This window comes from Cherax quadricarinatus, chromosome 72 (assembly GCF_038502225.1).
Source record: "Cherax quadricarinatus isolate ZL_2023a chromosome 72, ASM3850222v1, whole genome shotgun sequence".
Lineage (NCBI taxonomy): Eukaryota > Metazoa > Arthropoda > Malacostraca > Decapoda > Parastacidae > Cherax > Cherax quadricarinatus.
This window is the reverse complement of record NC_091363.1, coordinates 23,230,022-23,302,110: the sequence shown is the minus strand read 5'-3', so window position 1 is coordinate 23,302,110 and position 72,089 is coordinate 23,230,022.

Below are 72,089 nucleotides of genomic sequence, written 5' to 3'. Positions count from 1 at the left end.
AAGCCTTACTGAAGTCCATATACACAATATCATATTCATTACCATGATCTACCTCCTCAAACACCTTAATGAAAAAAGTTAGATAATTCGTAAGACAGGAACGCCCATTTGTAAAACGTGTTGAGACTCATTGATCAATCTGTGCTTATCAAGATGGCTACTAATTACTTCTGCAATTATTGATTCCATAAATTTTCCCACTATGGAGGTAAGGCTTGTTGGTCTATAGTTCGAAGCCAAGGACCTGTCACCTGCCTTGTAAATAGTTTGTAGTGATATGTTAAAAAGATTAGCCAAAGGTATGCTAAGTTCCTCTTTACATTCTTTTAACACCCTTGCAAACAGTTCATCAGGACCTGGGGATTTGTTAGATTTTAGTTTCTCTATTTGTCTGAGGACCATGTCACTAGTTACCACAATCGTGCATAGTTTATTATCGTCCTGTTCTACATAATCTATAATATCAAGAATTTCGCTAGTATTTTCCTGGGTAAAAACCGAGAGGAAGTAGGAACTGAAAATTTCACATATATCCTTATCACTGTCAGTGATCTGACCAGAGTTACTCTTAAGTGGGCCAATCTTATCCTTAATCTTTCTTCTGTATACCTGAAAGAACCCTTTTGGGTTAGTCTTTGAATCCCTTGCGACCTTAGCCTCATAATCTCTTTTTGCTTTTCTTATTCCTTTCTTTATTTCTCACTTTAATTGAATATATTGATTTCTTAACTGCCCATCCCCTCTTTTGATACGCCTATATATGCCTCTCTTTTGACCAATGAGATGTTTTAATCTATTTTTCATCCATTTGGGATCATTTTTGCTAGATCCAATTTCTGTTAGATCTAATTTCCCTACTCGGAACAAAAGTTGTTTGGGCAGCTAGAATTATGCTCTGAGAAACGTCATATTGGCAACCAAGATCACCTACCTGACCCATAGTCAGGACATCCCAATTTAGCCCACCCAGGTAATTTTTCAGTCCCATGAAGTCGGCCAAGCGAAAATCTAGGACAGAGATTTGATTGCAGTTTTCTGGGTAATTCCATGATATATTGAAACTAAGTGATTTGTGATCACTTTCCCCAAGCTCATCATTAACCTCAAGATTATTAATTAGTGACTCTTTGTTGGCAAGAACCAAGTCAAGCAGATTGTTTCCTTTAGTTGGTTCTGTCACAACCAGTTCTAAAAAGCAATCCTGAACCGTATCAAGAAAGTCACTAGACTCAAGATTTCCTGTCATATTGTTCCAATCAATTTGCCTAAAGTTAAAATCTCCCATTATCACAACATTTTCATATCTAGATGCCTTATGAATTTCGTCCCATAACAGCTTACTGCCCTCCCTATCAAGGTTTGGGGGCCTATAAATCACACCCAAAATTAATTTGTCACGACCCTCGAGAAACTGTAGCCAAACAGATTCCATATTCGATATTTCTAATCTTATATCATGTCTAAGAAAACAATTTAAATTTTCTCTGATATACATCGCCACTCCACCACCCTTCCTGTTGACCCTATCATTGTGGGATAGTTTATAACCCTGTATGTTGCATTCAGAAGGCATTTCTCTATCTTTCAGGTTGAACCAGGTCTCTGTTATACCAATAATATCTATATTACCTACACTTGCAAGTAATCTTAGCTCATCTATCTTATTTCTTAGACTCCTACTATTTGTATAGTAAACCTTAAGGGAGCTAGTCACTCGTTGCCCTCTACTATCCCTCATTGTTTGTTGATCAATTGATTTGCCATTACTAGCAACTTTATTTTGAATATTGTCTTTTAAACATATCCCTGAGGTATCCCGGTAATAACTGTTGTTTTTAACCATAATACTACCGCCTGATTGTTTCCCACAAACACCCATACCTCTATAATCAATCAGTTTAAATTCCTAGACAAGTCATCAATTACCCTCTCAGTTGAATTGGCTAATGCAACCACTCCATCACCAGAGAGATGAACCCCATCACTTGCATACATGTCACGTGTGCCATAGAATAGGGCCCAGTTATCTATGAATGGGATTGCAAGTTCCCTGCAGTACCTGTCTAACCAGCAATTTATACCAATTGCCCTAGACATCCATTCATTGCCGACTCCCTTTCTAGGCAAGATGCTACATGTGACTGGGAACCCTCCCTTAGAACTAATTACTTTTACGGCTGACCTGTACTTATCCAGTAGCTCCTGTCTCCTGCCCTTCCCAATGTCATTACCCCACCAGGGTCACTTTTGTCCTAGGATGCGACTCGGAACAGTCGACTAACACTCAGTGGTCAGTGGTCAGTCGACACGTGAGGTCACAGACCCTGAGCTGCTTTGGGGATTAGCGTGGACGGTTACAAAGCATGGCTTGCTTCTGCAGTGTTTTAAAAATTGAGGTTGGAGAGTTGAAGGAGGAGGTCTTGCTTCTCCAGGAGGAGATTAGGAGGCTGAAGGTCCACCTCAATGGGTCTGGGAGAGAGTGTGAGGTGGCTGGAGTTGTGGGGAATGAGGCTTCTAGCAGTGAGGTGCAGTCTGTCTCTCGCTGTGAGGAGGCTGTAGTTGGGGAGGTAGCAACGGCTACCAGCAGTGAGGTGCAGCCCAGCACCTGCTACAAGTGGCGAGTGGTTCACAGTAATGGGAGGTGCATCAGAGTAAGGAAAGTTAAGAGTGAAGATCTGAAGGTAGGAAATCGCTTCTCTGTTCTTCAGGATGAATGTACTTCAGTGGCCAGTGAAGGTAAGGGTACTACTGCCCCTGCTAATGGAGGTAAGAGCATTCTTGTGGTTGGTGACTCTCAGGTAAGATATATTGACCATGCTTTTTGTAATAGGAATAAGAAGATGAGAGATAGAGTGTGCTTCCCTGGAGCTGGTTTTGGGGACATAGTCAACAGGCTGGATAATATCATGTCAGGTAATGGGAACAAGCCCATTAGCTGTCTCAGTGCTGGTGGAAATGATACTGGGAAGGGTAGGAGAGAAGAGCTGCTAGATAAGTACAGGTCAGCTATAGATTTCATCTTGCCTAGAAGGGGAGTAGGAAATGAATGGTTGTCTAGGGCAATTGGTGTAAATTGCTGGCTAGACAGATACTGCAAGGAACTTGCAATCCCATTCATTGACAACTGGAACAACTTTTATGGCAAACATGATATGTATGCAAGGGATGGGGTACATCTCTCTGGGGCAGGGGTGGTAGCACTTGCAGACTCGATTGAGAAGGCCATTGGTGAAATGCCTATGATTTTAAACTGATGGAAGATAGAGGTATGGGTGTGTGTGGGAAACAAGCAGGTTGCAACACTAGGGTTGGAAACAGTAAATGTATAAAAGGCATTCAGCATGAAGTTATAAATAAAGACAATAGATCAGTTCAGCAAACAAAGGGGGACAGCAGAGGGCAGCAAGGGACTAGCTCCCTTAAGGTTTACTATACTAATAGCAGGAGTGTAAGAAATAAGATAGATGATCTAAGATTAATTGCAAGTGCAGGAAACATAGATATTGCTATAACAGAGACCTGGCTCAATCTGAAAGATAGAGAGATGCCCTCTGAATGTCACATACAAGGCTATAAATTATTCCACACTGACAGGGTCAACAGGAAAGGTGGTGGAGTAGCGATGTATGTCAGAGACAATTTAAATTGTTGTGTTAGACAAGATATTAAATTAGAAGCGTCAGCCACTGAATCTGTTTGGTTACAGCTTCTCGAGGGCCGAGAAAAACTAATTTTGGGTGTGATTTACAGGGCCCCAAATCTTGATAGGGAGTGCAGTAAACTTCTATGGGACGAAATTCGTAAGGCATCTACATACGAAAATGTTGTGCTAATGGGAGATTTCAACTATAGACAGATTGACTGGAGCAATTTGACAGGAAATTTAGAGTCAGGTGACTTTCTTGATACGATCCAGGATTGTTTTTTAAAACAGTTTGTGACAGAGCCTACTAGGGGAAATAACCTCCTTGACTTGGTTCTTGCCAGTAGGGAAACACTAATTAATAATCTTGAGGTTAATGATGAGCTTGGGGAAAGTGATCACAAATCACTCAGTTTTAATATATCATGGAATTCCAATAATAATGGCAATCAAGTCTCCGTCCCTGACTTTCTCTTGGCTGATTTCTTAGGACTGAAAAATTACTTAGGTGGGCTGAACTGGAATGACCTGACTAAGGGTCAGGTAGGTGGTGATGGTTGCCGATATGATGCTTTCCAGGGCATAGTTCTAGCTGCTCAGTCAAATTATGTTCCAAATACGGAAATCAGATCAAACAAAAATGATCCTAAATGGATGAACAATAGATTAAAATATCTGATTGGTCAAAAGAGAGGCATATATAGGCAAATCAAAAGAGGAGAGGGGCAATTAAGAAATCGATATATTCAGTTAAAGAGAGAAATAAAAAAGGGAATTAGAAAAGCAAAGAGATTATGAGGTTAAAGTTGCAAGAGAATCGAAGACTAACCCAAAAGGATTCTTTCAGGTATACAGAAGTAAGATCAGGGACAAGATAGGCCCACTCAAAAGTTCCTCGGGTCAGCTCACTGACAGTGATAAGGAAATGTGTAGAATTTTTAACACCGCGTTATGTGAGGGGACAGTCGCGCGCGTTTGTGCTCCGTCAAAAACTGCGTGTCTTGATAGCAGTGGAGGGAAACAGAATGCAGGAAATAAGTGTGTGCAACCATAAAGTGCATATACTCCTTTGAACAAACAAAAAAGGAATATCAGTGAATGCTAAATAGGAAAATATGGATTATAGTGTCACATAGAGAGTGCCGGTGGAGAAACGGTTACCATGGGAAATAGACCTGACCGGCACTAGTAAATTATTGCCGGGTGTCGACACAAGTGGAAATAAACGAATATCGATCTATCTATCTATAAGTAATATAGTGAGTGACAAGGATATATATGTGCAGTGGCATAGTGAACTAAATTGTAGATAAGAGTAATCTAAATTATCCCCAAGTATAGCGTACAATATATAGTGTAGAAAAGGGAATATCTTACAAGCGACTGGCACTAGCGAACTATTGCCAGAGGTCCAGTGAAGTGTTAATAACGGATAAGTAACTACTATAGTCATAAGATATGAAACGAGTGATGGTAGCATTGAGGTGCAGGGAATCACAGCATACATAAATTGAGCATACAACCGTTACCTCTACTAAACAGGAAATAATCTTTTCCTTAGAAGTGTAGGGGGAAGTTAGCATAGGCCTAACTAAGTGAAGTGTGGAGTGTGGGCAAGTCTGCCGGCTCACACCCACCCTGGACCCACCACCCACCCTACACCACCACCCACCCTGTGCTCTTCCAAACACCATATCTCTTGTACTAGACTAAATACAGCCTCAAAAAATGACCTCGAACTAGCAAGGTGCTTCTGGTTGTGCAATAAAGATGTAGAACTTTGGGCAGGTATCAGAAAGGTACTAAGGAGAGTAATAAATGATAAAAATAATCAAGAAAACAAGGATGACCTCTTGGATAGTCTACCAAAAATATATAAAACATGGGAGAAAGAGATAGTGTATCAAAAAATGCAGAATGTCCATACCACAACAGATGACTCGAAACTATCTAGTCACCCACATGGTGCTAAGCCAGGCCCATCCCCCAGTCATAGCACTAATACCCACAGTGCTGGTGCTGGCCCAGGCTCCCCCAGGCATAGCACCAATACCCTCAGTGCTGGTGCTGGCCCAGACCCAGCCCCACCCCCCAGCCCCAGTGCTGACCCAGACCCAGCCCCCAGCCTTACTGCCAGCCCAGACTCTCCTAGGGAGACTACCCAAACCACCACAAAACCAGTAAATATACAACCATCATTGCACAAGACCGTGGCCCACAGAACAGATGTTGGAGAGGAGTCCCCTCCTTCCTCTACTGGGGAAAGTAGATGGAATCCAGGACGGGGTGGCCCTGGCTTGGATACTGAGGATTATAGTGCAGTCCCAGAACCTGCAGAAATTGACAACACACCTCCCAACAATTCTCAACCAAAGGTGAATTTGTGCAAATATTATGCTTGGGGCATCTGTAAGCATGGAATAACAGGGGAAAAAAATGGGACATGCAACTTTGACCATCCCAAAAAATGTAGCGACCTCCTGTCTAAAGGAGTGTGTCGTTCTTCTTCCTGTACTTTCTTTCACCCAAAAATGTGCCACTCCTCGGTCCTCCAGAAGCAGTGTTACAACATCGAGTGCCCTGCATACCATCTAAAAGGGACCAGGAGGCACAGACCCCACAAGACAAACAATAGTAGCTACAACAACCCAACTCCAGGTGATTTTTTAGTGGCAGGAAACGAAAAAAGAAAATGGAAGGAAATAACAAAAATAGTCCACCACCTTGGAGCCTTGTTGGACTGGAGGCGCAGCCAGTGGCCACCCATGGCCCTCCAGAATTACAACTACTGATGCCAATAACAAAATCCCCCCAACAAACACAGAATACAACCTCGTTCATATTTGCTAATATACAGGGCCTTAAGCCATCCACCAACAACAAAATACCTTTTATCAGTGGACTTCTAGTGGAGTCTAATGCAATGTTTGCAGCCTTCACAGAGACTCACACAAAAGATCACTTTGACAGTGAAATATGGATAAGTGGTTACAACCTTTTTAGATGCGACAGAAAAAAACAGGCAACAAGGGGGGGTTGGCCTGTATGTCAAAGAGTCCCTTATCTGCACGGAGTTGCTGAACACCACAAATGAGGTAGTTGAAGTTCTATCAATAAAGATCGAGAACCAAAACCTAGTCATTGTGGTTGTATACAAGCCACCAGATGCAACCTCCCAACAGTTCAAGGAACAGCTACTGAAAATCGATTACTGTTTGGAAAACCTTCCAGCTCCATCCCCAAACATCTTACTGCTTGGTGATTTCAACCTAAGGCATACAAAATGGAAGAATGTAGCAAATACTGTTATAGCTGAAACAATCCCCGGAGGTAGCGCAGATGAAAGGTCACACACACATGAGCTACTAAGTCTCTGCGAAAAACACACCTTAAGCCAGCAGATAGTAGAGCCAACAAGACTAGAAAACACACTTGACCTTATCTTCACAAATATTGAGGACCTGATAAGAGACATAAGAATATCAAAAACAACTAATTCCGATCACAATCTAATCGAAGTCCAGACGTACATGCATAGGGGTCCTGAACAGCAGAATGCATGTACCTGTGAAGGTCTCTTCACAAAATACAATTTCAACAACAAGAACATCAACTGGGACCAGGTAAACCATGTCCTAAACGAAACATGTTGGGAAGATGTCTTAAATGACATGGATCCAAACCAGTGCCTTGAAAGGATCAACTTCCTGGTAGCCGAAGCATGTTCTAGGCATATTCCCCTAAGAAAGAAGAAGAGCAGGAGTAAACTGGAGAGAAAAAGACGCTTCCTCTACAGAAGACGACGAAGAGTCACTGAGCTCCTCAGGAGTGCTAGAATATCTGATACACGAAAGGAGGTGCTGACCAGGGAAGTGGAAACTATCGAACTTAAGCTAAATGACTCTTACAGGAACCAGGAGAGGCAGGAGGAGCTTAAAGCTATTAGTGAAATTGAAAGAAATTCAAAATATTTCTTTTCATATGCCAAAAACAAGGCAAATACCACATCTAGTATCGGGCCCTTACTCAGACAGGATGGGACTTACACAGACGACAACAAGGAAATGAGTGAAATATTGAAATCCCAGTACGACTCTGTGTTTAGTGAACCACTAATCGGTCTGAGGATCGACGACCCAAATGATTTCTTCATGAATGAGCCTCAAAACTCCATAAATGTATGCCAGATTTCCGACATTACCCTAACTCCGATAGATTTCGAAAAAGCCATTGACAACATGCCTATGCACTCAGCCCCGGGCCCAGACTCGTGGAACTCTGTTTTCATTAAGAACGGCAAGAAACCCCTCTCGCGTGCCCTAAGTACACTATGGAGGAGGAGCTTGGACATGGGTGAAATTCCACAGTCACTTAAAACAACGGATATAGCCCCACTCCATAAAGGTGGCAGCAAAGCATTAGCTAAGAACTATAGACCAATAGCTCTGACATCCCACATCATAAAAGTCTTTGAAAGAGTGCTAAGAAGCAGGATTGCAAATCACCTGGATTCCCAAAATCTGCACAATCCAGGGCAACATGGGTTCAGGGCAGGTCGCTCCTGCCTCTCACAACTACTGGATCACTATGACATGGCCTTGGATGCACTGGAAGAAAATCAGAATGCAGATGTAATATACACAGACTTTGCAAAAGCATTTGACAAATGCGATCATGGCGTAATAGCCCATAAAATACGTGCTAAAGGAATAAATGGGAAAGTGGGGAGATGGATCTTCAACTTCCTAACAAATCGAACACAAAGAGTAGTGGTCAACAGAGTTAAATTGGAGGCTGCCATAGTGAAGAGCTCTGTTCCACAAGGCACAGTACTCGCCCCCATCTTATTCCTTATCCTCATATCAGACATAAACAGAGATATACACCACAGCACCGTATCATCCTTTGCGGATGATACTAGGATCTGCATGAGGCTGTCATCTGCTGAGGACGCGGTTAACCTCCAAGAAGATATAAACAAAGTTTTCCAGTGGGCAACGGTAAACAATATGATGTTCAATGAGGACAAATTCCAACTACTCCGTTATGGAAAACTGGAGGAGATAATAACTAGAACAGAGTATACTACTGACTCCGGCCATACAATAGAGCGGAAAAATAATGTAAGGGACTTGGGAGTAGTAATGTCTGAGGATCTCACTTTCAAGGATCACAACAGTGCCACGATCGCACGTGCAAAGAAAATGATAGGATGGATAATGAGAACTTTCAAAACGAGAGATGCCAAACCCATGATGATCCTTTTCAAATCACTTGTTCTCTCTAGGCTGGAATACTGCTGTACATTAACATCTCCATACAAAGCAGGTGAAATCGCAGATCTAGAGAGTGTACAGAGATCCTTTACTGCACGTATAAGTTCTGTCAAGCACTTTAACTACTGGGAACGCTTGGAAGCACTTGACTTGTACTCGTTGGAACGCAGGAGGGAGAGATATATCATAATCTACACTTGGAAAATCTTGGAAGGAATGGTCCCAAATCTGCACACAGAAATCACTCCCTACGAAAGTAAAAGGCTGGGCAGGCGATGCAAAATGCCCCCAATAAAAAGTAGGGGCGCCATTGGTACACTAAGAGAAAACACCATAAGTGTCCGGGGCCCAAAACTGTTCAACAGCCTCCCATCAAGCATTAGGGGAATTGCCAATAAACCCCTGGCTGCCTTCAAGAGAGAGCTGGACAGATACCTAAAGTCAGTGCCGGATCAGCCGGGCTGTGGCTCGTACGTCGGACTGCGTGCGGCCAGCAGTAACAGCCTAGTTGATCAGGCCCTGATCCATCGGGAGGCCTGGTCATGGACCGGGCCGCGGGGGCGTTGATCCCCGGAATAACCTCCAGGTAACCTCCAGGTACTTCCTCTCAGTTTTTACACAGGAGGATACCAGCGATATTCCAGTAATGATAAATTATGTAGAACAGGACGATAATAAACTGTGCACGATAAGAGTCACAAGTGACATGGTCCTTAGGCAAATAGATAAATTAAAACCTAACAAATCCCCAGGCCCTGATGAACTGTATGCAAGGGTTCTAAAGGAATGTAAAGAGGAGCTTAGCACACCTTTGGCTAATCTTTTCAACATATCACTACAAACTGGCATGGTGCCAGATAAGTGGAAAATGGCAAATGTGATACCTATTTTCAAAATAGGTGACAGGTCCTTAGCTTCGAACTATAGACCAATAAGCCTAACCTCCATAGTGGGAAAATTTATGGAATCAATAATTGCCGAGGCAGTTCGTATCCACCTTGAAAAGCATAAATTAATCAACGAATCTCAGCATGGTTTTACAAAGGGGCGTTCCTGCCTTACGAATTTATTAACTTTTTTCACTAAGGTATTTGAGGAGGTAGATCATGGTAATGAATATGATATTGTGTATATGGACTTCAGTAAGGCTTTTGACAGGGTCCCACATCAGAGACTATTGAAGAAAATTAAAGCACATGGAATAGGAGGAAACATTTTTTCCTGGATAGATGCATGGTTGACAAATAGGCAGCAGAGAGTTTGCATAAATGGGGAGAAATCAGAGTGGGGAAGCGTCACGAACGGTGTTCCACAGGGGTCAGTGTTGGGCCCCCTGCTGTTCACAATCTACATAAACGACATAGATGAGGGCATAAAGAGCGACATCGGCAAGTTTGCCGATGACACCAAAATAGGACGTCGAATTCATTCTGACGAGGACATTAGAGCACTCCAGGAAGATTTGAATAGACTGATGCAGTGGTCGGAGAAGTGGCAGATGCAGTTTAATATAGACAAATGAAAAGTTCTAAATGTTGGACAGGACAATAACCATGCCACATATAAACTAAATAATGTAGATCTTAATATTACGGATTGCGAAAAAGATTTAGGAGTTCTGGTTAGCAGTAATCTGAAACCAAGACAACAGTGCATAAGTGTTCGCAATAAAGCTAATAGAATCCTTGACTTCATATCAAGAAGCATAAATAATAGGAGTCCTCAGGTTGTTCTTCAACTCTATACATCCTTGGTTAGGCCTCATTTAGATTATGCTGCACAGTTTTGGTGTCCGTATTACAGGATGGATATAAATTCTCTGGAAAATGTACAAAGGAGGATGACAAAGTTGATCCCATGTATCAGAAACCTTCCCTATGAGGATAGACTAAAGCCCCTGAATCTGCACTATCTAGAAAGGCGTAGAATTAGGGGGGATATGATTGAGGTGTATAAATGGAAGACGGGAATAAATAAAGGGGATGTAAATAGTGTGCTGAAAATATCTAGCCTAGACAGGACTCGCAGCAATGGTTTTAAGTTGGAAAAATTCAGATTCAGGAAGGATATAGGAAAGTACTGGTTTGGTAATAGAGTTGTGGATGAGTGGAACAAACTCCCGAGTACAGTTATAGAGGCCAGAACGTTGTGTAGCTTTAAAAATAGGTTGGATAAATACATGAGTGGATGTGGGTGGGTGTGAGTTGGACCTGATAGCTTGTGCTACCAGGTCGGTTGCCGTGTTCCTCCCTTAAGTCAATGTGACCTGACCTGACTAGGTTGGGTGCATTGGCTTGAGCCGGTAGGAGACTTGGACCTGCCTCGCATGGGCCAGTAGGCCTTCTGCAGTGTTCCTTCGTTCTTATGTTCTTATGTTCTAGGTACCCATTTTACTTATGGGTGAACATAGACAACGGGTGTAAAGAAACACACCCAATGTTTCTACCCTTCCCGGGAATCGAACCCAGGCCCTCGCTGTGTGAAGCGAGAGCTTTAGCCACCAGGCCAAGGGGCACGATGGGCATGATATTACACCACCAAATGTCCAGGGGCGCTAAAAAATGAATATTTACACAATTGACATTTTTATTAATCCATCTATGAAATACCTTGTAAAAGTATATAACAACAACAAGTAACATTTAAACGTATTAAAAGACAACTATATTAGAAAAAAAAAAAAAAGACATATATTGCCAACATATATACTACTAAATTCCTAAAAGATGTTGCTTCTGAACTGACAGTCCCCACTGATGTTACTTCTGAACTGAAGGTCCCCACTGATGTTACTTCTGAACTGACAGTCCCCACTGATGTTACTTCCGAACTGACAGTCCCCACTGATGTTGCTTCTTAACTGACAGTCCCCACTGATGTTGCTTCTGAACTGACAGTCCCCACTGATGTTACTTCTGAACTGACAGTCCCCACTGATGTTACTTCTGAACTGACAGTCCCCACTGATGTTACTTCTGAACTGACAGTCCCCACTGATGTTACTTCTGAACTGACAGTCCCCACTGATGTTACTTCTGAACTGACAGTCCCCACTGATGTTACTTCTGAACTGACAGTCCCCACTGATGTTACTTCTGAACTGACAGTCCCCACTGATGTTACTTCTGAACTGACAGTCCCCACTGATGTTACTTCTGAACTGACAGTCCCCACTGATGTTACTTCTGAACTGACAGTCCCCACTGATGTTACTTCTGAACTGACAGTCCCCACTGATGTTACTTCTGAACTGACAGTCCCCACTGATGTTACTTCTGAACTGACAGTCCCCACTGATGTTACTTCTGAACTGACAGTCCCCACTGATGTTACTTCTGAACTGACAGTCCCCACTGCGCAAATAAATTTGTCAGTCACCACTAATACCGTAATGGAGGAGTTCAAAAAGGCCAAAGTTACTCTTCAAGAAAAACAGTATATCTTAAGTCAGCAACTATAGACCTGTATAAGACAGGTATACAATACCGACAAGATGAAATTGAGACATGTGCAACATCTGGGTATCTTTGTTGTAGACGTTTCGCCATCCAGTGGCTTTTTCAATACAAATTCCAGGACATAACTTGAAGACAGGAGAACTATGTACAGAAGATGAGGTAATCAGTCCCTCAACCTAGCAGTAGGTGCGAAGAGCACCATAGCCTTGCTTCTGCTTCAGAATCTCCACGACTATGGTGCTCTTCGCACCTACTGCTAGGTTGAGGGACTGATTACCTCATCTTCTGTACATAGTTCTCCTGTCTTCAAGTTATGTCCTGGAATTTGTATTGAAAAAGCCACTGGATGGCGAAATGTCTACAATAAAGATACCCAGATGTTGCACATGTGTCTCAATTTCAACTATAGACCTGTTAGCGTACTCAGTGCGATGTCCAAAATTCTAGAGAAAAGTGTACTGCCAAGTAGTTAAGTATCTTAATGATAAACACATTCTTCATGTTGCCAATCAGGTTTTAGATCTTACTTAACCAACACCCTTCCTAACTAATCTGATGGACTACCTGAGAACTCAAATGTCGTTCGAGTCTCTCATAGGTTTATTGACCTTAGGCTTGCAAAAGGCCTTCGATAAGATCAATCATAATTCATTATGTAAGAAACTACAAACTACAGCATAGGTTCTGTAGACTGGTTTAAGTCCTACATGATCAACAGGAAATAAAATGTCAAAATCAACAACAGAGAATCAGAACCCCTGCCGATATCATGGGGGTTCCCTAAGGTAGTATTCTGGGTCCCTTACTGTTTCTTTGATATGTAAATGACTTGTCCATTAGTGTTAAGTGCAAGATGAACATCAAAATGGTATACAATACCGACAGGTTGTTAGGTAAGACACATATGCAACAGTTAGACAACTTTATTCCGAAACGTTTCGCCTACACAGTAGGCTTCTTCAGTCGAATACAGAAAGTAGGCAGGAACAGTAGAGATGTGAAGACGATGTAATCAGTCCATCACCCTTGTAGTCGTAGAATTTGAGGTTGTCAGTCCCTCGGCCTGGAGAAGTTCAGTTCCATAGTCAGGAACTATCTGAAGATCAAGCGACAGTGCGGAGACTTAAATACTGTCGGAAGGAGAGGTGCAGGGAAGTAGTAGTAGTAGTAGTAGTAGTAGTAGTAGTAATGAGAATGGAGCCACTGAGAGGTCATGTCCCTCTCAGATCCAACACTTCTCACTTGAAAAGTTTGTCCAAGGTGTTTTCTGTACCAAGATGCCACGTGTTGCAGTGTCTGACAAGATGAACATCAAAATGGTATACAATACCGACAGGTTGTTAGGTAAGACACATATGCAACAGTTAGACATCTTTATTCCGAAACGTTTCGCCTACACAGTAGGCTTCTTCAGTCGAATACAGAAAGTAGGCAGGAACAGTAGAGATGTGAAGACGATGTAATCAGTCCATCACCCTTAAAGTCGTAGAATTTGAGGTTGTCAGTCCCTCGGCCTGGAGAAGTTTAGTTCCATAGTCAGGAACTATCTGAAGATCAAGCGACAGTGCGGAGACTTAAATACTGTCGGAAGGAGAGGTGCAGGGTAGTAGTAGTAGTAGTAGTAGTAGTAGTAGTAGTAGTGAGAGGCAACTGAGAGGTCATGTCCCTCTCAGATCCAACCCTTCTCACTTGAAAAGCTTGTCCAAGGTGTTTTCTGTACCAAGATGCCACGTGTTGCAGTGTCTGACAAGATGAACATCAAAATGGTATACAATACCGACAGGTTGTTAGGTAAGACACATATGCAACAGTGCAAGTTTCTGTTCTATGTATATGACAATTTCAGGAAAAGATTCACAAGAATGGCAAATTGTTAGTAGACAACAAACTATCGCTAAACCTCAGGAAAAAAAAAAAAAAACATTGTTTGGCACGAAAAGTAAATTGAAAAGTGTAAATATTTTTAATGTTCAGTGTAATGGGGAAGCATCACTTCTGAATCTTCAGTGAAATATCGGAGAATTTCCTTTGACTCAAGCATTTCAAGAGAACTGATAGGGAACAATGTAGTAAAGAAAGCGAATTCCAGGCTAAAGTTCCCCTGAAAATAGGTACAGTGTCTACCTCGTGAGCCTTGTAGGAAAATATGTTTAGTTCTTATACAATGCCATATAGATTATTCTTGCTTTTCATGGTATTCTACCTTTATAAAAAAGAAATGAAAGACTACAAATAGCCTAGAGCAAAATGGTGAGATTTATCCTGGATCTGAGTCCAAGAGCATGTAGGCCAGGATGAATTGCAACAATTGGATATGCTGAATGTTGAAGACAGAGTACAACAACTGAAGTTAAAACACGTTTATAAAACTACTCACAAGCAGTGTCCAAAATATCTTATTACCGAGTTTGTCAAGATTGAGAACTAAAACACGTATGATATTAGGGAAAGTGAACGTGATTTTATAGTACCCGTGGCGTGGTGGCTGAAGCTCTCGCTTCACACGGCGAGGGTCTGCGTTCGATTCCCATCACGGGAAGAAACATTGGGCGTGTTTCTTTACACTGGTTGTCTATGTTCACCCATCAGTAAAACGGGTACCTGGGTGTTAGTGGACTGGTGTGGGTCGCATCCTGGGACAAAACTGACCTAATTTGCCCGAAATGTTCAGCATAAGGGGCTTTCTATATAGCAGTATGTCACTGATATCAGCTGTGGTCTGTATACCTTGTACATGTACTTATAGTATATAAAATTATTATTATTATTATTATTATTATTATTATTATTACATAGGCCACAAACACCTTTTATTGTACTGCACATATCAAAGTTTGTCCTAGCATGAGCTAGTTCAATAAGAAAGCTAAAAGAAACCTCATGAGTGAAACTACAGAAAGGGAGGAGAGTGATTTCGTGTACAGCTACCATTCGTGTACCTATTATTGTAAGCTGATCCTCTCTTTAATGTTAATGTAAATTACTCGGTATACCTTACTCACAGTATATCTCATTTCATTGTAAATGATTTTCATACAGTTGAGTTATTTAGCTATTTTAGATATTACAAGGACCCCAATGGAAATAAGACACTTTGACGTTTTATGGGGCCATCCTAGGTAATTTACACTGTGATAATTTATTATTATTAAAGATTCGCTGGTATTCTCCCGTATAGGGCCTTTTCCAAGTGGTGGCCCGGCTTTGTCTCCCCGTCTTGGGAGTAGCTGAGACTTAAGTCTCCCAAGGGAGGAGGCACAAGTACCTCCTCATCTTCGGGACCAACTGTCCCCAGGCCTAGCCACAAGCTAGACCTCTCTGGTCTGCCATCCCCGCCCCAAGGGGGCTAATGGGAATGACAGTCTTGTGAGCTGCAAGCTCGGGCTCAGGCACCTACCCTGCCCTAGAAGGGCTGGGCATTGTGTCGATTGTGATAATTTAGTTAGTTAAAGATTAGCCGGTATTCTCCCGGCCCGGGCCTTGTCCAAGTGGTGGCCCGGCCTTGGCTCCCTCTTTAAGGAGTGTCTGAGACCTAAGTCTCCCATGGGAGGAGGTACAAGCACCTCATCTTTGGGACCAACTGTCCCCAGGCCTAGCCACAAGCTAGGCCTCTCTGGTCTGCCATCCCCGCCCCAAGGGGGCTAATGGGAATGACAGTCTTATGAGCTGTGATAATTTATTTACGTGTGCCTGTGCGTAAATGAACTTCCTTACTTACTAGGTGCAGCAGTCGTGTGCTATAAGGAAATACCAAGTGATTACAAATACGCCATTCTCTCTGATACACCAAACACACCAGAGAAAACCTACGAATATTTCTTGGGATAACTTTAAAGCTATTCTTTTCGTGTGACTTCATTCATATCGTCAAACTCTCTCAAAACAGACTAAAACCAATATTTACACTAGAGTAATATGTATGAGGACTTGACTTCTAGTGATAATACACTAGCACTATCTTCCTTATCTTTACCTGAGACTAAAGCACTGTCGTCTGCGTATAACAGAAGTTTAAAGATAAGATTTATTTGGATTTTAAAATAGGAATGTTAACTACCCAGAATAACCCTAGAAAGCAGCTCGTTGTCTTATTTCCATTGGGGTCCTTCAATCTTGTCCTCCAGGTGTCCCGTGGCCTGGTATGCAATGCACTTGTCTCACACACTGAGCGTCCGTAGTTCAATCCCCGGCCGGGTGGAAACATTGGGCGCGTTTCCTTACACCAGCTGCCCTCGTTCACCTAGCAAGCAAGTAGGTACCTGGCTGCTAGTCGACTGGTGTGGTTCGCATCCTGGGGGACAAGACTGAAGGACCCCAATGGAAATGAGACGGAGAGTCCTCAATGACGCACTGAATCTGATTATCCTGGATGGCTAATTAGCCCTTCGGGGTTAAAAATCCTAACGAAATATTATCTTATCTACATCAAACGGCTAACAAGCAGGTACTTACTTACTGTTAGATGAACAAGGACAGGAAGTGTAAGGAAACATACCCACGATTCCACCCAACCGTGACTGAACCACGGACACGCAGTGTACGAGGCGATAGAGTTGCCTACCAAGCCACTGGGCACTGCTGGGCATGTCATTCACATAACATAGAAACAGTAAGGGACCTTGAATACTACTGAGAGGAACAACCCCTGCGGTCGGCAGGGGGGTTCCCCTATGTAGTATTCTAGGTCCCCCACACGCTATCTGCAGCCTGCCGATAGCGTGTGGGGTTCCCCAAGGTACTATTTTGGGTCTCTTACTATTTTTATTTTATGTAAATAACAAATCACCCATAACAAAATTTGAGATTCATCCTGAGATTGGTTCCAGAGACCTTGTAGACCAGGATGAATTACAACAACTGGTTATGCTGAATATTGAAGATTGAATAAAACAACTGAAGTTAAATCATGTTTATAAATTTGCTCACAGTGTTCAGAATATCTTGCTGCGAAGATTGTCAAGGTTAGAAAGCAAAAGTAGTACGGTACTAGAAACGTGAACACAATTTTGTAGTACCTAGAATAGGTAGTTAGGCCTTAAACACCCCTTATACAACAATGAGTGGAACGGATTGTACGCAAATGGTATACAATACCGACAAGATGAATAATTAGACACATGTGCAACATCAGGGTATCTTTATATGTAGGCGTTTCACCATCCAGTGGCTTTATCTATACAAGGACATAATCTGAGGAATGTAGAATTATATACAAAAGATGAGGTAATCAGTCTCTCAGCCTCATACCTCATCCCTCATGGCTTTATTTGCTGCACGGTATAAAATGTGCCAAGCTCCATGATTATGCTCCGGTTCCTTCAAGAAAAAGAGACTGATTGTCTCATCTTTTGTATGTAATTCTATAAGCCTCAGAGCATGTTCTTGTATTGTACTGATAAAGCCACTACTGGAACTGGTTACCTGGACATGTCAGCCATCTTAACATGAGACAATTCAGGAAGAACACTAAAAGGTACCTAATGAATAACGCTACACAAAGGGAGGACAGTGATTTCTCACCTAATTAACATTCGTGTACATGTAAGCTGATCCCTTTTAATGTTCGGGTAAATAACAAGTTTATTTTATTCCTACTGTACCTCACTGTACTGTAACTGATTTTAACATAGTCGAGTATCAGGACATAATCATGACTGATTTCTACTGTATCTTACAGCTAGACTTTAATTAATAAGATATTACATGGAACCCGTAGGAAATAAGTCACTTTGCCTAATTTTGGGGGGATATACTAGGTAATTTACACATGTTATCATGTATGATCATTTTTGGGGGTTAACCTAGGTGGCAAGTCCTACGCGACAGAGATAACACTAACAAGAGATAATCACACAGCTAACACTAACAGTCTACCACACAGCTAGCGCTGAGTCAACTATACAGCTAGCACTGAGTCAACCCTACAGCTAGCACTGAGTCAACTACACAGCTAGCACTGAGTCATCCACACAGCTAGCACTGAGTATACACAGCTAGCACTGAGTCAACTACACAGCTAGCACTGAGTATACACAGCTAGCACTGAGTCATCCACACAGCTAGCACTGAGTATACACAGCTAGCACTGAGTCAACTACACAGCTAGCACTGAGTCAACTACACAGCTAGCACTGAGTCAACTACACAGCTAGCACTGAGTCAACTACACAGCTAGCACTGAGTCAACCACACAGCTAGCACTGAGTCAACTACACAGCTAGCACTGAGTCTACACAGCTAGCACTGAGTCAACTACACAGCTAGCACTGAGTCATCCACACAGCTAGCACTGAGTCAACCACAGAGCTAGCAATGAATCAACCATACAGCTAGCACTGAATCAACCACATAGCTAGCACTGAGAACCACACAGCTAGCACTGAGTCAACCACACAGCTAGCATTAACAACCATACAGCAAGCACTGAATCAACCACACAGCTAGCACTGAGTCAACCACACAGCTAGCACTGAGTCAACCACACAGCTAGCACTGAGTCAATCACACAGCAAGTACTAAGTCAACCACACAGCTAGCACCGAGTCAACCACACAGTTAGCACTGAGTCAACTACACAGCTAGTACTAAGTCAACCACACAGCTAGCACCGAGTCAACCACACAGCTAGCACTGAGTCAACTACACAGCTAGCTACAGGTACTGTCAGGCCCCTCGACTACAGGTACTGTCAGGACCCTGGGCTACACGTACTGTCAGGCCCCTGGACGACAGGTACTGTCAGGCCCCATGGCTACAGATACTGTCAGGCCCTTGGGCTTCAGGTACTGTCAGGCCCCTGGGCTACTGGTATTGTCAGGTCCCTGGGCTACTGGTACTGTCAGGTCCCTGAGCTACAGGTACAGTCAGGCTCCTGGGCTACAGGTACTGTCAGGCACCTGGGCTACAGGTACTGTCAGGCCCCTCGGCCACTGGTACTGTCAGGCCCCTCGGCTACGGATACTGTCAGGCCCCTGCGCTGCAGGTATAATCAGGCGCCTGTGCTACACGTCTATCAGGCCCTTGGGCTACAGGTACTGTCAAGCCCCTGGGCTACAGGCACTGTCAGGCCCCTGCACTACAGGTATTGTCAGGCCCCTGGGCTACAGGTACTGTCAGGTCATTGTGCTACAGGTACTATCTGGCCGTTGGACTGCAGGTACTGCGAGGCCTCTGTGATACTGGTACTGTCAGGCCCCTGGGCTACAGGTACTGCGAGGCCACTGGGCTACAGGTACTGTCCGGCCCCTGGGATACAGGTACTGTCAGGCCCCTGGGCAACAGGTACTGTCACGCTTCTGGGCTACAGGCACTGTCAGGTCCCTGGGTTACAGATACTGTCAGGCCCCTGGGCTACAGGTACTGTCAGGCCCTGGGCTACAGGTACTGAGAGGCACCTGGGTTACAAGTACTGTCAGGCCCCTGGGCTACAGGTACTGTCAGGCCCCTTGGTTATAGGTACTGAGAGGCACCTGGGCTGAAGGTACTGTGAGGAGCATGAGCTACAGGTACTGTCAGGCTCCAGGGCTACAGGTAATGTCAGCCCCAGAGTTACAGGTACTGTGAGACACCTGGGCTACAGGTACTCTCAGGCACTTGGGCTACAGGTACTGCAGGCCTAAAATCTCAGTAGTAGTACCAGTTCCTAGTAACTAGTTACCAGTAACCAGTGTACCAGTAGATGACTCACTACCAACCGTCTGTGTGAATCATTGACTGTATTCATATTGCTGCTGACCATAGCAGGATTTCAAACACCCCCTCACCCATAGGCACTCATGGGTCAGTCAAGATAGAGAGCAGAGAGAGGCAGGTCGGCTGTTGGTGCCTTCCCACACTTTTCGTTATTTTATACGTACTACCAGCCTACGTGATGGTACTTGGCTCCCAGTGATTGACTTTAGGAAGTTAAATGCGAAAACTATTCCAGACCGCTTCCCACTTCCTGTACTTGGTGATCTTTTACGTAACACTGGAGATAACAAAGTCTTTTCAACCCTGGATTTGTTACAAGGGTTTTGGCAAGTCCCTCTTCACGAGGACAGCCAATAGCTAACTGCATTCTCCACTCCTACAGGTCATTATCACTTCCTCCATATGGCGTTTGGATTACGATCCTCCCCTATCATGTTCTCAAGGCTCATGACTAATATCTTTAGAGATCTTATAGGTAATGCACTTATGGTGTACTTAGATGACATAATCGTCATGTCTAAAGACGTGGATATACACTTGAAAAGACTTGATGTAGTATTTGGTAAGCTTGAAGAAGCCAATTTAAAGATCAAACTGTCTAAATGTCAATTTTTCAGATCAGAAATTAAGTTTCTTGGTCACGTAGTCACTCCTAGAGGGGTTACGACTGACAAAAGTAAAGTAACTGCAGTACTAAACTTTCCAACTCCCAAAACTGCTGATGCCGTAAGATCCTTTGTGGCCTTAGCAGGTTTTTATAGATCTTTTATTGCCAATTTTTCTTCCATAGCTGCTCTGAGTTGCTTAAGAAAGATGCTCCTTTTGTTTGGACCTTCCGTCAAGAAAGAGCATTCCAAACTCTAAAAGAAAAACCAACATCTGCTCCAATTTTGAAATTTCCAGATTTTTCTAAGCCCTTCTATCTGACTACTGATGCTAGTTCTATTGGCATAGGTGCCGTACTAGCTCAGAAGACTGATGGCAAGTACAACGCAGTTGCATTTGCTAGCCGAGTCCTTACGAAGGCTGAACGTAATTATACAGTAACTGAGCAAGAAGCTTTAGCAATAGTATGGTCTTTAAAGCACTTCCGAGACATTATTTATCAGTACTCTGTTCATGTCTTGACAGACCACGCTCCACTGATACCTTTATTCCAGAACAAACAACCTACTGGAAGGTTAGCCAGATGGACCTTGACTATCCAAGAGTTCAATCCCACCTTTGAACACTTACCTGGCAAGTCAAATGTAGTCGCAGATGCCTTATCGCGACATGTTAGTATAGTAACTGCAGACCCTCCATTTAGTGCTGAAGATGTAAAGAATGCTCAACGAACAGATCCCATGTGGTCTGGTGTGATTCGATTCCTGCTCCAGGAAGATCTTATTCTGACTGTGAAGCCACTAGCACCCATCAGTGACTTTGTCATGAACCAAGAATTACTGTATCGAACAGCCGAGTTGGGTACTCCTAGCAGAAGAGTATACCAGTTAGTAATTCCACAGTCACTAGTGAATGTAGCCTTACAGCTAGTTCACGATGTACCAGGTGTTGCGCACCCTGGTATGGATCGTTCAGTAAAACAAGCCAGATTGAAATACTTTTGGCCTCGTATGGCAACTGATATTTCTGAGTATGTTAAGAAATGTAGTGTCTGCATGCAACATAAAGGTAATGCTAATGGTCCTAATCCAATCCAAGTGTATCCAACTACTAGCGAACCGTGGGAAAGAGTTGTGCTAGATTTGTTAACTAATTTCCAATGTTCCCTCCAAGGCAACAAACATCTATGTGTTATGGTAGACCATTTCACCAGATATTGTGAGTTAGTTCCTATTGCAGATAAGACTGCCAAGACAGTAGCTAAAGCGTTTAAAGAACGCATTATCTGCAGGCATACCACCCCTAAGTCCCTAGTAACAGATAATGGAGGTGAATTCTGTAATGAGATTCTTGAAAATTTGTGCACCTTGTACAAGATCTCTAAATCCACCATTGTTCCTCATCATCCTGCCAGCAATGGGTTAGCGGAACGCACCAATAAGAAAGTACTTGATGTCTTGAGAGCCACTATCAATCCCAACAGTGAAACTTGGGATGAAGTTATACCTGACGTGCAGTGTGCTATAAATTCTGCTTACAATGTTTCTATAGGTGACACTCTACATTATGCATTGTACGGTGTAGATAAACGTTTGCCTTATGAGTTGCTATATTCTAATCCGAAACCAAATTACAACCCTGATGATTTCATAGCAACTCGTACCAGCTTAACTCAAAGTGTTTTTAGAAGAATCTGTGAAACACTTCATAAATCAACAGCAGAATTTACAAGAGTCGCAAACACTCGAGCAAAGCCATCCAAAATCAAAGTAGGTTCGAGAGTTATGCTGACTAACTTTAACAAAACGTCTGCAGTGCCTAAGCTTGATCAAAAGTTTGTTGGTCCTTATCGAGTAGTTGAACATATCACTGGTAATAAGTATAAGGTTAGAGAAATTAGTACTGGTCAGTATAAAGAATCGCATTTAGATCATATGAAGTTAGTATGTGATGATAATGATGTTCCAACCCAGACTAATATGACAGACTCTGACAATCCTCCTGATCCTGTACTCTCTACCTCTGATACTCAGTCAGACGATCAACCTGAATGTCGTTATTCCCTACGTACACGACAAGTATTGAGAAATCCTCAAGTATCATTTGTAACTACCAATTCAGATTTGCCTCGAATACAGCATGAGTTAGCCAGTGCTACAGAGTTTGATCCTCCCAGAGATGACACCCATTCTGCATATGTCAATCTCACCCTAGCAGAGTTGGGGTTAAATGTAAATAACCTGTATAGATGAATAATTACAGTATCAACTTATCGGTATTCAAGAATTTTTTTTGTGTGTGTTCACGTTCTCTCCGAATTCTGAGAGTTAACAGTCTAGATTTGAGTGCACCGAATCTGCCTTTCTGTTAAACACTTCTTTCTTTGTATATATTTCTTCCTCGGAATCCATAGATCACATGAATACAGATCGATCGATCAAATTGTTTTTTATCACTTCTATTGTGTAATCTCAACGTTGAATTTCATTCGATGAGTTGTGCTATATTATACCTTGTATTGCATTACAGTTTCAGTTACGTAAGCTTCCATTCCAATATTCTACTTATGTATGTTATAATGTTCAATTGTTGTGTACTTTGACATTGTATAGAATCAGCCCAAGCCGTACACCTGCCGTCTCTAGTTTGTATTAGTTGTATGTCGGGACGACATACGTTAGCGTCGCCGAGCTCTCAGTAGTAGTACCAGTTCCTAGTAACCAGATACCAGTAACCAGTGTACCAGTAGATGACTCACTACCAACCATCTGTGTGAATCATTGACTGTATTCATATTGCTGCTGACCATAGCAGGATTTCAAACACCCCCTCACCCATAGGCACTCATGGGTCAGTCAAGATAGAGAGCAGAGAGAGGCAGGTCGGCTGTTGGTGCCTTCCCACACTTTCCGTTATATTATAAGCACTACCAGCCTACGTGAGTATTCTTACCCTTTCCATGTACCGAAAACCCACATGACAGCTGGGCTACAGGTACTCTCAGACTCCTGGGCTACAGGTACTGCAGGCCTCTGCGCTACAGGTACTGTCAGGCCCCTGGGCTACAGGTATTGCCAGGCCCCTGGGCTACAGGTACTGTTAAGCACCTGTATACAGATACTGTGAGGCACCTGGGCTACAGGTACTGTCAGGCTCCTGGGCTACAGGTACTCTCAGGTACCTAGGATACTGGTGCTCTGGGGCACCTGGGATACAGGTACTGAGAGTCACCTGGGATACAGGTACTGTGAGGCACATGGGTTACAGCTACTGTGAGGCAACTGGGATACAGGTACTGTCACCCACTGGACTACAGATAATGTGAGGCACCTGGGATATAGGTACTGTGAGGCACCTGTTATTGAGGTGCTGTAAGGCAATTGGGCTAAAGGTACTTACAGGCTCCTGGGCTTCAGGTATTGTCAGGCCCCTGGGATACAGGTACTGTGAGGCACCTGAGCGACAGGTACCCTCAAGCCCCTGGGCTACAGGTACTGTGAGGCACCTGGGATATAGGTACTGTGAGGCGCCTGTTTTATAGGTACAGTAAGGCACCTAGGTTACAGGTACTTACAGGCCTCTGGGCTACAGGTATTGTCAGGCCCCTGGGAAACAGGTACTATGAGGCACCTGGGCGACAGGTACTGTCAAGCCCCTGGGCTACAGGTACTGTCAAGCCCCTGGGCTACAGGTACTGTCAAGCCCCTGGGCTACAGGTACTGTCAAGCCCCTGGGCTACAGGTACTGTCAAGCCCCTGGGCTACAGGTACTGTCAAGCCCCTGGGCTACAGGTGCTGTCAAGCCCCTGGGCTACAGGTACTGTGAGGCACCTGGGATATATGTACTGTGAGGCATCTGGGCTACAGGTACTTTCAGGCCCCTGGGCTACAGGTACTTTCAGGCCCCTGGGCTACAGGTACTTTCAGGCCCCTGGGCTACAGGTACTTTCAGGCCCCTGGGCTTCATTTAGTGTGAGACAACTGGAATACAGATACTGTGAGGCACCTGGGATACAGGTACTGTTATGAACCTGGGATACAGGTACTGTCAGGTCCCTGGACTACAGATTTGTCAGGCTCCTGGGATACAGGTACTGTGAGGCACCTGGGTTACAGGTACAGTGAGGCCCATGAGCTACAGGTAGTGTAAGCCCCTTGGGCAACAGGTACTGTCAGGCCATTGGGCTGCAGGTACTGTCAGGCACCTGGGATACAGGTACTGCGAGGCACATGGGATACAGGTACTGTGAGGCACTTGGGCTACAGGTTCTTTCAGGTCTTTGCGACACATTCTACTGTCAGGCGCCTGGGCTACAGGTACTGTGAGGCAACTGGAATACAGATACTGTGAGGCGCCTGGGATACAAGTACTGTCAGGCACCTGGGATACAAGTACTGTCAGGCTCCTGGGATACAGGTATTGTCAGGCACCTGGGATACAGGTACTGTTAGGCACCCGAGCTACAGGTACTGTCAGGCCCAATGGCTACAGGTACTGTGAGGCACCTGGGATACAGGTACTGTCAGGCCTCTTGGTTGCAGCTAGTGTCAGGCCCCTGAGCTATAGGTACTGTCAGGCCTCTGAGCTGGAGGTACTGTCAGGCCCCTGGGCTGCAGGTACTGCCAGGCACCTGGGCTACAGGTATTGTCAGGTCTCTGGGATACAGGTACTGAGAGGCACCTGGGCGATAGGTATTGTCAAGCCCCTGGGCTACAGGTACTGTGAGGCCTCTGGGCTACAGGTACTGTAAGGCTCTTGGGCTACAGGTACTTCTAGGCACCTGGGATACAGGTACTGTCAGGCCCATTGGCTACAGGTTCGGTGAGGTACCTGGGCTGCAGGTACTGTCAGGCACCTGGGATACAGGTACTATGAAGCACCTGGGATACAGGTACTGTGAGGCACCTGTTATTGAGGTACTGTAAGACAATTGGGATAAAATGTACTTACAGGCTCCTGGGCTTCAGGTATTGTCAGGCCCCTGGGCTACAGGTACTGTGAAGCACCTGGGATATAGGTACTGTGAGGCGCCTGTTTTATAGGTACAGCAAGGCGCCTAGGCTACAGGTACTTACAGGTCTCTGGGCTACAGGTATTGTCAGGCCCCTGGGAAACAGGTACTGTGAGGCACCTGGGCGACAGGTACTGTCAAGCCCCTGGACTACAGGTACTGTCAAGCCCCTGGGCTACAGGTGCTGTGAGGCACCAGGGATATAGGTACTGTGAGACATCTGGGCTACATGTACTTTCAGGCCCCTGGGCTACAGGTACTCTCAGGCCCCTGGGCTTCATTTAGTGTGAGACAACTGGAATACAGGCACTGTGAGGCACCTGGGTTACAGATACTGTGAGGCACCTTGGATACAAGCACTGTGAGGCACCTGGGACACAGGTACTGTTATGAACCTGGGATACAGGTACTGTCAGGTCCCTGGACTACAAATTTTTTAGGCCCCTGAGATACAGGTATTATGAGGCACCTGGGTTACAGGTACAGTGAGGCCCCTGGGCTACAGGTACTGTCAGGCACCTGGGATACAGCTACTGCGAGGCACATGGGATACAGGTAATGTGAGGCACTTGGGCTACAGGTTCTTTCATGTCTTTGCGACACATTGTACTGTCAGGCGCCTGGGCTACAGGTACTGTGAGACAACTGGAATACAGATACTGTGAGGCGCCTGGGATACAGGTACTGTCAGGCACCTGGGATACAGGCACTCTCAGGCTCCTGGGATACAGTTGTTGTCAGGCCCCTGGGATACAGGTACTGTGAGGCACCTGAGCAACAGGTACTGTCAGGCCGCAGTGCTACAGGTACTGTGAGGCCCCAGGGCTACAGGTCCTGTGAGGCACCTGGGATACAGGTACCGTCAGGCCTCTGGGTTGCAGCTACTGTCAGGCCCCTGAGTTACAGGTACTGTCAGGCCCCTGGGCGGCAGGTACTGCCAGGCACCTGGGCTACAGGTATTGTCAGGTCTCTGGGATACAGGTACTGAGAGGCACCTGGGCGACAGGTACTGTCAAGCCCCTGGGCTACAGGTACAGTGAGGCCTCTGGGCTACAGGCACTGCCAGGCTCATGGGCTACAGGTACTGCCAGGCCCAGTGGCTACAGGTACGGTGAGGTACCTGGGCTGCAGGTACTGTCAGGCACCTGGGATACAGGTACTGTGAAGCACCTGGGAAACAGGTACTGTGAGGCACATGGGATGAGGTTCTTTAAGGCACCTTGGCTACAAGTACTTACAGGCCCCTGGGCTACAGGTATTGTCAGGCCTCTGGGATACAGGTACTGATAGGCACCTGGGCAACAGGTACTGTCAAGCCCCCGGGATACAGGTACTGTGAGGCACCTGGGCTACAGGTACTTTCAGGCCGCTGGGCTACATTTACTGTGAGGCAACTGGAATACAGATACTGTGAGGCACCTAGGATACGGGTAATGTGAGGCCCCTGGGCTACTGGTACTGTGAGGCACCTGGGATACAGTTACAGTGAGGCCCCTGGGCCACAGGTACTGTGAGGCACCTCGTTAACAGATACTGAGAGTCACCTGGGATAGAGGCACTGTGAGGCATGTGTGTTACAGATACTTTGAGGCACCTGGGATACAGGAACTGTCATGAACCTGGGCTACAGGTACTGTCAGGCCCCTGGGATACAGGTACTGTGAGGCATCTGGGCTACAGGTACACTCAGGCAATTGGGATACTTGTACTGTGAGGCACCTATGATACAGGTACTGTGATGCACCTGGTCTACAGGTACTGTCAGGCTCCTGGGATACAGGTTCTGTGAGGCACCTGGGTTACAGGTACTCTCAGGCACCTGGGATATTGGTACTGTGAGGCACCTGTGATACAGGTACTGTGATACACCTGGTCTACAGGTACTGTCAGGCCCCTGGGCTAGATGTACTGTCAGGCCCCTGGGCTACAGGTACTGTGTGGGAACTGGAATACAGATACTGTGACGCATATGGAATGCAGGTACTCTGAGGCACTTTGGATGCAGATAATGTGAGGCACCTGGGATACAGGTTCCGTCAGGAACCTGGGATACAATTACTTTAAGCCCCCTGGGTTACAGGTATTGTCACTGACAATACCTGTATCCCACGAGCCTGACAATTTGTCAGACTCGTTGGATACTGGTACAGCGAGGCACCTGGGATACAGGTACTGTGAGGCACTTGTGCTACAGGTTCTTTCAGGTCTTTGCGACACATTGTACTGTCAGGCGCCTGGGCTACAGGTACTGTGAGGCAACTGGAATACAGATACTGTGAGGCGCCTGGGATGCAGGTACTGTCAGACACCTGGGATACAAGTACTGTCAGGCTTCTGGGATACAAGTATTGTCAGGCCCCTGGGATACAGGTACTGTGAGGCACCTGAGCTACAGGTACTGTCAGGGCCCAGGGCTACAGGTACTGTGAGGCACCTGGGATACAGGTACTGTCAGGCCTCTGGGTTGCAGCTATTGTCAGGCTCCTTTGATACAGGCACTGTCAGGCTCCTAGGCTACAGGTACTGTCAGGCCCTTCGGCTACATGTACGGAGAGGCACCTGGGCTGCAGGTACTGTCAAGCCCTTGGGCTACAGGTACGGTGAGGCACCTGGGCAACAGTAACTGTCAAGCCCCTGGGCAACAGTAACTGTCAAGCCCCTGGGCTACAGGTACTGTCAGGGTCCTGTACTAGAGGTACTCTCAGGCCCCAGGGCTACAGGTACTGTCAGGCCTTTGGGCTACAGGGACTGTTAGGCCCATAGGCTAGAGGTACAGTCAGGCCCCTTGGCTACAAATACTGGCAGGCCCCTGGAATACAGGTACTGTGAGGCACCTGGGCTGCAGGTACTCTCAGGCACCTGGTATACAGGTACTGTGAGGCACCTGTGATACAGGTACTGTGAGGCACCTGGGCTACATGTACTGTCAGGCACCTTTGCTACAGGTAGTGTGTGGCAACTGGAGTACAGATACTATGACGCACTTGGGATACAGATTCTGTGAGGCACCTTGGATACAGGTACTGTGAGGCCACTGGGCTACAGGTACTATGAGACACCTGGGCTATAGGTACTGTGAGACAACTGAGCTACAGGCACTGTCAGGCCCACTGGCTACAGGTACAGTCCTTCCCCTGGGCTACAGGTACTGTCAGGGTCCTGGGCCACAGGTAATGTCAGGTTCCTGGGCTACACATACTGTCAGGCCCCTGGGCAACAGGCACTGTCACGCCCCTAGGCTCCAGGCACTGTCACGCCCCTGGGCTACAGGCACTGTCAGGCCCCTGGGCTACAGGTACTGTCAGGCCCTTTGGCTACAGGTGCTATGAGGCACCTGGGCTACAGATACTGTGAGGCACCTCGACTACAGGCACTGTCACGCCCCTGGGCTACAGGCACTGTCAGGCCCCTGGGCTACAGGTACTGTCAGGCCCTTTGGCTACAGGTGCTATGAGGCACCTGGGCTACAGATACTGTGAGGCCCCTCGACTACAGGCACTGTCAGGCCCCTCGACTACAGGCACTGTCAGGCCCCTAGGCTACAGGTACTGTCAAGCCCCTTGGCTACAGGTACTGTCAGGCCCCTGGGCTACAGGTACTGTCAAGCCCTTTGGATGCAGGTACTGTCAGGCACTTGGGCTACAGGTACTGTCAGGTCCCTGGGCTACAGTTACTGTCAGGTCCCTGGGCCACAGGTACTGTCAGGCCCCTGGGCTTCAGGTACTATCAGGTTCCTGTGCTACACATACTATCTGGCTCGTGGCCTACATGTACTATCAGGCCCCTGGGCTACAGGAAATGTCAGGCCCCTGGGCTACAGGTACTGTCAGGTCCCTGTTCTATAGGTACTGTCAGTCTCCTGGGCTACATATACTGTCAGGCCCCTGGGCTACAGGTACTGTCAGGCCCCTGGGCTACAGGTACTGTCAGGCCCCTGGGCTACAGGTACTGTCAGGCCCCTGGGCTACAGGTACTGTCCGGCCCCTGGGCTAGAGGTACTGTCAAGCCCCTGGGCTACAGGTACTGTCAAGCCCCTGGGCTACAGGTACTCTCAGGCTCCTGGGCAACAGGTACTCTCATGCCCATAGGCAACAGGTACTGTCAGGCTCCTGGGCTACAGGTACTGTCAGGCCCATAGGCTACAGGGACTGTCAAGCCCCTGGGGTACAGGTACAGTCAGGCCCCTGGGGTACAGGTACTGTCAGGCCCCTGGGCTACAGGTACTGTGTGGCAACTGGAATACAGATACTGTGACGCACCTGGAATGCAGGTACTGTGAGGTACCTGGAATACAGATACGGTGAGGCACCTGGGATACAGATTCTGTCAGGTTCCAGGGATACAGGTACTGTGAGGCATCTGGGATACAGGTACTGTGACGCACCTGGGCTACAGGTGCTTTCAGGTCCCTGGGATACAGGTACTGTCAGGCCTATGGGCTACAGGTACTGTGAGGCAACTGGAATACAGATACTGTGAGGCACCTGGGATGAAGGTACTGTCAGGCACCTGGGATACAGGTACTGTCAGGTCCCTGGGATACTGGTACTGTCAGGCCCATGCGATACAGGTACTGTCAGGCCCCTGTGATGCAGGTACTCTCTGGCCCCTGGGCTAAAGGTTTTGTCAGGCCCCTGAGATACAGGTACTGTTAGGCACCTAGGCTAGAGTTACTGTCAGGCCCCAGGGCTACAGGTACTGTGAGGCGCCTGGGATTCAGGTACCGTGAGGCACCTGGGCTACAGGTACTGCCAGGTCCCTGGGCTGCAGTTACTGTCAGGTCCCTTGGCAACAGATACTGTCAGGCCCCTTGGCTACAGGTACTGTGAGGCAACTGGATTACAGGTACTGTTATGCCCATGGGCTACAGGTACTCTCAAGCCGATGTGCTACAGGTATTCTAAGGCTTCTGGGCTACAGGTACTGTCAGGCCACTGGGCTACAGGCACTGTCAGGCTCCTGGGCTGCAGGTACTGTCCGGCTCATGGGATACAGGTACTGTGAGGCCCCTAGGCTGCAGGTACTCTCAGGCACCTGGTATAGTGGTACTGTGAGGCACCTGTGATACAGGTACTGTGAGGCACCTGAGTTACAGGTACTTTCAGGCCCCTGGGCTACAGGTACTGTCCGGCTCCCGGGCTACATTTACTCTGAGGAAACTGGAATACAGATACTGTGATAAGCCTGGGATACAGGTACTGTCAGGCACCTGGGATACAGGTATTGTCAGGCACCTGGGACACAGGCACTGTCAGGCTCCTGGGATACAGGTACTGTGAGGCACCTAAGTTACAGGTACTGTGAGGCACCTGGGCTACATGTACTGTCATGCCCCTGGGCTACAGGTACTGTCAAGCCCTTGGGCTACAGGTACTGTAAAGCACCTGGGATACAGGTACTGTCACTTCCCTGGGCTACAGGTACTGTCAGACCCCTGGGATACAGGTACTGTGAGGCACCTGGGCTGCAGGTACTGTCAGGCCCTTGGGTTACAGGTACTGTCAGGCCCCTAGGCTACAGGTACTGTCAGGCACCTGGGATTCAGGTACTAAGAGGCACCTGGGCTACAGGTACTGTCAGGCCACTGGGCTACACGTACTGTGAGGCACCTGGGATACAAGTACTGTGAGGCACCTGGGTTACAGGTACTGTCAGGCCCCTGGGCTACAGGTACTGTCAGACCCCTGGGCTACAGGTACTGTCAGACCCCTGGGCTACAGGTACTGTCAGGCCCCTGGCCTACAGGTACTGTCAACCCCCTGGCCTACAGGTACTGTCAGGCCCCTGGTCTACAGGTACTGTCAGGGTCCTGGGCTACAGGCACTGTCAGTCCCCTGGGCTACTGATACTGTCAGGCCCCTGGGCTACAGGTACTGTCAGGCCACTGGTCTACAGGTACTGTCAGGCCCCTGGGCTACAGGTACTGTCAGGCCACTGGTCTACAGGTACTGTCAGGCCCCTGGCCTACAGGTACTGTCAACCCCCTGGCCTACAGGTACTGTCAGGCCCCTGGTCTACAGGTACTGTCAGGGTCCTGGGCTACAGGCACTGTCAGTCCCCTGGGCTACTGATACTGTCAGGCCCCTGGGCTACAGGTACTGTCAGGCCACTGGTCTACAGGTACTGTCAGGCCCCTGGGCTACAGGTACTGTCAGGCCACTGGTCTACAGGTACTGTCAGGCCCCTGGGTTACAGGTACTGTCAGGGTTCTGGGCTACAGGCACTGTCAGTCCACTGTGCTACTGATACTGTCAGTTCCCTGGGCTACAAGTGCTATGAGGCACCTGGGCTACAGGTACTCTCAGGCACCTGGGATACTGGGACTGAGGCACCTGTGATACAGGTACTGTGATGCACCTGGTCTACAGGTACTGTCAGGCCCCTGGGTTACAGGTACTGTCAGGGTCCTGGGCTACAGGCACTGTCAGTCCACTGTGCTACTGATACTGTCAGTTCCCTGGGCTACTGATACTGTCAGTTCCCTGGGCTACAAGTGCTATGAGGCACCTGGGCTACAGGTACTCTCAGGCACCTGGGATACTGGGACTGTGAGGCACCTGTGATACAGGTACTGTGAGGCACCTGGGCTACAGGTACTCTCAGGCACCTGGGATACTGGGACTGAGGCACCTGTGATACAGGTACTGTGATGCACCTGGTCTACAGGTACTGTCAGGCCCCTAAGCTACAGGTGCTATGTGGCCTCCAGTGATAGTTTCAAAATGAAGAAAGTGAAAGAAATTTTAAATGTATTTTTACAAGGCTAACCATAATGAAAATTCTTGGAAATTTCTTGGGAACAAATTTCTCCAAAACATCAATAAAATTTAGGTTGTCGAGAACCATACCCCCGGCCGGGATTGAACCCGCGGTCAGAGAGTCTCAAAACTCCAGCCCGTCGCGTTAGCCACTAGACCAGCTAGCCACAATAAGATTCATCCAACTAGGTATATTTCTACACCATAGGAAGGTTAGCACAGGCACCACTGTGACCACAAATGCAAGTTTTTTACAGACGAATCTCCAGCTAGCGTGGCCGTGACGAACTCTAGCTCAAGTCCCTTCACTGCCGTCAACATGACTCAAGAAATCGTAATGACACGAGAACATCGTTTTCAGTTACGAAGGAAGTTAGTCTGGTTAGTCGTTCTTGTGTCGTTGTCGATCTGTACGTTCCTTAGATGTTTCGTCTGCATTTGTTGTCTGCTGTGTTTGCTGTTCTGCTGCTCCAGTTCTTCAAGCTTCCGTGTCTGCTCTTTGTTTTTTCTTCTGCTTTCTCCCCCCTCAAACCTTTTTAACACCGATGTGATTATGCTGAAAGGGTGAAAATTTTGCTATAATAACATGTGCTTTTAATTATAATGTGCAATGATGGTGGATTTAATTCTGTACATGAATCATTTGATCTCAGTTTAGTTATTTGCAAGAAAAGTTATTAATGTTATTAACAAGATAACACACTTAATACACTGGCAAAATGCGCATCATTAATATTAAATTAAATTCAGTCATCATTAAAATATGGTAATTTGAAAATCATGTTTAAAAAAGAAAAAGGCCCTTGCCGCTAGGCTTGACAAGTTGACACGATGACAGTGTACTAAGTTGACACGATGACAGTGTACTAAGCTGACTCGATGACAGTGTACTAAGTTGACACGATGACAGTGTACTAAGCTGACTCGATGACAGTGTACTAAGTTGACACGATGACAGTGTACTAAGTTGACACGATGACAGTGTACTAAGTTGACTGGACGACAGTGTACTAAGTTGACTGGATGACACTGTACTAAGGCCTTAGCAAACCTCAGCAAAAATTAATCGCCCCAGTCAACAGTTCATCATGTATGTGATGTAACAACATACTATAATCATAAATTAACAGCATTAACTGTGACCATTTTTCGCTTAATCTCTGGAGGCCCTCCAGCCGGCGGAGGCCGTTGGGCTGCAGTCTGTACCTTAATCCTCCCTTGGTTCTTAGTTAACCGGCAGTTATAGTCATTTCCAACCGGACGTGATTCTATGAGCCAGCTTGGGTTCATGAATCAGTTATGGGCTCCACGAGTTGGACCAGTGAACAGTGAATACCACTGATAATCACAGTGTATCCTAACTGCGTGGATTAGGTAGCCTTTGTAGTATTCTGTTTTTAGTAATTTATTTTTATATACAACACATCGGTGTTGGCCAAGTGGCATGGGTCAAAGAGCTCCATCTCTCTGCTGGCCTGTGGTCTCCTCCACCCTCCCTTGTAACAGTCCACTTGGCACTTGAGAAAGGTCACCCCTTTCTTGTGTGTGAGAGGAGCCTTGCTCTCATTGCCAGCCACCTGGGCCACAGGGGTGCTAAACCCATGCCCAGGCGAGATCCAAAGGTGTGGTAGTGTTGCTCGGATGCCCATAACCAATGAGCAGGTTACACTTAGGCCTCTCCGAGCCGCTTCAAACAACGTGGAGTTTGTATACGAACTCACAACGTTTTAGCCTCTGTAACTGAACTTGGGAGTTTGTTCCACTCATCTACAACTCTATTACCAAACCAGTGCTTTCCTGTATCCTTCCTGAATCTGAATTTTTCTAACTTGAAACCATTGCTGCGAGTCCTGTCTTGGCTGGAAATTTTCAGCACTCTATTTACATCCCCTTTATTTATTCTTGTTTTCCATTTATACACCTCGATCATATCCCCCCTAATTCTACGCCTTTCGAGAGAGTGCAGATTCAGGTCCCTCAGTCTATCCTCATAGGGAAGATTTCTGATACATGGGATCATCTTTGTCATCCTCCTCTGTACGTCTTCCAGAGTATATATATCCATTCTGTAATACGGTGACCAGAACTGAGCAGCATAGTCTAAATGAGGCCTAACCAAGGATATATAGAGTTGAAGAACAACCTGAGGACTTCTATTATTTATTCTTCATCTGGTATAAACCTTGGTAATAAATACCGAAAAGTTGATTTTTGAAAGACACGCAAGCAAACGCTACGACCCATTTATTAGAAAACGTTTTCTAATAAATATCTCATAGTGCCATCCCACGCGTCTTTCGAAACCAACTCCTAGATATGAAACCAAGGATTCTGTTAGCTTTATTGCTAACACTTATGCACTGTTGTCTTGGTTTTAGGTTACTGCTAACCAGAACTAAATCCTTTTCGCAATCAGTAGTATTAAGATCTACATTATTTAGTTTATATGTGGCATGGTTATTTTCCTGTCTATATTAAGCTGCATCTGCCACTTCTCCGACTATTGCATCAGTCTATTCATATCATCCTGGAGTGCTCTAGTGTCCTCATTAGAATGAATTGGACGACCTATTTTGGTGTCATCAGCAAATTTACTTATATTGCTATTTATTTCCTCATCTATGTTTAAAAAAAGTAACTTCCTATTCCGTATGCCTTAATTTTCCTCAATAGTCTCTGATGTGGAACTCTATCGAAAGCCTTACTGAAGTTCATATACACAGTATCGTATTCAATACCATGAATTACCTCCTCAAACACCTTAGTGAAGAAAGTTAGTAAATTATTAAGACAGGAACGCCCCTTTGTAAAACCGTGTTGAGATTCATTAATCAGCTTATGCCTTTCAAGATGGCTACGAATTGCTTCGGCAATTATCGATTCCATAAATTTTCCCACTATGGAGGTAAGGCTTATTGGTACATAATTCAAAGCCAAGGACCTGTCACCTTCCTTGTAAATAGGTATTACCTTTGCCATTTTCCACTTATCAGGCACTATGCCAGTTTGTAGTGATATGTTGAAAAGGTTAGCCTCCTGACCACATGCATCAGCATGTGTCAAAAGATGGGGTCTTGCCATCACCCAAGTAACACTTCTGTTGGATTTTAATAGTAACTGATGCGTCCGATGGGAGTATAGCACCCAATGGGAAACTGTCCTTTCTTATCATGTCTGTCGATTGACTGTGGCAATCTAAGTATTACTGATGCATTCTAGACTTTATAACAAGCCCACAGTTCAGTCATAAATGGAGAATTAAGCCAACACTTCCTCGAGGCTTTTTACTGACCGGTATCTAGTTGGAGTGTCTGCTAATTCCAGACATTTGGAGCAAGTGTGTGCGAATATAGTGCCAGTCGCCTGTCAGGTGGAAGTGCTCGCAGCTCAGCGCAGCTCAGCCACACTTGGCACGTGTATGCGATATATATAGTCAATTGTCTGTCACTGAGTATTTAAATACAGTTATGCAGTGCGACTTGCCTCACACAAACACAAACGCTTAAATCTGTCAGTATTATGAAGCGTGTGTGAGTTACCTAGATAGCAGCCAAGTCTGTCGTTCCTTAATTGAGACATTTAACAGGTCATAGATTGATGGAGATTAGAGTAAAGTGATGACTAAGTAAACTGATCAATTACCTCTCTGTGGCTAGTGAGCAAAGAAGTCGTCGCCAAGTTAGTGGTAATAAACCTCTTGCTGGTGACATGACCCATTCTGTAAGACAGCAGGTGACTGTAATCCATTAAGTCAGCTAACTAACCAAAGTAACCAGTCGGATATTAGCGCTCAGCGTTAAGTAATTATATTAACAGATCGATTAGTGCATACAGCTGTTAGGTGATGCAGGGAGGAGAATGATGCAGGGAGGAGAATGATGCAGAGAGGTGAATGATGCAGAGAGGTGAATGATGCAGAGAGGTGAATGATGCAGGGAGGTGAATGATGCAGGGAGGTGAATGATGCAGGGAGGTGAATGATACAGGGAGGTGAATGATGCAGGGAGGTGAATGATGCAGGGAGGTGAATGATGCAGGGAGGTGAATGATGCAGGGAGGAGAATGATGCAGGGAGGAGAATGATGCAGGGAGGAGAATGATGCAGGGAGGAGAATGATGCAGGGAGGAGAATGATGCAGAGAAGTGAATGATGCAGGGAGGTGAATGATGCAGAGAGGTGAATGATGCAGGGAGGTGAATGATGCAGGGAGGTGAATGATGCAGGGAGGTGAATGATGCAGGGAGGTGAATGATACAGGGAGGTGAATGATGCAGGGAGGCGAATGATGCAGGGAGGTGAATGATGCAGGGAGGTGAATGATGCAGGGAGGAGAATGATGCAGGGAGGAGAATGATGCAGGGAGGAGAATGATGCAGAGAAGTGAATGATGCAGGGAGGTGAATGATGCAGGGAGGTGAATGATGCAGGGAGGTGAATGATGCAGGGAGGTGAATGATGCAGGGAGGTGAATGATGCAGGGAGGTGAATGATGCAGGGAGGCGAATGATACAGAGAGATGAATGATGCAGGAAGGTGAATGATGCAGGGAGGTGAATGATGCAGGGAGGTGAATGATGCAGGGAGGTGAATGATACAGGGAGGTGAATGATACAGGGAGGTGAATGATGCAGGGAGGCAAATGATACAGGGAGGTGAATGATGCAAGGAGGTGGATGGGACAGGGAGGTGCATGCGGTTAGAAAGGTGAAAAGGGGCAAGGGGGGGGGGTGAGAGATGAAAGGTGGATGAGGCTGAAAAATGGATGGGGCAAAAGGTGGCTGGGGGCAGAAAGGTTGAGGGGTTCATGGACGGGAAAGTGAGCAGGGAGGTGGATAGAGCAGGGAGGTGGATAGAGCAGGGAGGTGGATAGAGCAGGGAGGTGGATAGAGCAGGGAGGTGGATAGAGCAGGTAGGTGGATAGAGCAGGGAAGTGGATAGAGCAGGGAGGTGGACAGAGCAGGGAGGTGGACAGAGCAGGGAGGTGGATAGAGCAGGGAGGTGGACAGAGCAGGGAGGTGGATAGAGCAGGGAGGTGGACATAGCAGGGAGGTGGACATAGCAGGGAGGTGGACATAGCAGGGAGGTGGATAGAGCAGGGAGGTGGACAGAGCATGGAGGTAGACAGAGCAGGGAGGTGGACAGAGCAGGGAGGTGGGCAGAGCAGGGAGGTGGACAGAGCAGGGAGGTGGATAGAGCTGGGGTGGATAGAGCAGGGAGGTGGATAGAGCAGGGGGGTGGATAGAGCAGGGGGGTGGATAGCACAGGGAGGTGGATAGAGCAGGGAGGTGGACAGAGCAGGGAAGTGGATAGAGCAGGGAGGTGGATAGAGCAGGGAGGTGGATAGAGCAGGGAGGTGGATAGAGCAGGGAGGTAGATAGGGGCAAGGAGGTGGATGGTGGTAGGGAGGTTGACTGGGGTTAGAAAATGGATGGGACTGGGAGGTGAATGGAAGCTGGGATGCGGATGGAGGGAGAGAATCGTCGGAGATAAGTTAGATTTGTTGCGCTTCATCCTGTCTCTCTCAGTGTGCAGCTGGTGTGTGTTGTGATGTGTACATTCCCGTGCACTGGTTGGTAAGTGTTATGTACACATCTGACCACTAGAGTGTGTTTATGTTGATGTCTGACCACTAGGGTGTGTTTATGTACACATCTGACCACAAGGGTGTGTTTATATTGATGTCTGACCACTAGGGTGTGTTTATGTTGATGTCTGACCACTAGAGAGTGAGGGTTTATTTTGATCCCTGACCACTGGAGAGCGAGTTCTTATCCTGACTTCTGACCACATGAGAGTTAATGTTTATGTACAAAACAGACTTCTGGAGTGTGTGTGTGTGGGGGAGGGGTGTTTGTGTGTGTACACACATCTGACCACTTGTGAGTGAATGTTTATGTACACATCAGCCCACTGTAGAATGAGTAGTTATGTATATTTCTGACGTAAGATAATGAAGGGCTGTGTTAGTACATACTTTTGAGAACTGTATTGTGACTGTTTTTGCATCTTTCTGGGCATTTTGTCACAGACAGATTTTGAATACAGTTCTGACCACTGGAGAATGACACGCTCTGTGTGCATCTCTGACCAATGAAGAGACAAAGTGCGTGTGTTACCTTTTGGCAACAGGAGAACGACGGTGTGTTTACTTCTGACCACCGGAGAATGAGTGTGTCTACATGTCCTCACTTCTGTCCACAGGAAAACAACCGTGAGTTCACTTCCTTCCAGTACTAATTTTAGTTGTTTCACTGGGAATTGCTAAACCAGTAATCACAATCAGATAAACAAATAATCAGAATAGTCTTGAAAGAAAATAATGTAGCTCCTCATTACTGGGTCACGCTGCCTCCGCCAGCATCATGACACTGTCATACACCAGCAACTGTCATGGCTTGACGCACATTGTGGTAAGAAACATTACAGAATATTCACAGCTGGCCTATGCATTAGAAACTAATGCATAGGCCTTTTGCAATATACACGTTATCGTGGAATGGTATTTAGTCACAAGTGGTCCTACATGAAGTCTTATCAAGTTTCAATTGGTCTGAGATAGATCCTTATCAAGTTACACCGTGGTCTTAAGTCGATCCTTATCAAGTTACACCGTGGTCTTAAGTCGATCCTTATCAAGTTACACCGTGGTCTTAAGTCGATCCTTATCAAGTTACACCGTGGTCTTAAGTCGATCCTTATCTAGTTACAAGTGGCCTGGGATGGTCTGAAAAAGGGTCTGAGATGGACCCTTATTTAGTCACAATCACTCAGGATGGATACTCAGCTAGTCACATGTGGTCTGAGATGTAACATTAAGAAGCCACATGTGGTCTGAGATGTAGCATTAAGAAGCCACATGTGATCTGAGATGTAGCATTAAGAAGTCACATGAGGTCTCAGATGTTGCATTAAGTCAGTCACATGTGGTCCGAGGTGTACCATTAAGAAGTCACATGTGGTCTGAAGTGTGGCATTAAGAAGTCACATGTGGTCTGAAGTGTGGCATTAAGAAGTCACATGTGGTCCGAGATGTAGCATTAAGAAGTCACAAGTGGTCCTAGTTGAATTCTTATCACGCCACAAGTGGTCCGGAATGGGCCCTTATTAAGTCGTAAAAAATCAGTTATGGATTCTTTTATGGTAAAGTGGTCAATGACGAACTCTTTAAAGCCACAAGTGGTCAAGTATGGACCATAATCAAATCACAAGAAGTGGTCCTTGATGGACTCTTATAAAGTCGAAAGAGAAACCATACCCCGGCCGGGATTGAACCCGCGGTCATAGAGTCTCAAAACTCCAGCCCGTCAATCCCGTTCAATCCCGGCCGGGGTATGGTTTGTTTGCAATCGTGTCATTACGGTTTCGTGAGTCATGTTAAAGTCGAAAGAGGTCCACAAAGGTGGCAGTAAAGCAATTGTAAAGAACTACAGACCGATAGCATTTACATCCCATATTATAAAATTCTTTGAAAAGGTTCTAATACACACGATCGCCAACCACCCATCACTTACACAACCCAGGGCAACACGGATTTAAAGCAGATCACTTCTGCCCGTCCCAGCTACTGGACTACTATGACAAGGTTCTGGATGCTATAGAGGATCAACAAAATGTAGATGTAGTATACACAGACTTTGCAAAAGCCTTCGACATGTGGGACCATGGTGTAATAGCGCACGAAATGCATGATAAAGGAACAAAAGGATAAGTTGGTAGATAGATCTGTAACTTCCTAACAAATAGAACACAAAGGGTAATAGTAAATAAAGTCTGAGGCAGCCACGGTGAAAAGCTCTGTTCAACAAAGCACAGTACTCGCTATCATTCTATTCTTCATCCTCATATCTGACATAGACAGAGATGTAAGTCATAGCTCCATGTCTGACTTTTTTGGGTTATCCCAGGTTCTCTACACATATGCTGCTATGTATGATAATTCTATGTAACTGTATTTGTGTATACCTGAATAAACTTACTTGCCATGACGGTGACCTCCAACGAAGACACTGCAAGACTCTAAGCAGACATCAACCAAATCTTCAAATGTGCCATTCAAAACAAAATGAAATTCAATGGAGAGAAATTTCAATTGCCCAGATATGAAAAACTTGAGGAAATTGAAACTGTATCAGGGTATTCAACAAATTCTAACCATACAATATAACGAGAAAGTAATGTGAAGGACCTGAGAGTAATAATGCGAGAGGATCTCACCTTCAAAGACCACAACAATGTATCTACTGCCTCTACTAGAAAAATGATAGGATGGATAATGAGAACCTTCAAAACTAGGGACACAAAGACCATGATAATTCTCTTAAAATAGCTTGCTTCTCTCTTGGCTGAAATGCTGTTGTACTCTAGCTGCCCCCTTCAAGGCAGGCGAAATTGCTGACCTGGAGAATGTTCTAAGAAATTTCTTGTCACAAAGTACGGAAAAGCACCTAAATCACTGGGAACGGTTGAAGTCCCTTGATTTGTATTTCCTGGAACGCAGGCGAGAAAGATAATATAAACTTGGAAAATCCTAGAAAGAACAGCACCAAACTTGCACACGAAAATCACGCCCTATGAAAGCAAAAGACTAGGCAGAAGATGCACCGTTCCCCCACTGGAAAGCAGGGGCTCCATGAGTACACTATGAGACAACACTAAGTGTCCGGGGTCAAAGACAGTTCAACTGCCTCCCGGCATACATAAGGGGGATTACAAATAGATCCCTGGCTGTCTTCAAGAAGGCAATGGACAGGCACCTAAAATCAGTATATGGCCAGCCGGGCTGTGGTTTGTACGTCAGCTTGCGTGCGGCCAGAAGTAACAGCCTGGTTGATCAGATTCTGATCCACCACAACGCCTGGTCTCAGATTGGGCCTAGGGGGCGTTTACCCCGGAAACTCTCTTCAGGTATACTCCCCTCCTTCCTCATCCTGATTACCTGTTCCTTGACTATTGTCGTCCTCCTGAAGTGGCTGTACATCATCTTCGGGTCAGACTTGGCTTTCAGTGTTATGTCATTATCGTCTTACCGATGGGCCTCCCTCCCTATTTGTGCATATTCGTTTCTAACTCTTCGACTAATCTCTTTATTTTCCTGGGTCTCATACCTGTGTGTGTGTGTGTGTGTGTGTGTGTGTGTGTGTGTGTGTGTGTATGTGTGTGTGTGTGTGTGTGTGTGTGTGTGTGTGTGTGTGTGTGTGTGTACTCACCTAGTTGAGGTTGCAGGGGTCGCGTCCAAGCTCCTGGACCCGCCTCTTCACTCGTCGCTACTAGGTCACTCTCCTTGAACCATGAGCTTTATCGTACCTCTGCTTAAAGCTATGTATGGATCCTGCCTCCACTACATCGCTTCCTAAACTATTCCACTTCCTGACTACTCTGTGGCTGAAGAGTAGTGTGTGTGTGTGTGTGTGTGTGTGTGTGTGTGTGTGTGTGTGTGTGTGTGTGTGTGTGTGTGCGAGCGCGATCTCGCGCTTGCCTAGTTGTTGTTGCAGAGGTCGAATCGCAGCTCCTAACCCCGCCTCTTCACTGGCCGCTACTAGGTCACTCCTGCTCCATGAGATTTATCATACCTCTTCATAAAACTATGTATGGATCCTGCCACCACTACATCACTTCCCAGACTATTCCACTTTCTGACAACTCTGTGACTGAAGAAATACTTCCTAACATCCCTGTGATTCATCTGAGTCTTCACCTTCCAACTGTGGCCCTTTGTTGCTGTGTCCCATCTCCGGAACATCCTGTCTCTGTCCACCTTGTCGATTCCTCTCAGTATTTTATATGTCGTTATCAAGTCCTCCCTATCTCTCATGTCCTACAGTGTCGTCAGGTCGATTTCCCTTTTAACCTCTCCACGTAGGATATGCCCCTCAGCTTCGGGACTAGTCTTGTTGCAAACCTTTGCAATTTCTCTAATTTCCGTGCCTGCTTGGCTAGGTATTGGTTCAAAACTGGTGCTGCATACTCCAATATAGGTCTGACATACGCAGTGTACAGGGTCCTGAACGATTCCTTATTTAAATGTAGGAATGCTATTCTTAGGTTCGCTAGGCGCCCATATACTGCAGCAGTTATTTGGTTAATGTGTGCCTCAGGAGATGTGCCTGGTATTATACTCGCCCCAAAATCGTTTTCATTCAGTGAAGTTTGTAGTCTCTGGCCACCCTAGACTGTACTCCGTCTGCGGTCTTCTTTGCCCTTCCCCAATCTTCATGACTTTGCACTTCGTGGGTTGAACTCCAGAAGTCAGTTTCTGGACCAGGCCTGCAGCCTGTCCAGATCCCTTTGTAGATTTACCTAGTTCTCGTCAGACTGAATTTTTCTCAACTTCACATCTGCAAACAGAAACACTCCTGAGTCTATTCCTTCCATCATGTCGTTCACATATACCAGAGCACCGGTCCTAAGACTGACCCCTGTGGTACCCCGCTCGTCAAAGGCGCTCATTCTGACACTTCGTCTCTTGTGTACGAATGGTATACAATACCGACAAGATGAGATTAAGACACATGTGCAACATCTGGGTATCTTTATTGTAGACGTTTCGCCATCCAGTGGCTTTATCAATACAAATTCTAGGACATAACTTGAAGACAGTAGAACTATGTACAGAAGATGAGGTAATCAGTCCCTCAACCTAGGAGTAGGTGCGAAGAGCACCATAGTCGTGGAGATTCTGAAGCAGAAGAAAGGATCCTGGCGCTTATATAGTAACGTCAGGTGTAGCAGACGAGGGCATATTCACTGGTAGGCGGGATTCCCATCTCTTTGGGAAGGACCTACTTCCACTGGGGAATCCCGCCTACCAGTGAATATCCCCTCGTCTGCTACACCTGACGTTACTATATAAGCGCCAGGATCCTTTCTTCTGCTTCAGAATCTCCACGACTATGGTGCTCTTCGCACCTACTCCTAGGTTGAGGGACTGATTACCTCATCTTCTGTACATAGTTCTACTGTCTTCAAGTTATGTCCTAGAATTTGTATTGATAAAGCCACTGGATGGCGAAACGTCTACAATAAAGATACCCAGATGTTGCACATGTGTCTTAATCTCAACTTCGTCTCTTACCATGACTCTCTGATGTCTTCCCGACAGTTATTCCCTGATCCATTGCAGCGCCTCCCCTGTTATACCTACCTGGTCCTCCAGCTTCTGCACTAATCTCTTGGGAAGAACAGCATCAAACGCCTTCTTACAGTCCAAGAAAACACAGTTTTCCCACCTCTCTCTCTCTCTCTTGTTTTACTGTCACCCTGTCATATAACTCTAGGAGGTTTGTGACACAGGATTTCCCGTCCCTGAGACCGTGCTGTTTGTGGCTGATAAGCTCATTCCTTTCTGATAATCTCCATGACTTTCCATACTATACCTGTCAGTGACACTGGTCTGTTTGTATGTGTGTGTGAGTGTGTGTGTGTGTGTGTGTGTGTGTGTGTGTGTGTGTGTGTGTGAGTGTGTACTCACCTAGTTGTACTCACCTAGTTGAGGTTGCGGGAGTCGAGTCCGAGCTCCTGGCCCCGCCTCTTCACTGATCGCTACTAGGTCACTCTCTCTGAACCGTGAGCTTTATCATACCTCTGCTTAAAGCTATGTATGGATCCTGCCTCCACTACATCGCTTCCCAAACTATTCCACTTACTGACTACTCTGTGGCTGAAGAAATACTTCCTAACATCCCTGTGATTCATCTGTGTCTTCAGCTTCCAACTGTGTCCCCTTGTTACTGTGTCCAATCTCTGGAACATCCTGTCTTTGTCCACCTTGTCAATTCCTCTCAGTATTTTGTATGTCGTTATCATGTCCCCCCTCTCTCTCCTGTCCTCCAGTGTCGTCAGGTTGATTTCCCTTAACCTCTCCTCGTAGGACATACCTTTTAGCTCTGGGACTAGTCTTGTTGCAAACCTTTGCACTTTTTCTAGTTTCTTTACGTGCTTGGCTAGGTGTGGGTTCCAAACTGGTGCCGCATACTCCAATATGGGCCTAACGTACACGGTGTACAGGGTCCTGAACGATTCCTTATTAAGATGTCGGAATGCTGTTCTGAGGTTTTCTAGGCGCCCATATGCTGCAGCAGTTATTTGATTGATGTGCGCTTCAGGAGATGTGCCTGGTGTTATACTCACCCCAAGATCTTTTTCCTTGAGTGAGGTTTGTAGTCTCTGGCCCCCTAGACTGTACTGCGACTGCGGTCTTCTTTGCCCTTCCCCAATCTTCATGACTTTGCACTTGGTGGGATTGAACTCCAGGAGCCAATTGCTGGACCAGGTCTGCAGCCTGTCCAGATCCCTTTGTAGTTCTGCCTGGTCTTCGATCGAGTGAATTCTTCTCATCAACTTCACGTCATCTGCAAACAGGGACACCTCGGAGTTTATTCCTTCCGTCATGTCGTTCACAAATACCAGAAACAGCACTGGTCCTAGGACTGACCCCTGTGGGACCCCGCTGGTCACAGGTGCCCACTCTGACACCTCGCCATGTACCATGACTCGCTGCTGTCTTCCTGACAAGTATTCCCTGATCCATTGTAGTGCCTTCCCTGTTATCCCTGCTTGGTCCTCCAGTTTTTGCACCAATCTCTTGTGTGGAACTGTGTCAAACGCCTTCTTGCAGTCCAAGAATATGCAATCCACCCACCCCTCTCTCTCTTGTCTTACTGCTGTCACCATGTCATAGAACTCCAGTAGGTTTGTGACACAGGATTTCCCGTGCCTGAAACCATGTTGGCTGCTGTTGATGAGATCATTCCTTTCTAGGTGTTCCACCACTCTTCTCCTGATAATCTTCTCCATGATTTTGCATACTATACATGTCAGTGACACTGGTCTGTAGTTTAATGCTTCATGTCTGTCTCCTTTTTTAAAGATTGGGACTACATTTGCTGTCTTCCGTGCCTCAGGCAATCTCCCTGTTTCGATAGATGTATTGAATATTGTTGTTAGGGGTACACACAGCGCCTCTGCTCCCTCTCTCAATACCCATGGGGAGATGTTATCTGGCCCCATTGCCTTTGAGGTATCTAGCTCATTCAGAAGCCTCTTCACTTCTTCCTCGGTTGTGTGCACTGTGTCCAACACATGGTGGTGTGCCCCACCTCTCCGTCTTTCTGGAGTCCCTTCTGACTCCTCTGTGAACACTTCTTTGAATCTCTTGTTGAGTTCCTCACATACTTCACGGTCATTTCTTGTCTCTCCTCCTTCCTTCCTTAGCCTGATTACTTGGTCCTTGACTGTTGTTTTCCTCCTGATGTGGCTGTACAACAGTTTCGGGTCAGATTTGGCTTTCGCTGCTATGTCATTTTCATATTGTCTTTGGGCCTCCCTTCTTATCTGTGCATATTCGTTTCTGGCTCTACGACTGCTCCCCTTATTCTCCTGGGTCCTTTGCCTTCTATATTTCTTCCATTCCCTAGCACACTTGGTTTTTGCCTCCCTGCACCTTTGGGTAAACCATGGGCTCATCCTGGCTTTTTCATTATTCCTGTTACCCTTGGGTACAAACCTCTCCTCAGCCTCCTTGCATTTTGTTGCTACATATTCCATCATCTCATTAACTGGCTTCCCTGCCAGTTCTCTGTCCCACTGAACCCAGTTCAGGAAGTTCCTCATTACTGTGTAGTCCCCTTTCTTGTAGTTCGGCTTCATTCGTCCTGGCCTTCCTGCTTCTCCCTCCACTTGTAAGCTCTACTGTGTATTCGAAGCTTAAAACCACATGGTCACTGGCCCCAAGGGGTCTTTCATATGTGATGTCCTCGATATCTGCACTACTCAAGGTGAATACTAAGTCTAGCCTTGCTGGTTCATCCTCTCCTCTCTCTCTCTTGTAGTGTCCCTTACGTGTTGGTACATGAAGTTTTCCAGTACCACCTCCATCATCTTAGCCCTCCATGTATCTTGGCCCCCATGCGGGTCCAAGTTCTCCCAATCGATTTCCTTGTGGTTAAAGTCACCCATGATCAGGAGCTTTGCCCTGCATGCATGAGCTCTTCTGGCCACTCTAGCCAGTGTGTCAACCATCGCTCTATTGCTCTATTGCTCGTCTCGTGCGTGTGTTTGCGTGTCTGTACTCACCTTGTTGTACCCATCTAGTTGTAGTTGCAGGGGTCGATTCACAGCTCCTGGCCCCGCCTCTCCACTGGTCGTTACTAGGTCACTCTTCCTGCTCCATGAGCTTTATCATACCTCTTCTTTAAGCTATGCATGGATCTTGCCTCCACTACATCACTTTCCAGACTATTCCACTTCCTGACAACTCTATGACTGAACAAATACTTCCTAACATCCCTGTGACTCATTTGAGTCGTCAGCTTCCAATTGTGACCCCTTGTTGATGTGTCCCATCTCTGGAACACACTATCTCCGTTCACCTTGTCGGTGTCGGAACGCTATTCTTAGGTTTGCCAGGCACCCATATCCTGAAGCAGTTATTTGTTCGATGTGTACCTCAGGAGATATGCTCGGTATTATACTCACCTCATAATTCTTTTCATTGAGTGAGGTTTGCAGTCTTTAGCTCCTTAGCCTGTACTCCATCTGCGGTCTTCTTTGATTTCCCCAGACGTCATGACTTTGTACTTGGTGGGGGGTTAAACTCCAGGAACCAGTTGCTGGATGAGGCTTGTGTGTGTGTGTGTGTGTGTGTGTGTGTGTGTGTGTGTGTGTGTGTGTGTGTGTGTGTGTGTGTGTGTGTGGGCGCGCGCAGGTGTGTCACGTGTGTGTGTGCGTGTGTGTGTGTGTGTGTGTGTGTGTGTGTGTGTGTGTGTGTGTGTGTGTGTGTGTGTGTGTGTGTACTAACCTATTTGTACTCACCTATTTGTGGTTGCCGGGGTCGATTCATAGCTCCTGGCCCCGCCTCTTCACTGACCGCTACTAGGTCCTCTCTCTCCCTGCTCCATGAGCTTTATCATACCTCGCCTTAAAACTATGTATGGTTCCCGCCTCCACTACGTCACTTTCTAGGCTATTCCACTGCCTGACTACTCTATGACTGAAGAAATACTTCCTAACATCCCTTTGATTCATCTGAGTCTTCAACTTCCAATTGTGACCTCTTGTTTCTGTGTCCCGTCTCTGGAACATCCCGTATTTGTCCACCTTGTCTATTCCGCGCAGTATTTTATATGTCGTTATCATGTCTCCCCTGACCCTCCTGTCCTCCAGTCTTGTCAGGCCGATTTTCCTTAACCTTTAATCGTAGGACAATCCCCTTAGCTCTGGGACTAGTCTTGTTGCAAACCTTTGCACTTTCTCTAATTTCTCGACGTGCTTGACCAGGTGTGGATTCCAAACTGGTGCTGCATACTCCAGTATGGGCCTGACGTAAATGGTGTACAGAATCTTGAACGATTCCTTACTGAGGAATCGGAACGCTATCCTTAGGTTTGCCAGGCGCCCGTATGCTGCAGCAGTTATTTGATTGATGTGCACCTCAGGAGATGTGTTCGGTGTTATACTCACCCCCATATCTTTTTTCTTGAGTAAGGTTTGCAGTCTTTGGCCACCTAGACTATACTGTGTGTACGGTCTTCTTTGCCCTTCCCCAATCTTCAAGACTGCATTTGGCAAGGTTAATCTCAAAGAGCCAGTTAATGGACTAGGCTTGTAGCTTGTCCAGGTCTTTTTGTAGCCCTGCCTGATCCTCTACCGGTTTGATTCTCCCCATTAACTACACATCATCTGCAAACAGGACACTTCTGAGTCTATCCATTCCGTTATGTCGTTCACATATACCAAAAACAGCACAGGTCCTAGGACTGACCCCTGTGGAACTCCGCTTGTCACAGGCGCCCACTCTGACACCTCGTCACGTACCATGACCCGTTGTTGCCTCCCTGTCAGGTATTCTCTGATCAATTGCAGTGCCTTTCCTGTTATGTGTGCCTGATCCTCTAGCTTTTGCAGTAACCTCTTGTGAGGGACTGTGTCGAAGGACTTCTTTCAGTCCAAGAAAATGCAGTCTATCCACCCCTCTCTCTCTTGTCTTACTTCTGTCACCTTGTCATAAAACTCCAGTAGGCTTTAACACAGGATTTTCCTTCCCCGAAACCGTGCTGGTTGTCGATTATACACTTGTTTCTTTTCAGTTGCTCCACCACTCTCCTCCTGATGATCTTCTCCATGACTTTGCATACTATACACGTTAGTGACACAGGTCTGTAGTTTAATGCGTCATGTCCGTCTCCTTTTTTTAAAAATTGGGACTACATTTGCCATCTTCCATACCTCAGGGAATTGCCCAGTTTCTATGGATGTGTTGAAGATCTTTGTTAATGGCACACAGCATCTCTGTTCCCTCTCTAAGGACCCACAGGGAGATGTCTGGTCTCACCGCCTTTGAGGTGTCAAGTTCACACAGCAGCTTCTTCACCTCCTCCTTGGTTATGTGTACCTCATCCAGCACTTGATGGTGTACCTCCCTGTTCTGATTTCCTGGAGTCCTACCGGTTTCCAATGTAAATACTTCTTTAAACCTCGTGTTGAGCTCCTCACATACCTCTTGGTCGTTTTTTTGTGAACTCCCCATCACCCTTCCTCAGTCTGATTACCTGGTCCTTGACTGTTGTTTTTCTCCTGATGTGAATATAGAACAGCTTTGGGTCAAACTTGACTTTCGATGCTATGTTATTTTCATATTTTCGTTGAGCCTCCCTTCTTATCTGTGCATATTAGTTTCTGGCTCTTCGGCTAATCTCTTTATTATCCTGAGTTCTTTATCTTCTGTACCTTTTCTAATCTCTAGTACACCTAGTTTTTGCCTCCCTACAACTTTGGATGATCCAAGGACTCGTTCTGTTCTTCCCAGTATTTCTGTTTCCCTTGGGAACAAATCTCTCCACTGCCTCCTTGCATTTTGTTGTCACATAGCCCATCATTTATTGTACTGGTTTTCCTGTCAGTTCTCTCTCCCACTGAATGTCTTGCAGGAAGTTCCTTATTGCAGTTTGGTTTTTCCCATCCTATTCCTGCTACTATCTCCACTTGAAGCTCAACTATGTAGTCAAAGCACAGAAACACATGATCACTAGCTCCTAGAACATAAGAACATAAGAAAGAGGATCACTGCAGCAGGTCACTGCTGCAGGTAATCTACTCAAGATTGTTGGACTGACCACATCGACTCAAGGTTGAGGGACTGATTACCTCATTCTCCTCCTGTTTTTCAAGCTTCTCCTGTGTATGGACTGATGAAGCCACTGTGTGGCGAAACATTTCCTTAATAAAGATTCCCAAGAGTTGCACAAGTCTATTTACCACTTACTGGGGTTAAACTCCAGGAGCCATTTGTCGGACCATACTTGTGTTTGTCCAGATTCCCTTGTAATCTTAACTGATCCTCGCTCACTTGTATTCTCATCAGTTTCACATCATCAGCGAACAGTGACACTTCTGAATCTATTCCTTCCACCATGTCATTCACGTATACAAGAAACAGCACCGGGCCTAGGACTGAACCTTGTGGAACCCCACTCCGACACTTCAGCACGTACCAACACACGGTGTTTCCTTCCTGTCAGGTATTTCCTGATCCATTGCAGTACTTTCCCCTTTATTCCTGCCTGCTCCTCTAATTTTTGCACCAGTCTCTTGTGTGGTACTGTGTCAAAAGCCTTCTTGCAGTCTAAAAAGATGCAATCTACCCATCCCTCTCTCTCCTGTCTTACTTCTGTTACCTTATCGTGTGTGTGTGTGTGTGTGTGTGTGTGTGTGTGTGTGTGTGTGTGTGTGTGTGTGTGTGTGTGTGTGTGTGTGTGTGTGTGTGTGTGTGTGTGTTTTGAGTGTGCCTACGCTTGCCTTTATGAGTATAACGTTATAACTTAGCAGTAAAGTACCATCACATGACAATATGAAGAATTATGTTACCAAATTATATTATATTTTTTTTGTCTCGTATGATAATTACAAGGAAGCATTATATATATCTAGTTTATGAAATTTGCAATTATGCATTAAAATATCAAAATATGACACTAAAAATAATTCACTATAATACCATTTTATGAAATTTACAATGGCATTTACAAAGAATTTTAGCTCCATAATATGACTGAATTGATTGGCATTTGTCTACTGATAGAATTGGATATTTAGTAATAACGATTTAATGTAATTAATTTCTAAGTCTGAATTATTGAACTAAATTATTGTTTGTAATAATTAACACAGAGCCGAGCCCGACGCACCTTCCACAGAGCCGAGTCAGACGCACTCGCCGTATAGCTGAGCCAGACGTACCTTCTGCGGAGATAAGCCAGATGAGCCTAAACCGCGATAAAGCAAACGTATACACCATAGAGCTTAGCCAGACGCACCTGCCACAAAGATAAGGGAAATGCACTCACTGTAGAGCTGAGGCAGATGCACCTTCAATAGAGCTGCAAGACTCAACTTTCTCAAAGCTGCCTCAGATGCACCTTCAACAGAGCTGCCAGACGCAACTTCCTCAAAGCTGCCTCAGATGCACCTTCAACAGAGCTACCAGACGCAACTTCCTCAAAGCTGCCTCAGATGCACCTTCAACAGAGCTGCCAGACGCAACTTCCTCAAAGCTGCCTCAGATGCACCTTCAACAGAGCTACCAGACGCAACTTCCTCAAAGCCGCCTAAGATGCACATTCCACTGAGCTGAACCTGAAGCACCGTCTCATTCACCTAACCAGGAATGCACTGCCGCTAGCTCAATGCCCATCGTATGCTCTCATAACACCATCGTCTACCATGTACTACCGCAAAACCAACCTAAAATCTACTGAATGCCTGTCAAATATAGTCTTAATTCACAGAAACGTTTTGTAAACACACCATTTACTGACTTAATCTTACCAAATGTTGTTTATTCTCATCCCCAGCAGTTGTTGTCTTTAAACCCACCAAACACTGTTTTAGCACCCACCAAATGTTGTCTTGGCACCCAGTAAGCGTTGTCTTAACTTCCACCAAATGTTGTCTGCACACGTACCAAACACTGCCTTGACACCCACCAAACGTTGTCTGAACTCCCACTGAAATTTGTGTGAATTCCCACTGAACTGTGTGAAGTCTCCCTGAAAGTTGTCTTAACACAAAACATTGTTTAAACACATACCAAACTTGGAATGAAAAACACGAATGTGCAGAATACCTGAAATTACAAAAACGGTTCCTGTATTAGCTATGACTCCCCTAGGCGGCTGCCACTTTTAAGAGACTATATATACACACCATCAAACACTACAAAACAAATAATAAAATCTGCTTCGTGAGGAAAGTTAATATAACAGAAATGGAGGATTTTAGATAATTTAAAAAAAAAATATTATGCTTGTAAGGTGACTTTTTTTTTAAATTACAAAGAAAATGGAGGAAATCTTTTAGTACAGAGTAAATAATTTCGGAAAAAAAAAGCTAGGTAAGAATTGTTTTTCAGCTTCATACACAAATAAAAGAAGAAAAAACTGAAGATAAAGAAAAAAAAATCTAAAATAACTGAATCAGAGAAAAATCAATGAACGTATTTTTCTCATTAAAGAGTTGAAAAAACCTGAAGAAAACATGAAAAAGATGAAGGAATTAAACGATAAATCAATTGTTAAAACATGTGACAAATCAGAAAATGGGAATAAATCTTGGAATTCATGTATTTTTGTAGAACAGAATAAAATACCAATAATTAATGAGATGGAAAAGAGCTCTTCAACTACGTCAGAAAGGAAAAAAAGTTTTTCCAAAATTTTAGTGAAAAGGCAACATAGTTTAAAAAACAAGTCAACGTTTATTTGTAAGTTAATACCAGGAGAACGAATGAGCGGCAATAACCCTCAGTCACAGATTTTGCCAGAGACTGGATCGTGGGGGAATCCCAAGTTATGCATCAAGAGAGTTGTATCATCTCTAAGGATCATCCTCGACATTCTATCCATTGGGATACTCTCTTTTTGGCAAAGAATAAATACTAACCTAAAATTCATTACGTCTGGTATTTCACAGATTGGTAAAGCATTTATATCCTTGTTGATCGAAGTCAGCCCAAGAAAACTGGTAAAACATTTCTTGACTTTTTTCTGCTACATCATCCCCAGTCTGAAGTATCGTACACTCCCATTAGTCCTCTGCAACTTAACTTCACCGAGGAGGATTAAGAAACTGGTAAGTCTGTACCTGAGACACGCACCGGTGCGTATGATAGCCTGGCACTCTAACCTGTGCCTTCGGGCAAATAGCCCCGGCAAGAAGCTTATTAGAAATATGAGCCAGTTGCTTCGCTTTCCTACATTATTGCTGGAAACTATATTCATGGCTGCTGTGTGTATCCTCAACGCTCTTTCCAGGTCCCTGGATTTCTTCAGTGGTAACGCTACAAAAGAGGTCAGAAAACGCCCATCTTTCTCATCTTGGAGACAAATGATGAAGCAAAACTCTGTAAATAATGGCCAAAATGAATGTCAAGAAGCTCGATGACAAAGATATTTATTGTTGGTGCACGCAAGTAGAGAGTGTTGTGATTGCTTATTCTATGAACTTATACTTGCTTGCAGGGATTGACGCTCATCTCCTTGCTCCAGCTTTTGACTATGTCAGCTGGCGTAGTTGATGCTTTGTCCAGTGGATATTTTTGAACCTTCTTGTAAATCCTGGTAAAGAAACTCCATCAAGCTTATTTAATTTTATCACTATTGTGGAAATTAGCGTGCATAAACCCCAAACCCCAAACATATGCTAGTAAACATTAAGTGTTTAGTATCTTAGGAAGCGATATCAGCATATGGCAACTCAGGGGAGAGTTGAGAACCAGTTTAACAAAATTACTTTTTCCTTGAGAAGCGACAGAGAGATGGAGGTTCAACATGGAAGCTGCGCTAAGCTGTTCGTGTCAACATCAGTATCTCCTCTCACCTCACAAAATACTCATCTGGCATTGCAGTAGAAGCAACTGTAGAGGCCTTCCCTACAGAGATAACTACCAAAGAATTTATTGCACCCTAGGTTCCAAGCCAAAGTTACTAACACATCAGTTGATTACAGGAACCATTCATGACCTTATGGGTCAAGTTACCCAGGGTTAATCAACTGGGAACTTTAGGTAGGGACATCCTCCTCTCCAACCTAAGTCTGTTCCATTTATGCATGACGAGGTGGGACCTTGCTGGTTCTTAGTTCCATTAGTTGCAAGAAAGGAGAAGATTCAGTATATCACTTGTGGGGGTAGAATTGTTAATTTTACAATAACCACATCAGCGGTGATTGCCTCAAGAGTCGAACACTTCACAGGTTTCTACAACCATCGTCTGAGTAAAAGTTCTGCTTCTCTGGGTGTTTATTCGATAGCTCGTTCTGGTTCCTATCAATCAGACCGCCGAGTCAAAAACGGGTAACCAACGATCGCTTCTCTGGTGTCATAGGGCCATGGGCTACCATAGCTCTCCCACCAGAGATGATGATAAATACCCAGATCTGGAAATTTTTTCTAACTAACAAGAATTTTGCGCTTTTTTATTTGCCGAGTCATTACAAAGAAAGCCATTAGCATACAAAGAATAGCCATTGTTATTCACAATGGCTAACCTGTATGCAGGCCATAACATGAAGGGCAGGATTCTCCTTATTTTCTATAATTTTACAGTGATAGGTGATCCTGAATCTTTAAGGTAGTATTGATCATTAGATCAAGTATCATAAGTAGCTTTTTCATAAAATGTCCAGGAAGGTGAATAGCAAAATACAAACAAATAATTTAAAAACGTTTAATAAGTCCATGGAGTAACTTTGTACATATAACAAAACAAACAATATAAAAAAAAAAATATTAGTCTACTCAGTGTCGGATAAATCTGATTTTCATAAATTTACACTACTTTAAAGACAGAAATAAGGAGTACATTTACTTTGTGCAGCTGTTATATTAACGTTAGTTACGTGCAAGTTACAATTAATCCACACATCGACAACTCCCTAATTATGTACAGTATACGTACCATACAAACCATACCACGGGTGGGGTTAGAACCCCGAGATCATAGAGTCGGTCTGGAGTTTAATGACTGATCGCGGGTTCTAACCCCACGCATGGTTTGGTTTGTTTGCAATCGTGTCATTACGATTTCGTGAGTCATGTCCGACAATACAACTTTGGCATACATGGGCGAACATGGGTCAGCAGCAAACGCCAATGAAGATCCAAATACCACGACAATATCTCAATCACTGTTATACACTGTGGAAGTTCACAGACAAAAGAGAAACAATAAGATCAAATAAACCTCTGCACAGCACAGTCAAGACATAAGTACATGCAACCATCAGAAGAAAAACAACGAAGTCCTAAATATGATTCACAAATACGAGACGCATCTCTCTGCCTCATCAACAATGTGAGATCTCAGGAGAACCCATAAGCACAACTGAAGAGAGTACTGCTGGAGTGTGTCTGCTAGGCGTCCGTCTACCACGGTATTTTGACAAGGAAAAATAACTAGTGAGAACAACGGTGCCACACTAGGCGAAATTCTGGAAGCATAGATTAAGCTGCATGGGTAAGGAAAACCCAACAAAAATACTGGTTTTACAATAGTGAAAAGTGGACGGAACCACCCACTAGAAATGAAATATAATTTATTTGAAAAAGAGCACGGATATCATTCCAGCTTTAGACGACAATAAATGTATTGGTGAGAAAGCTGAATATATTAAAATAATAATAATAATGATACAAAAATGAACACTAAAACAATAGAATTGTACATATTCACATAAATATGCTTAGCAGCAAAATTATAGTACTGTCTGGTATTGTTTGTATTAATTTTAAAAAGAACATAATGTGAAACAGTTTGCCCATGTCTTTGCAGTTATTTAACAAAATTATATTTATTCATGGAGATGTGCTAAACTCGTAAGGGTAATACAGCTCTCGGGAAATGGAAGGATATTCAGTTTTAACAAAAGAAAGGATTTCATTGGACCTAGAGCTAGAAAATAGAAAGACATTCCTCTTAGACCCCCCGACCTCCCACTTGATAGGTACGATATCAGTAGCCCTGAGTATCTTGTATGACCCGATCATATGTTCTACGAGTGAATTGTGGTACATTTAACATTACCTGGTAATTTATGTCAATATGATCATAAAAAAGTCTAGAGTACTTCTGAACATTCTCGAGTTATCTAGAATACGTTTATGTACAGCCTACACAGTGAGAATTGTTGGATCTGAGAGGGACGTGACCTCTCAGTGACTACATTCTCTCTTGTACCACTCTACACCTCTCCTTCCGACAGTATACAAGTCTCTACACTGTCGCTTGATCTTCAGAATGTTTCAGACTATGGAACAGAACTCTTCTCAAGGCTGAGGGACTGACAACATCAAATCTACGACTTCAAGGGTGATGGACTGACTACATCGTCTTCATATCTCTGCTGCTCCTGCCTACTTTCTGTACTCGACTCAAGAAACCTACTGTGTAGGCGAAACGTTTCGGAATAAAGTTGCCTAACTGTTGTCCATGTGTCTTACCTAACAGCCTACACACTGAAGCAGAATACTCGATGCTTGGCTTGATGTGTAGAAATAATATAAAAAATAATTCCGTGAAAACAGTGAAAATTGTGAAGTTGGTGAAAATAGCTCTTAAATTTCACAGACATTTATAAATTGCTGCTGTTATTGAAAGCTTGTGTGAATTAGAAGGTTAAGTTGAAAGTTTATCTGGTATTATTACGTGTCATTACCTTGCAAGATATATTTACCTCAGTTATCTGTGTCATTACTGTGCGAGTAGCATTTGCCCGAGTGTACTATGTTATTTACGAGTTTCATTTCCCTACATGAATTATCACGTTATTGTTTTGTTCAAAGTATTTACCTATGTGAATCAGGTGAGTTACTACTTTGCTACTTGTATTTGCCAATGTGATTTATTACTTTGCTGATACGAGTTACTTATGTTATTATTTTTTTAACTGTAGGTGCCTGGTAAAGTTATCTAATGTCATTCCATACTACGGGTGGATATAGAACTCGCGATCAATCATTAAACTCCAGACCGGCGTGTTAGCCGCTGGACCAGCTGGCTACAATAAGATCTGTAGATGAATGGTTCAGAGAACCGACATGTTGATAAATTAGACACATGTGCAACTCTTGGGTATCTTTATTGAGGAAACGTTTCGCCACACAGTGGCTTCATCAGTCCATACAAAGGAGAATCTTGAAGAACAGGAGGAGAATGAGGTAATCAGTCCCTCAACCTTGAGTCGATGTGGTCAGTCCATCAATCTTGAATAGAATACGGCATACGTGCTGAGAAGGAGCTTATAAACCGTTGGCAGGAGAGGTGCAGAAGTCATAGGTCGTGTAACATTTGTTCAATGTTGAAGTAGGTCGTGCCCAAGAATTAGGCAAGCGAAGAATTCCCAAGTATTAAGATCCCAAGAAGTTGGGCACGACCTACTTCAACATTGAACAAATGTTACACGACCTATGACTTCTGCACCTCTCCTGCCAACTGTTTATAAGCTCCTTCTCAGCACGTATGCCGTATTCTATTCAAGATTGATGGACTGACCACATCGACTCAAGGTTGAGGGACTGATTACCTCATTCTCCTCCTGTTCTTCAAGATTCTCCTTTGTATGGACTGATGAAGCCACTGTGTGGCGAAACGTTTCCTCAATAAAGATACCCAAGAGTTGCACATGTGTCTAATTTATCTACAATAAGATTCATCCAACTAGGTATATTTATTCACCATAGGAAGGCTAGCATAGGCACCACTGTGACCACAAATGCAACTTTTTTTACTGACTAATCTCTCGTCAGAGTGGCCGTGACGAACTCTAGCTCAACTCCCCTAAAAGCCGTCATCATGACATCATGACACTCTCTGATCCCGGATTCTATCCCCGCCCGTTTGTTTGCAATTATGTCATTACGATTTCGTGAATTATCTATGTCATTACTTTGCTAGCTGTGATGAATGGTTTTGATAACCGGGATCACAGTGGATGGTTTTGAAAGCCGGGATCACAGTGGATGGTTTTGAAAGCCGGGATCACAGTGGATGGTTTTGAAAACCGGGATCACAGTGGATGGTTTTGAAAACCGGGATCACAGTGGATGGTTTTGAAAACCGGGATCACAGTGGATGGTTTTGAAAACCGGGATCACAGTGGATGGTTTTGAAAACCGGGATCACAGTGGATGGTTTTGAAAGCCGGGATCACAGTGGATGGTTTTGAAAGCCGGGATCACAGTGGATGGTTTTGAAAGCCGGGATCACAGTGGATGGTTTCGAAAACCGGGATCACAGTGGATGGTCCCACTGTGATCCGCCTCCTCCTGCTTCGACTCACCTGACTGCAGTATATAATCCACCTCTCTGGCATTATGCTGTTCTTCCTACAAGAGTGATGAACTGAACTCATCGATTCCAGGCTGAGGGACTGATTACCTCAAACTACTCCTCTCCTAATACCTTTCTGCTTTGAACAAGACTGATGAAGCCACTGTGTGGCGAAACGTTTCTTCAATAAAGATTCCCATATGTTGCCTAAGTGTCAATTCTTCAACTTTGCTAGCCATATTTTCCTGGGCAACTTACATGTGTTATTTTTTAGTTTCCTTTGTTTGACAATTTAAGTTGTCATTAATTTGCTAGATGCATTTGCCTAGGTAAGTTTCAAGATGTTATCTGGATCGTGAACAACCTCTTGACTTACTGTCATTGACGTTTAAGTGAGCCATATAAAATTCTATTGTGCCATTAATGGGCGAACTTTGATTCTGGTGAAGGACATGCGATTATGGAACTGGAACTACCCCTTCCGTTCGATGCGCCAATCCGAATTCCTCCCATTCTGCAAGAATTGCACGATCCAGAAGAGTTTAGCCCCTCAATTTGAATGTAAAAATAACACACGTGTGTGTGTGTGTGTGTGTGTGTGTGTGTGTGTGTGTGTGTGTGTGTGTGTGTGTGTGTGTGTGTGTGTGTGTGTGTGTGTGTGTGTGTGTGTGTGTGTGTGTGTGCGCGCGCGCGCGCGCAGGTCTTTAATTTAGAAATAACAAATGGGCAGACAACTAGTGTTTGCGTGTCATTTTCTTTACTTCCGAGTATCACATCCCCGGTGTTTAGCACTGTTCTTATCAGAGTCTGTTGAGTCATGTAACTACATGTGTTGAAAGTGTTTAGGATACCTGTGTCTGTTCCGTGTTTTTGAGTATATTGTACCTGTGACTGTTGAGTATTGCAACCCGTCCTGTAAAACAATACCAGTTTGTAAACAACCAATGTAATATTGTTCAGTAAAATTAATTCTTCATCCGTATCTATTAATTTCTGATAACTTATTAATTTATCCTTTGGTGAACATCAATTATGAATTAATAATAATTATTTTTATTATAATAAACACAGTGCTAAACCACAAGGATCATAAAACATTGTAGAAAATGCTGTGTTTGATTTTATAAGAAATGAGACGCAGTTGACAGTCCAGTTCAAAGACTGTCTCTGCAGAGCAATACTCAAATATAATTCAGAACTGCCTTGATGACAATTATTATTATAATTATAACTATGTGCTAAACCCACGAGTGTTATATAGCAGTGATGAAAATATATTTTTTAATAAAAAATGCATCTCAACTAATACTTTACAAAAACAATGAAGAGATGAGGATTTTTTTATATGTTGTGAGGCACTAAGAGAGTCTGAAATTACAATGAATGTTGAGGTAGGTAGGGATGCAAAAGATATAACAATGACGAGGGAAGCAAAAGGTATAACAGTGATGAGAATTTTATTTGCTCAGCAATAAAAATATTAACAGAGTCTAATAGATTAATGACCCAATACAACTGTCTGAAAAAACTGCTGCAAGACGTACACCGTAAGTTGGTTTAGAACCGTCAGTGTACATTACAACAACTACAGAATGACATCGGAAGTGGTTAAGAAAAAGAGAGCCAGACGGTTCATTAGGCAACTGAATTCTCGCGCACAGAAGTAAGGAAAAACAAACATGTACTGTCGGAACTTCCCATGGAAAAAGAAGAAAGTTAAATGCATGATGTACATACAGAGAGAATGTAAAGAAAGATCGTAAAGGTCATTATAGTGGACAAAATATCGAAGACAACGGGCATAACGCCGATGGTGCAAAGACGGAACATTAGCTGTGTCTATGGCTCTCGACCGGAGAGGAATGAGAAGCACATAAAAACAAACGCAATCCCTCATAAATTGGAACAAATTTAGTTAGAACCTGCATAACAACTCTTCGTCACATCCCAGTCTCGATAAGATTAAGGAAGAATTAGGAAGAAAGTTCTTGCTTCAACCCTCTATGAAAGATGGACAAATGTTTTAAGGTTCTGCTGGCTATGGCAATTTTCTTTCAGGGAGATAATCTTAGGTTTCCATGACATACGTCAAACTAAAAGGCCATGAAACGGCCGTATCACGTTCAAAAATACAGGGTCCGTACTGGTATAACAAGGCATTAGAAACAACAGTGGGTCTAATAAAAGTAATCTTGTGTGTTTTAGTAACAAATAACTTATCATTTTGGTTAGCAACCAAAATGCTTCTGAAAACAGAGTAGCAATTTCCAACTAATTTTAGGTCCCTCATAATGAATATCATGGTTAAAATTGTTTGTTAGCTCTACCTGACATGTACACCTACCCGTCACAAAAGGTTCCAAAAGTCTTCCAGTAGTGTGTTTCTTAACACACTTACAGTCTCACTGCCCTTCATTATTGATCCAGCAGTCATAGAAGGTGGTTGTGCAGCGCAAGTTTCTATTTTGATTTGAAAGGTTATTTTCTTATCCAAAACACTTTTTAAACCAAGTACTACTACATTCTATGTGAATGGGACGGTCGCGCAAGAGATTCCCATTACATCAGAAGAGACTGGCCACCTCGTCAATCATTGGAGTCTAGGATGAAAAATGCTCAACATCCACCTTTCATTGAACCAAGCAAAATTTTGCTTCCACCACTACACACAAATCTTGGGCTCGTGAAAAATTTTGTAAAAACTATGGACAAATCCGGTCAGGGATTCAAGTATTTAGTATCAACATTCCCGTCACTGAGCGACGCTAAGATAAGAGTGGGAGTCTTCAATGGTCCTCAGATTCGAGAGCATCTTAATGATGGTGAATTTGAATCAGACCTTCATGGGGAGTAGAAAGCTGCTTGAGAAGCATTCAAGTTAGTGTCGAAGGAATTTCTCGGAAACAGAAGGGAAGACAAGTATGAAGAATTGGTGGAAAAAATCATCAAGGTTTACTCGAACATGGGGTGTAAGATGTCACTTAAAATCCACTTTTTCGACTCGCGTTTAGACTTTCGTCCAGCAAACTGTAGGACAGTTAGTGACGAACAAGGTGAAAAATTTGACCAAGATATTTCAGACATGGAAAAATGGCACCAGGACAAGTGGGGCACAAGAATGCTTGCATACTATTGCTGGACATTGGCAAGATTTGATTCTTCAGCCTAATATAAGCGTCAAACAAGAGTTTAGAGTTTAAAACATATTGACTCATATTGTACGATATAATAATTAAATATTACTCATCTCGTATCTTTAAATTGCCAATAAGCAATTTTAAAGATGATAATTGGATTCAGGACATGAAATTACATGAAAATTAACTATTCTCATTTATGAAGCTTACAACGTATCTAAAGTTGTTGTCCAGCGATCCGAGTCTCTGGAGTCATGTACTTATATAATAATAATAATCTTTATTTACTACAAGTACATGTACATGGTATACAGTCCTAGCTGACAACAATGACATACTACTATATAGAAAGCCACTTGTTATGCTGAGCATCTCGGGCAAATTAGGTCAGTGTCCCAGAATGCGACCCACACCAGTCGACTAACACCCAGGTACCCATTTTTTACTGATGGGGAACATAGACAACAGGTGGAAAGAAACACGCCCAATGTTTCTACTCTGGCTGGGAATCGAACCCAGGCCCTCGCCGTGTGAAGCGAGAGCGTTAACCACCAGGCCACCAGTGTTGGGATACCTGTGTCTGTTTTGTGGTTTTAAGTATATTGTACCTATGACTGTCGTGTATTGCAACCCGTCCTGTAAAACAACAGTTTGTAAACAACCAGTGTAATACTGTTCAATGAAATATTTAATTCTTCATACGTTTATCTTATTAATTTCTGATGACTTGTTGATTTATCCTTTGGTGAACATGTAATACATCAAAATACAAGTACTTTTTATTACAATAAATTGAGGTACTTATTTTTGTACAGTAAATTGATGTAAGAGACCTGGAACAACAGCAAAATCCATATTTATTATGTTCTTCACATACATATTTTCCCAAAAAATCATGAAGCAAATATGAACTATTATATTTAAGTAAGGAAATTTAACCCAGAAAAAAAGTGAAAAAAAAATTAAACTAATTTTTATTTTTTAGGAGACGTATTGTAAAGTCATCTATTTGCTTTCTCAAAATATATTTCTTTAAATATATTATATGGTTGAAACATCATTTGCAACAATTCCAAATAACTGTTCCCAGCATATTAGCTAAACGTTGCTTAAAATAATTTTTCCCAATTAAACAATGTTGTAAACTGTCATGTTTGGGGGAAAATACTATGAACGTACACACACAAATGGTTATAACTATGACCATAATTTTTAGAAGGGTGGACCGGTAAGCCAGCGGAAGGCCTCGTTCAGATGACCAAAAGCTCCATCGACGGATCATCACATCACTAAGACCCGCATCAGGAAATATTTGTCCTGTTTCCTGACGAACCTTACCTAACCAAACCCTGAACGTACACACCAGCTCACCAACTGGCCAAGACCCGGGCAGGGACACTACCATGAACCTCATCCAATCCTTGAACGCACGCAATTTTAATTTGCTGGATTATCCTTGGTAATTTAAGCATGATATTAGGAAAGTATACATATTAAATTACCTACCAAAATGTGACACTCAAACTTAATTAAGAATTAATCATACGAGCAGCTTTAATACGCTTGGGTCAGTGGTCACCTGCTGTCATACCTGCCTAAGCTCTCTGGGAGTTAGCGTGGGCTGTTACCAAGCACCATGGCTTGTTGTAGTGTTTTAGAATCTCAGGTTCAAGTGTTGTAGAAGGAAATTCTACTTCTTCAGGTGGAAAATAGGAGGCTGAAGCTTCGCATAGATGAGATTGGGAGCGAGTGTGAGAAGGATTTAGCTGGTAAGGAAGGAATGGTCACCAGCAGTGAGAGTGGCAGCCACTTTAAGTGGCAAGTGGTTCACAGTTCAGGAAGAAGGAAGATGAGGAGAGTTAATAGAGAAGATGTGAAGGTAGGAAATCGATTCTCTGCTCTCCAAGACAAGTGTACTTCAGTGGTTAGTGAGGTTGAAGGTACCACTGATCCCCCTGCTAATCAAGGTAAGAATATTTTAATAGTAGGCGATTCTCAGGTAAGATATATGGGCCGTGCATTTTGTAACAGAGACAGAAAGGCCAGAAAGAGAGTGTGCCTTCCTGGAGCTGGTGTTGGTGACACAGTCAGAAGGTTGGATAATATTATGGCAGGTACTGGGAACAAGCCCATTATCTGTCTTAGTGCTGGAGGTAATGACATTGGGAAGGGTAGGAGAAAGGAGCTGCTGGATATGTACAGGTTAGCCATAGAAGTAGTTAGGTCTAAGTCAAATGTAGCATCTTGCCTAGAAAGGGAGTGGGCAATGAATAGATGCCTAGGGCAATTGGTATAAATTGCTGGCTAGACAGGTACTGCAAGGAACTTGCAATCCCATTCATTGATAACTGGGACCTATTCTTTGGCAAACGAGATATGTATGCAAGGGATGGGGTTCATCTCTCTGGGGATGGAGTGGTTGCATTAGCCAATTCAATTGAGAGGGTAATTGATGACTTGTCTAGGAATTTAAACTGATAGATTATAGAGGTATAGGTGTTTGTGGGAAACAATCAGGCTGCAGCATTAGGGTTAAAAACAGCAGTTATTACCGGGATACCTCAGGGATATGTTTAAAAGACAATATTCAAAATAAAGTTGCTAGTAATGACAAATCAATTGATCAACAAACAAAGAAAGATAGTGGAGGGCAACGAGTGACTAGCTCCCTTAAGGTTTACTATACAAATAGTATAAATGGTATAAAGAAATAAGATAGATTTGCTAAGATTACTTGCAAGTGCTATAACAGAGACCTGGTTCAACCTGAAAGATAGAGAAATGCCTTCTGAATGCAACATACAGGGTTATAAACTATTCCACACTGATAGGATCAACACGAAGGTTGGTGGAGTGGCGATATACATGGAGTTACCTGGAGAGAGTTCCGGGGGTCAACGCCCCCGCGGCCCGGTCTGTGACCAGGCCTCCTGGTGGATCAGAGCCTGATCAACCAGGCTGTTGCTGCTGGCTGCACGCAAACCAACGTACGAGCCACAGCCCGGCTGGTCAGGAACCGACTTTAGGTGCTTGTCCAGTGCCAGCTTGAAGACTGCCAGGGGTCTGTTGGTAATCCCCCTTGTGTGTGCTGGGAGGCAGTTGAACAGTCTCGGGCCCCTGACACTTATTGTATGGTCTCTTAACGTGCTAGTGAAACCCCTGCTTTTCACTGGGGGGATGTTGCATCGTCTGAAAAGTCTTTTGCTTTCGTAGTGAGTGATTTTCGTGTGCAAGTTCGGTACTAGTCCTAGGATTTTCCAGGTGCATATAATCATGTATCTCTCCCGCCTGCGTTCCAGGGAATACAGTTTTAGGAACCTCAAGCGATCCCAGTAATTGAGGTGTTTTATCTCCGTTATGCGCGCCGTGAGGGTTCTCTGTACATTTTCTAGGTCAGCAATTTCACCTGCCTTGAAAGGTGCTGTTAGTATGCAGCAATATTCCTGCCTAGATAGAACAAGTGACCTGAAGAGTGTCATCATGGGCTTTGCCTCCCTAGTTTTGAAGGTTCTCATTATCCATCCTGTCATTTTTCTAGCAGATGCGATTGATACAATGTTATGGTCCTTGAAGGTGAGATCCTCCGACATGATCACTCCCAGGTCTTTGACGTTGGTGTTTCGCTCTATTTTGTGGCCAGAATTTGTTTTGTACTCTGATGAAGATTTAATTTCCTCGTGTTTACCATATCTGAGTAATTGAAATTTCTCATCGTTGAACTTTATATTGTTTTCTGCAGACCACTGAAAGATTCGGTTGATGTCCGCCTGGAGCCTTGCAGTGTCTGCAATGGAAGACACTGTCATGCAGATTCGGGTGTCATCTGCAAAGGAAGACACGGTGCTGTGGCTGATATCCTTGTCTATGTCGGATATGAGGATGAGGAACAAGATGGGAGCGAGTACTGTGCCTTGTGGAACAGAGCTTTTCACCGTAGCTGCCTCGGACTTTACTCTGTTGACGACTACTCTCTGTGTTCTGTTAGTGAGGAAATTATAGATCCATCGACCGACTTTTCCTGTTATTCCTTTAGCACGCATTTTGTGCGCTATTACGCCATGGTTACACTTGTCGAAGGCTTTTGCAAAGTCTGTATATATTACATCTGCATTCTTTTTGTCTTCTAATGCATTTAGGACCTTGTCGTAGTGATCCAATAGTTGAGACAGACAGAAGCGACCTGTTCTAAACCCATGTTGCCCTGGGTTGTGTAACTGATGGGTTTCTAGATGGGTGGTGATCTTGCTTCTTAGGACCCTTTCCAAGATTTTTATGATATGGGATGTTAGTGCTATCGGTCTGTAGTTCTTTGCTGTTGCTTTACTGCCCCCTTTGTGGAGTGGGGCTATGTCTGTTGTTTTTAGTAACTGTGGGACGACCCCCGTGTCCATGCTCCCTCTCCATAGGATGGAAAAGGCTCGTGATAGGGGCTTCTTGCAGTTCTTGATGAACACGGAGTTCCATGAGCCTGGCCCTGGGGCAGAGTGCATGGGCATGTCGTTTATCGCCTGTTCGAAGTCATTTGGGGTCAGGATAACATCGGATAGGCTTGTGTTAACCAAATTCTGTGGCTCTCTCATAAAAAATCATTTTGGTCTTCGACTCGAAGTCTGGCTTGCTAAAAACTGAGTCATATTGGGACTTGAGTAGCTCACTCATTTCCTTGCTGTCATCTGTGTAGGACCCATCTTGTTTAAGTAGGGGCCCAATACTGGACGTTGTTCTCGACTTTGATTTGGCATAGGAGAAGAAATACTTTGGGTTTCTTTCAATTTCATTTGTGGCTTTTAGTTCTTCCCGCGATTCCTGACTCCTAAAAGATTCCTTTAGCTTAAGTTCGATGCTTGCTATTTCTCTGACCAGTGTCTCCCTACGCATTTCAGATATATTGACCTCTTTTAGCCGCTCTGTTATTCTTTTCCGTCGCCTGTAAAGGGAGCGCCTGTCTCTTTCTATTTTACATCTACTCCTCCTTTTTAATAAGCCTTGTGCATACATCGAGTGCCACCAAGTTAATCTGTTCTAGGCATAAGTTGGGGTCTGTGTTGCTTAGTATATCTTCCCAGCTTATATCGGTTAGGACTTGGTCTACTTGGTCCCACTTTAAGTTTTTGTTATTGAAGTTGAATTTGGTGAATGCTCCCTCGTGACTAGTCTCATTATGTCGGTCTGGGGCTCCACGCATACATGACTGAACCTCAATTATGTTGTGATCTGAGAATATTGTTTTTGATATGGTGATATTTCTTATCAGATCATCATTGTTAGTGAAGATGAGGTCTAGTGTATTCTCCAGTCTTGTAGGCTCTATTATTTGCTGGTTTAAATTGAATTTTGTGCAGAGATTTAAAAGCTCGTGTGAGTGTGAGTTTTCATCAGCTGCCTCCTGGTGTTATTACTGCAACAATATTATTTGCTATATTCCTCCATTTTAGGTGCCTTAAGTTGAAATCCCCCAGGAGCAAGATGTTGGGTGCAGGAGCTGGAAGATTTTCCAGACAGTGGTCAATTTTTAACAGCTGTTCCTGGAATTGCTGGGATGTTGCATCCGGAGGCTTGTAGACTACCACAATGACTAGGTTTTGGTTCTCGACCTTTACTGCTAAAACTTCCACTACATCATTTGAGGCATTTAGCAGTTCTGTGCAAACAAGTGACTCTGCAATGTACAGGCCAACCCCCCCCTTTTGCCTGTTCACTCTGTCACATCTGTATAGGTTGTAACCTGGGATCCATATTTCGTTGTCCAAGTGATCCTTTATGTGGGTCTCAGTGAAAGATGCGAACATTGCCTTTGCCTCTGCAAGCAGTCCACAGATGAAAGGTATTTTGTTGTTTGTTGATGGCTTTAGACCCTGTATATTTGCAAAGAAGAATGTCATCGGACTGGTGGTATTGTTGGTACTGGGGGGGGGATTTTTTTTCCCGCATTAGTATCTGTATCTGTTGGTTTGGAGTGGAGGCCATCGACTCTGGTTCCACTCCAGGAATGACTGGATTTGTTGTACGATTTCTTCCATTTCCTGCCAGTTTTTTTTTTCCTTCCTGGCACTAAAAAACCTCTCCCTCTTGAGTGGCTGTGGCTACCCAGGTTTTCCCATGGCCTGGATGTTTTGTATCTTTTTGTCCCCTTTAGACGGTGTGCCTGGCAATTTAAGTTATAGCACAGTCTTTCCTGTACTGAAGAGGTACACATTTTAGGATGAAAAACCTTACAGGAAGGGAGTTTGCATTTTCCTGTTGTCATATGGGCATGGCATTTTCTAGGGTGGTCATAGTAGCACGTCCCGTCTGTTTTTCCAGATTTCCCATGTCTGCAGATACCAAGTGCATAGTATGTGCACAGGCTTGGTTTCCGTTTGCCTTGGGTTTCTGTGACTGTATTCCCTGTTGGTGCATGTTTCCCTGTCTTATTCCTATCCTCCCTAGCACCAACAATGGAGCTCCTACCAGTTGTTTTTGGTAATATATCCTCACTATTGCTAGTGGAGTCCTTTTGTTTGCTATTTCCTGAGGTATTTCTAGTTTGCAATATTGGTTTTATCTTATCTTTGACTACACTTGTTTCCCCACTACGGCTCCTGTCCCCTATGAGGTCATTTATATGTATTCCTTCCCGCGTATGGACAAAATTCCCTTCACAATTACTGTCTGACAGCACAAAATCTCCAGCTTCACAATTACTGTCTCCCAGGACAGCACCTCCAGCTTCACCATTACTGTCTCCCAGGACAGCACCTCCAGCTTCACCATTACTGTCTCCCAGGACAGCACCTCCAGCTTCACCATTACTGTCTCCCAGGACAGCACTATCAGCCCCACATTTACTGACTACCAGGACATCACCTCCAGCCTTACAGTTTCTGACTACATGGCCAGTATCAAGGGCAGTACCATTCAGCCCAGACTTTTTATGTTCCCATCTGTTATAGAAAGCTTCCAGGTTGTCTATGAAAGCAGCTTTGATGTTATCCTCTTTTAATACCCTTGTGATTTTAGTCCACAGTTTTTTGCTCATTTGGGCATACCCAAAAACACTTCCCTGTTTTAATACTGCTTGTAGCTAGTTCTTGGATATCTGCGCAAGGAGCGTGAAACCAATTTCCACAAAAATGACAATTTATCCATGTGGAAGCCCGTTTGTTTGACTGCAGACTACACAGAGCTTCATAATGATTTGAATGGTTGATTTACTGTAATTCTACTAGCAACCTCTTGAATACTCTATTAATAACCTCCTTAAATGAAGCTCTTGCTATTTGTACTTCTATTTCTAACTGTACTTGTATATTGGACAGCTTACAGTGTACGTTCCTGATTTATATTTATTGTTTGTGTTTGATAAGGGCGCCTACAACCCCATCCGTTTACAGTCTGCTTTATTGTCCAACGAAACCGTTTGTAACCAGTCAAGGGTTCGGACCATCAAGGGTTCGGACCAGTCGATCTGATCAGTGGGTCACTTATTTAAAACATACTGGTCGGTGATATAAGTCAGAGAAAAATTAAATTGTTGTCTTAGACATGATGTAGGATTAGAGACATCGAACACACAATCTGTTTGGCTACAGTTTCTCGAGGGACGTGACAAATTAATTTTGGGTGTGATTTAGAGGCCCCCGAACCTTGATAGAGAGTGCAGTAAGCTGTTATGGGACGAAATTCATAAGGCATCTAGATATGAAAATGTTGTGATAATGGGAGATTTTAACTTTAGACAAATTGATTGGAACAATATGACAGTAAATCTTTAGTCTAGTGAATGTCTTGATACGGTTCAGGATTTCTTTTTAGAACAGGTTGTGACAGAAACAACTAGAGGAAACAATATGCTTGACTTGGTTCTTTCCAACAAAGATTCACTAACTAATAATCTTGAGGTTAATGATGAGCTTGGGGAAAGTGATCACAAATCACTTAGTTTCAATATATCATGGAATTACCCAGATAGCTGCAATCAAATCTCTGTCCCAAATTTTCGCTTGACCGACTTCATGAGACTGAAAAATTACCTGGGTGGGCTAAATTGGGATGTCCTGACTATGGGTCAGGTAGGTGATCTTGGTATGGGTTTAAAAATGATTAATAATGAGTATGGATATATTGACTTATGCTCTGATATTAAGAATCTTAATAGTAACTGTCATGGAGTAACTCTGGGTAATGATAATTTCAGAAATTGTGTAAAAACAAAGATGAATAGGAAAAATGTGCAGAAGAAAAAACAAATGATGGTATTTTATGCTAACAGTCGAAGTGCAAGAAATAAAATTAATGAACTACGTTTGGTAGCATGTGCTGGGAACTTTGATATCATTGCATTAACTGAAACGTGGTATGATTTAAAGAGTCGGGATATGACTGCTGAGTGTAATATTCTGGGATTTAAGTTGTTCAATGTGGATAGATGTAATGGGAAGGGGGGGAGGAGTTGCATTGTATGTTCGAGAAAATATTAATTGTTGCATAAAAACAGGTATAAAAATAGATGGAGCAGTAACAGAGTCTGTTTGGGTAGAGTTCGTGGAGGGTCAAGAAAAACTAATTCTAGGTGTAATATACCGACCTCCAGGCTTGGATCACGATAGAGGGAGACTTCTTTGGGACGAAATTGTTAGGGCTTCTGGACACAGTAACATAGTCATAGTAGGGGACTTTAACTTTAGTCAAATTGACTGGAATTCTTTGACAGGTAATCTAGAGTCCAGTGAATTTATGGAAACAGTTCAGGACTGTTTTCTGAAACAGAGCGTAACTGAGCCTACCAGGGGTAATAATTTGCTAGACCTAGTCTTGTCAAATAAGGAAACACTCGTGAATAATCTGGAGATCACTGAAGAGCTTGGCGCAAGTGATCACAAATCCATCACTTTTAGCATTAATTGGGAATGCAAGAAAATGATAATACAGTAAAAATTCGTGATTTTCGTTCTGCCGATTATAATGGACTTATGGAACATCTGTCTAATCTTGATTGGGGTTATCTAGCTAATGATTTTATTGACGATAATCATACTTATGAATATGAAGGGATCTGCTTTTATGATTGTTTTCTTAATAATGTACACAGTGCTCAGAGTATATACATTCCCCAGAGAGAAATTAGGTCTAATAATAACGATCCCAAATGGGTTAACAGGAGGCTAAAGCATCTATTAGGAGAGAAAAGGGGAATTTATAGGCGCATCAGAAGAGGAGAGGTTAACCTTACTGACCAATATGTTCAGCTTAAAAGAGAAGTAAAAAAGGCGATTAGAAAGGCTAAACGTGACTATGAAATTAGAGTTGCTAATGAATCAAAGACTAATCCAAAGGGGTTCTTTCAAGTGTATAGGACGAAGGTGAAGGAAAAAGTAGGACCTCTGAAATCTGGGAATGGACAGCTGACGGATAATGAACTGGAAATGTGTTCCTTATTTAATGACTTTTTTGTCTGTTTTTACACAGGAAGATGTAAATTAGATTCCAGTAATTAACAATTATTTAGTTCCCGATGAATTTAAGTTAACTAATATTACTGTCACGAGGGACATGGTTATTAAACAGATAGACAAACTGAAACAAAATAAGTCCCCGGGACCCGATGAGTTGTTTTCAAGGGTACTTAAGGAATGCAAGATGGAGCTTAGTCAGCCATTAACGAGTGTATTCAATGCGTCCATCCTTACCAGTGTTGTGCCAGAGTTGTGGAAGATGGCTAATGTGGTTCCTATATTCAAATCAGGGGATAAGTCCACTCCTTCAAATTACCGTCCAATAAGCCTGACATCTATAGTGGGCAAGTTATTAGAATCAATTATAGCTGACATTATCAGAAGTCACCTTGAAGAGCGTAGCATGATAAATGAATCTCAGCATGGATTCACGAGAGGTCGTTCCTGCCTGACAAACTTGCTGACGTTCTTCAATAGAACATTTGAGGCAGTTGACAGTGATAAGGAATATGATATTGTTTGTAATAAAGTTGGTAGAATTACCGACAATATGTAAAGTAAAAGGACACAAGTGCAACTAATGTGACATTTATTGTGGCAACGTTTCGCTCTCGAGGAGCTTTATCAAGCCATTACAAACAATACATGGACACAGAGGGTATATAAAGGCTCAGAGTGAGGTGAATACTAGTGAGGTACCATTTCGATGTTCACTAGTGGTAGTAGTAGTAGTAGTAGTGGTAGTGACAAAAGTAATACAATATGGTAGAGCAATTAATTCGTACATGAGTAAAAGGATATAAAAGCTATTACTTGGGTAACATAAAAATAGGTTGGACAAATATAAACTGGAATGAGGCAGCTTGTTTCAGTGTTCACAGGAGAGACTATGTGATGGCAGGGTTTACTGTTTTCAGGAGGATTCTTGCTAAGACTTCGGAGATGGTGAAGCTGCCGTTGTTTTGTTTAATTGTATTCGAAACAGCGATCAGTGCTGATTCGAGGCACTTGCGTCTGCGGAAATTAGTTTCTTTGATCACTAATTGGGCGTCTCTGAATTTCATGAGATGATTGGTGGAATTTCGGTGTTGTACACAGGCGTTGTTCAGGTTATCGTTCCTACATGCGTAAATGTGTTCATTGAGGCGGGTGTCGAGGTTTCTGGCTGTTTCACCTACGTAAATCTTGTCACAGCCTCCACAGGGGTTTACACTATAACTGAGCAGCATAATCTAAATGAGGCCTCACTAGTGATGTATAGAGCTGCAAAATAACTTCTGGACTTCTGTTACTTATACTTCTTGAGATAAATCCAAGTAATCTGTTGGCCTTGTTGCGCACACTAAGGCACTGCTGTCTTGGCTTTAGATTACTGCTTACCATGACTCCCAAGTCTTTTTCACATTCTGTATGACCAAGCTCTACTTCACCTAGATTATAGCTTCGAGGGTTATTTTCATTACCAAGGGCAAGTACCTTACACTTATCCACATTAAACTTCATCTGTCATTTTTCAGACCAAGACATTAATTTGTTCAAATCGTCCTGGAGTTCATTGATATCCTCCTCAGAGTGAATTATACGGCCTATCTTTGTATCATCAGCAAACTTACTCATGTCACTAGTAATCCCTTCATCAAGGTCATTAATGTTAGGTAAGACACATATGCAACAGTTAGGTATCTTCAATATGAAACGTTTCGCCTACACAGTAGGCTTCTTCAGTCAAGTACAGAAAAGTTGATAGAAGCAGAAGA